This window comes from Somniosus microcephalus, chromosome 4 (genome assembly GCF_052327205.1).
Source record: "Somniosus microcephalus isolate GS21.2 chromosome 4, FLI_Smic_1.0, whole genome shotgun sequence".
Lineage (NCBI taxonomy): Eukaryota > Metazoa > Chordata > Chondrichthyes > Squaliformes > Somniosidae > Somniosus > Somniosus microcephalus.
In genome coordinates, this window is record NC_140990.1 from 1,290,867 (window position 1) to 1,359,211 (window position 68,345).

Here is a 68,345-nt window from a genome sequence, read left to right on the forward strand (position 1 = left end):
CCTTAACCACTCGGCCATCCTGGTGCTGGTGTTGCTAGGAGACGGTCTCTTTGTGATTCTAGGATTCAAGCCCCACTCTGCCAGTAAGTTGAGCAGAGCAGAGCTTCTTAAGGTGGCAGGACAGGTGAACAAAGCATTCAATAAAGCATATGGGGTCCTGGGATTTATAAATAGGGCTTTAAACTAAAGAGTCGGGGGAGGAGGGAAGAGGGAATTAGAAAGTCAAAGAGAAAGGAGAAGGCAATAGTGCAGGGTAGCGATAGGGGTAATGATAACCAGAGTGTGACAGGATGAGACAGAGCGTTCAACCATAAGTGTGCACCAGGAGGGTCGATAACAGGAGGACACAGATTTATGGTGATGACAAAGAGACGGGCAGGAAACAAATCTACTGATAAAAGTTACCCGCAGTTTCCCACCTTCTCAAAATGAACTTCACTGATATTACAGCGAATTTCATCTCTCCCTTCTCTGACTCACTCGGGCCTTTGAGTCCGATCCTGCACTTCAAAAGACTCACCCTTGGCACCTCTGTCCTTGCAAACCACCGCCACATCTCCAACCTCCCCTTCCTCTCCGGTGCTTGAACATGTTGTCACCTCCCAAATCAGTGCCCATAGAGTCAGAGTCATACAGCACAGAAAGAGGCCCTTTGGTCCATCGTGTCCGCGCCGGCCATCAAACCCTGTCTATTCTAATCCCATTTTCCAGCACTTGGTCCGTAGCCTTGTATGTTATGGTGTTTCAAGTGCTCATCTAAATGCTTCTTGAATGTTGTGAGGGTTCCTGCCTTTACCACCTTTTCAGGCAGTGAGTTCCAGATTCCAACCACCCTCTGGGTGAAAAAGTTTTTCCTCAAATCCCCTCCAAACCTCTTGCCCCTTACCTTGAAACTATGTGCCCTGGTTATTGACCCCTCTACTAAGGGGAAAATTCCTTACTATCTACCCTATCTATGCCCCTCATAATTTTGTACAGCTCAATAAGGTCCCCCCTCAGCCTTCTCTGCTCCAAGGAAAACAACCCCAGCCTGTCCAGTCTCTCTGCATAGCTGAAGCGCTCCAGCCCAGGTAACATCCTGGTGAATCTCCTCTGCACTCTCTCCAATGCAATCACATCCCTCCTATAGTGTGGGGACCAGAACTGCACACAGTATTCCAGCTGTGGCCTTAGCATTTTGTACAGCTCCATCATAACCTCCCTGCTCTTATATTCTATGCCTCGGCTAATGAAGGCAAGTATCCCATATGCTTTCTAACCACCTTACCTACCTGTCCTGCTGCTTTCAGCAAGCAATGTGTTCGAAACATAGCTGAATGGTTTGATATATATCCTGTAAGACATGCAGAGATCGCCGTGCACCCCATCCAACAGTTTCCTACGTTCAGGCCCGTCGAACAGACAACACCAAACCCAATGAATCTGTGAAAAACTTATTTTACTTAAAAATCAGCAAGGGATTACAAGTAAGCATCTGACAGTTATGTCATGTATATAACAATTCCTGACTATACTCATGTGACTCGGCCAATGTTGTCTACCTCATACATTGCAGGAAAGAATGCCCCGGAGCATGGTACATCGGCGAGACCATGCAGACACTGCGACAACGGATGAACGGACACCGCGCAACAATCGCCAGGCAGGAGGGATCCCTCCCAGTCGGGGAACACTTCAGCCTCCCATCTTCGGGTAAGCATTCTCCAAGGCGGCCTTCGAGACACACGACAACGCAAAATCGTTGAGCAGAAACTGATCGCCAAGTTCTGCACTCATGAGGACGGCCTCAACCAGGATCTTGGGTTCATGTCACGCTACATGTAACCCCACCAGACTCGAGTCGTCGTTGGCTTGTTCGCTCCACACAGATGCGGCCGGACCTGCTGTGATTTCCAGAAAAAAAAATGTTTTTTTGTCTGTTTTTTGTTTTTCATACAGACCCCAGCATCTGCAACATTTGACTCCTTGTGACCCCACCTCATTGTTCTTTGATGTAATGTTTTCCTGACTAACTTGTTTGGACACCATTCACACCTTTGATTGCTGTGATTATCTCTCTGCCGAGGTGTGATAAATGGCAGTTAGAAAGATTACCTGTAAACATCTGACATTATTCTCTGACTATATAAGCTGTGTCTTTATGCATCTCTCCACTTCACCTGATGAAGGAGCAGCGCTCCGAAAGCTTGTGATTTCAAACAAAGCTGTTGGACTATAACCTGGTGTGGTGTGACTTCTTACATTTGTCCACCCCAGTCCACACCATGATTATACCTTAGCATAGACAGAGCGATCCCTTTACTTTGAAGCTCCAGTGATCGTAGGCACGTGATGCTTTGCTCATTAACACCAGTGATTGATCAATTCGGCGATGACTAGATGTACGATTTCTGACAACATGGTCTGGCTGCAGTACCTGAATGTCTTGAAACACCACCTTTTACACCCCAAAATTTTGGCAACCCTTCAGTCAGAGAAACTGACCGAAAACCTTGCTTTGCAGCCTCTGCGGAAGCGCAGAGCAAGAATGGCGCTGTGAACAGACCTGGGCTCATTCACCAGACCCAGAGGGAGGAGTGATCATGGAGAGGGAAACAAAGAGCGAGAGAGAAACAGAGAGAGGCGGAGAGACACAGACAAACACAGACACGGAAGCAGAGAGAGAGAGAGAAAGACAAAGAAACAGCGCCACAAAGATAGAGAGGCCAAAGAGAGAGAGAGAGAGACAGAGAGGGAGAGAGAGAGAGAGAAACACAGGCAGAGTTTGTCAGAGAGACAGACAGAGAAAGACAGAGAGAAAGACAGAAAGACAGAGAGAAAGACAGAGAGACAGAGACACAGACAGAGAAAGACAGAGAGACATAAAGAGACAGAAAGACAGAAAGAGAAAGACAGAGAGATAGACAGAGAAAGGCAGAGAGACAGACAGAGAAAGGCAAAGAGACAGACAAAGACAGAGAGACAAAGACACAGAGACACAGAAAGAGACAGACATAGAGAAAGACAGAGAGACAGACAGTGACAGAGAGACAGACAGAGAAAGACAGAGAGACAGACAGACAGAAGACAGACAGAGAGAGAGAGACAAAAAGGAGGTGTATGACAAATGTGTAACAGAGAGAGACAGAATTAGAGTGAGAGAATGAGAGGGAGACAGAGAGGCAAATAGTGAGACAGAGGTGGAGACTGAAAAATATAAAAACATTATATGATTCCTTCTCTTTGTTAGTTGAGAGTGAGCGAAAATGCAGATTCAGCAGATGCTAAAATAGCACTCTAAGAATGACATATAAATATGAAATCTTTCTTTCCGTATCAATAAAAATCTCAGTTTGTTTGATGGAGATTCAGCAGATGACAAACGAGTGTCACTGAGCAAAATTTAACGAAATGGGTCTTAAATTAAGAGCTACCTGGAGTGGGGTTCGAACCAACCCATTAGATCTGACGTCCAACACCTTAATCACTCGGCCATCCTGGTGCTGGGATTGTACGTCGACTGCCTTTGTGAGAATCGAGGCTTCAAGCCCCACCCTGCCACAGAGTTGAGCAGAGCAGAGATTTCCTCGGTGGCAGGACAGGTTAACAAAGAAGTTAATAAAGCAAAAGGGGTCCTGGGCTTTATAAATGGAGGCACAGAGTACACAAGCCAGGAAGTTTATGGTAAACCTAAATAAAACACTAGTTCGGCCCCAGCTGGAGTATTGTGTCCAATTCTGGGGAACCACACTTTAGGAAGGAGGTGAAGGCTGAGGAAAGTATCCCCGCTTGTTACCCGAGTGACCGGCAGACACACACAGACAGAAACAGAAAGTCACACATGTACACAGACAGACACACACACACATAGAGTGACTTAGACATCGAGAGAGACAGACAGGCAGAGAGAAACACTGTCGGTAATTTGCCTGATTTTTGTTCCATTTCTGACCGTAAATTCCGTGAATACTTGCAGATCAGTGAAAACGAGAAAAATCCTCGAGATGTTGAAAGTTATGGGATTTAATTCCTCCTAATTCAGGATTAGTTCTCCAGAAATTTGATTACATTTTTAAATGAAATACGATGAAAAATGCTGGAATCGTAGTCGGCAGGATTCGAACCTGTGCAGGGAGAACTCCAGAGACTTGCTTGTCCGTCACCTTAACCACTCGGCCACGGCTATAGGGTCTGCAAGAGTTTAAATGTTGCTCAGATAAAATCGCAATCATCCATCGCTCTGGAGTAAAACAGCACTCAGTCCCTGAACAGTCTCTGCTCAAGAAAATTCCCAAAGAGACAATCTCCCCTCGCATTTATTTCACTCTTCCATGTTCCTCCCTCGCTTTTTAACACGAACCAATTTAAGTACTATTTCACATCTTAAATACGCATTTCGCCCCATCGCAGAACCCCGCTCACCAGCCGGGGATACTCAAAGTCACTGCTGGGCGTTCTCTGCAGAAGCTCAGAGCAAGAATGGCGCTGTGGACAGACCTGGGCTCATTCACCAGACCCAGAGGGAGGAGTGAGCAAGGAGAGGGAAACAAAGAGCGAGAGAGAGAGAGCTCTATATTAACAAGGAACTGGTGCAGGAAGTTGTCATAGAGTTCTTCATATGCCAGTAAATCTTTCAAAATTATTTTAGTTGATTTTTTCCTGTTCTACTTTTCCAAGCAGTGTATTAAGGGGTTGCCCAAAGGTTTAAAATTTGTCCTCCCCGCCGAGGAATTGAACACCAGCGACCGGTGTAGACACTCAGCACTACATTAACGAGGAACTGACACGTGCAGAGTCTGTCAGAGCAAGGATCGAGCTGTGAACAGAACTGGACAAATGAGAAAGGCAGAGAGCGACAGAGCGACAGAGAGAGAGACAGGGGCAAAGAGGGAGACAGAGAGAGAGACAGAGAGAGAGAGAGAGAGGAAGACAGAGACAGAGTGAGACAGAGAGAGAGAGACAGACAGAGCGACAGAGACAAAGACAGAGACAGAGTGAGACAGACAGAGAGACAGACAAGTAGACAGACAAAAAATGAGGTGTAGGACAAATGTGCAAATATAAACCCATTGGATCTTAAGGCTAACACCTTAAACACTCGGCCATCCTGGTGCTGGGATTGTTTATATGCTGTCTCTGAGAGAATCGGGCCTTCAAGTCCCACCTTACCACAGAGTTGAGCAGAGCAGAGAGAGACACACAGACTGACACAGAGAGACACACAGACCGACACACACATAAACACACAGACACAGAGAGACACACAGACCGACACATCAACACACAGACACAGAGAGACACACACATAGACACACAGACCGACAGAGAGAGACACACACATAAACAAACAGACACAGCGAGACACACGGAAGATTTACAAGGATGATACCAGAAATGCAAGGGTGTACATATCAGGAAAGGATGGACCGCTGCCAAATTATTTTAAACCCTGATTTGTCTGATTATTGTTCTATTTCTGACCATATCTTTCATGCATACTTGCAGAATGAAAAAGTGACAAACTTCGAGGTGTTGGATTTAATTCCGCCCATCTCAGGATTAGTTCCCCAGGGATCTTGTTCCATTTTGAAATGAGAAATGCCGGAATCATAGTTGGCAGGATTCCGATCCTGCGCGGGGAGACCCCAGTGAAATTCTAGTCCATCGCCTTAACCACTCGGCCACGACTACTGGGTCTATGAGATGTTAAATGTTGCTCAGATAAAATCGCAATCATCCATCGCTCTGGGGCAAAACATCACTCAGTCCCTGAACAGTCTCCGCTCAAGAAAATTCTGGTGCTGTCTGTCTATGTGTGGATTGTCTCTGTGAGAATCGGGGCTTCAAGCCCCACCCTGCCACAAGGTTGAGCAGAGCAGAGATTTCCTCAGTGGCAGGACAGGTTAACAAAGCAGTTAATAAAGAAGATGCGATCCTGGGCATTATAAATAGAGGCACAGAGTACACAAACCAGGAAGTTTTGCCAAACCTAAATAAACGACTAGTTCGACCCCAGCTGGAGTATTGTGTCCAATTCTGGGGAACCACACTTCAGAAAGGAGGTGAAGGCTGAGGAAAGTATCCCCGCTTGTTACCCGAGTGACCGGCAGACACACACAGACAGACACACATGTGCACAGACAGACACACACATCAAACACAGACACACACATAGAGTGACTTAGACATCGAGAGAGACAGACAGGTAGAGAGAAACACTGTCAGTAATTTTTGTTTTATTTCTGACCGTAAATTTCGTGAACACTTGCAGATCAATGAAAACGAGAAAAATCTCGAGGTGTTCAAAGTTATGGGATTTAATATCGTCTCATTCAGGATTAGTTCTCCAGGAATTTGGTTATATTTTAAAAAGAAAAATGCTGGAACCGTAGTTGGCAGGATTCGAACCTGCGCGGGGAAACCCCAATGGATTTCTAGTCCATCGCCTTAACCACTCGGCCACGACTACTGGGTAGGTGATGGGTTAAATGTTGCTCAGATAAAATTGCAATCATCCATCGCTCTGGAGCAAAACAGCACTCAGTCCCTGAAAAGCCTCCGCTCAAGAACATTCTCAAAGAGACAATCTCCTCTCGCATTTATTTAATCTTCCATGTTCCTCCCTCGCTTTTAAACACGAACCAATTTAATTACTATTTCACATCTTAAAGACGCATTTCGCCCCATCGCAGAATCCCGCTCACCAGGCAGGGATACTCCACTAAACTGACCAAAGTCACTGCTGGGCGTTCACTGCAGATGCTCAGAGCAAGAATGGCGCTGTGGACAGACCTGGGCTCATTCACCAGACCCAGATGGAGAAGTGAGCAACGAGAGGGAAACAAAGAGTGAGAGAGACACGGGGAGAGACAGAGAGAGAGAGACACACAGACACAGACAGAGAGAGAGAGAGAGAGAGAGAGAGAGCGGGAAACAGTGAGTGAGACAGAGAGAGAGAGAGAACGTGTCGGGGAATTGAATCCTCACCACTGTACTATCAAGGACCTGGTAGAGGAAGTAGTTATGCAGTGATTGAGACAAAGACTCGAACACACACACACAGACATGTGTGCCTGCTCTCTATGTTTATGTGTAAGTCACATATTTAATAAGCTTTTCTGAGTGTCATGGATTCATAGAATCTTACAGCACAGAAGGAGGCCATTCGGCCCGCCGTGCCTGTGCTGTCTCTTTGAAAGAGCAGTGGTGCTCAGTCCCACCCCCCGCTTTTTGTCCGTAACCCTGTTAATCTCTTTCTCTCTGTCACTCTCTCCCTCCTCCGCGCCCCACACAGAAGGGAGACAGAGAGAGAGAGAGAGAGAGAGCTCTATACTAATGAGGAACTGGTGCAGGAAGGTGTTATACAGTTCTTCATATGGCAGTAAATCTTGTAAAATTATTTTAGTGATTTATTTTCTGTCGTACTTTTCCAAGGAGGATTTTAAGGGGTTGCCCAAAGGTTTACAATTTGGAATGTTAAAAGCACCCTTCTTGTTGGGGAATTGAATCCGGTCTCCCACGTGACAGGCGGGGATACTCGCCGCTATAATAACGAGGAACTTACACGTACAGTTTGCCAGAGCAAGAATGGATCTGTGAGCAGAACTTGAAAAATGAGAAATGCAGAGAGAGATAAAGAGACAGGGACAAAGACAGAGACAATCAGAGAGAGACCTCTATGACGAAATACATCCACTCAAACAGCGGATGTGGGTCTTCGCAAGAAACCTCATAAACACTGCCAAAAGACGCAGCCCTCCCACCCCCTCTACCATTGGGAGCCCAAACAGGACCACCAATGTCCCCCACCCCCCATTACAAAACCAACAACAGAACCGTGCTTTTATACCTGACCCAAGACCCCCCTCTAGACCACAGACTGTAGACCAAGAACTGAGAAAGATCATGACGATGCTGAACAGCCTGATAGAAAGCCGGAGAAATTATTAATATTGTTATTTATCATTATCATTATTGATCAGTATTATTACTATTATTGATAGATATCTGTGCATGCCTCATGAAATTTATGCTAAATCATCATTTAGCATGATAGAAAATAGTGTTTCCACACTCATCCCACAAAATAGGTCCATTTTATTTCGTTTTATTGAACTATATAAATGCGTTCTTTCCACATAAGCGGCTGGAATATCCAAGGCCTCCGCTCCACAACTTTTGGGATGAAGAGTACAGACCCTGAATTCCTAAAAGCTATAAAAGACATTGATATAATTGTGTTAACAGAAACATGGTGCCAAAAGGACGTGCCGACCCACTGTCCTCCAATGTACCATGAAATCATTGTGCCCTCAGTAAAGAACACTAAAACACGCAAGGGCAGAACCTCCGGGGGAATACTGGTGTGGTATAAGGGAGAACTGGACAAACACATCTCACCGGTAAAACAGGGAAAATCACACGTATGGCTAAAACTAGATAAAAATATAGGAATAGCAAAAAAAGATGTTTACTTATGTGCGATCTACATACCTCCAATAGAATCGCCATATTTCGAAGAGGAGTTATTTGATACTCTCCACATGGAAATCAGCCATTTCCAGGCCCAAGGAAAGGTGATAATATGTGGGGACCTAAATGCAAGGACCGGTTGTGAACCTGACTTCATAGACCCACAGGGAAACAACCATGTGTTTGGCCAGACCCCTTTAGATGTCACACCAGCCATCGCAAATCGGAACAACCTTGATCGTGAAATAAATAAAAGCGGTAGGGAGGTAGTGCAACTCTGCTGAGCCTTAGGCCTGTACATAGTTAACGGTAGGTTCAGAGGGGACTCCCTAGGGAGACTCACATACTCCTCAACTCTTGGGTCTAGTGTGGTGGACTATACAATCACTGACCTGGACCCCTGCGATATCAACTCATTCACTGTCAGGCAGCAATCCCCCTCTCAGACCATAACCAAATAAATATGTACCTTAAACTTTCTGCCCAAACTACAGACACAAAAAAAGAACCCAGTAAGCTCCATAAAATAAACCAGACATACAGATGGGCCCCAGACAGTGGAGAAAAATTCATCACAGCACTAAAGTAACCTGATCTCACAAGTAAAATATCAAAATTTAAAGAAAACCCATACGAGATCACCAGAGATGGTGTAAACATGGCCATAGAGGATATAAATATGATCTTCCATGAGGCAGCTGTAAAAGCCGACCTTGTGAAACAGAAGAGGAAGCGTCACAAAAGACAAAATAAAAATAAGAAATGGTTTGACCACGAATGCAAAAATGCCAGAAAAGACCTGAGAAAAATATCAAACCAAAAGCATCGCCAACCAAACAATCCGGACCTACGTACTAGATACAATGAAACCCTCAAAAGATATAAACACACCATTAGGAACAAAACACAAAACTATACCCACAAAATACTCGAAGAAATTGAAAACTCCACCAATCCAAAACAATTCTGGGAAATGTGGAATAACCTGAGTACAACACAATTGCAAGCATTACCAATCCAAGATGGCGACATCTGGAGAACACATTTTGAAAACCTCTACAAAGACATCCCAATAAACGAAACAAACCCAAGTCAACATCAGGTCACAGAAAAACTCCACACATTAGAAGCAACAATTAAAGACAACCAAAACCCTCTAGACTCCCCAATCACATGGAAAGAACTGGCCACAAAAACAAAATCTCTCCACCTAAAGAAAGCCTGTGGCCCAGACAACATCAAAAATGAAATGCTCAAGTTCAGCAATATGGAGATGCAGGGTGCGATACTCAAATTATTCAACATCATATTACGTTCAGGCTGTTTTCCCGATATCTGGTGCCAAGGACTAATCTCCCCCATATATAAAAGTGGAAACAAATCAGACCCAAATAACTACCGCGGCATCTGTGTCAACAGTTGTCTAGGGAAGTTATTCTGCAGTATTCTAAATAGTAGATTACTTGATTTTCTTAACAAACATAATATCCTCAGAAAAAACCAAATAGGCTTTCTTCCAAAACACCGCACCGCCGACCATATCTATACCCTTCACACCCTCATTGAAAAACATATACACCAAACAAAAAATGGGGAAATATTCGCCTGTTTCATCGACTTCAAGAAAGCCTTTGACTCTATATGGCACGAAGGGCTCTATTATAAACTTCTTCAATGTGGAATAGGGGGCAAAGTCTATGACCTTATTAAATCAATGTATCTGAAAAACAAATGCGGGGTCAAAATTGGAGAAAAACGCACCGATTTCTTCACCCAGAGAAGAGGCGTCCGGCAGGGCTGCAATTTGAGCCCGACCCTGTTCAACATATACATAAATGAATTAGAAGACATGCTGGAGCAAAGCGAGTCACCAGGTCTCCGTCTCCTGGAGTGAGAAGTGAAATCCCTGTTCTATGCGGACGACCTGGTTCTGCTGTCTCCCACAGAACAGGGATTACAGCAACAACTAGACCTACTCGACAAATACTGCCAAAATTGGGCTCTAACAGTAAATCTAAAGAAAACCAACATCATGATTTTTCAAAAAAGGCCCAGATGTCAGGAAAACAAATACCAGTTTACCCTCAGTGATACCACTATAGGACACACTATGAGCTACACCTACCTTGGTCTAACTATTACAGCATCAGGGAGCTTCAGCATAGCAGTGAATGCACTAAAAGAAAAAGCACGAAGAGCCCTATATGCAATAAAAAGAAAATTCTACAACATCCAAATCCCAATCAAAATCTGGCTCAAAATATTTGACAGCATAATTCTGCCCATTGCACTGTACGGTAGTGAAGTATGGGGCCCGCTAAATCACCAAAGCTACACTAAATGGGAAAAACACACAATAGAAGCCCTACATGCAGAATTCTGCCGAAGCATCCTTCGCACCCAAAGAAAAACGCCAACAAATGCATGCAGAGCCGAACTAGGCAGATACCCACTGATAATAAACATCCAAAAACGAGCACTAAACTTCCTAAATCACCTCAAATCTAGCTCCCCAGACACCCTTCATTTCAAAGCCTTTCAGACCCAAGAGCTAAACCCAGAAAAGAGTCCCCTGAGTCAGCTGCTACTGAAACTAAGTACCCAGCCGGACCCTGACCAGCCCCAGACCAACACAGCCGTCCAAACACCAATCCGAGTGAACCAAATCATTAAAAAATGCAAAGAAACCTACCTGGAACATTGGAACAAAATAACCGAAAGCCAAAGCAGATTAGAATGTTACCGGGCCCTAAAAAGAGAATATAAACTAGCAGACTACCTCACGACCATCAGAGACACAAAACAGAGACAGACCCTCACCAGGTACAGACTAAGCGACCACCAACTGGAAATTGAAAAAGGCAGATACAAGAAATCCTGGCAGCCTAGAGAGAATAGAATATGCGATCAATGTCTGGCCGGCGAGGTTGAAACAGAGATGCATTTCCTCCTAAAATGCGAAAAATTCAACACATCAAGAAACATATTATTCAACAAGCTAAGCCAAACAACCCCAGATTTCAAGGAATTGGATGACCTGTCAAAATTGAGATTAGTCCTAGGAGAAGGAGACAGACCATACCTTGGGGCCAAATATGTAACAACATGTCACAACCTGAGGACTGTTTAAAATTAAGACTGTTTAAAATTAATATTGAACGTACCAAATGAAGTACAAAGACTGTTTAAAATTAATATTGTTTAAAAGTAATATTGTATGTACCCAACAAATGTCAAATCGATTGACACCTACAGAATGTTGGAAAACTGTACCTTTTTGCTATGTAAGCTTTGGCAATATGGTTCTCTGTAAACTTTCATGCCAATAAAGCATTTGAATTGGAAAAAAATTGGAATTGGAATTGCACAGACAGAGAGACAGACAGACAGACAGAGAGACAGACAGAGAGAGAAAGACAGAGAGAAACAGAGAGAGAGACAGGCAGAGGTAGAAACAGAGAGAGAGAGACAGACAGAGAGAGAGAGACAGAGAGAGAGACAGAGAGAGAGAGAGAGAGACAGACAGAGAGAGAGAGACAGAGAGACAGACAGAGAGAGAAAGACAGAGAGAAACAGAGAGAGAGACAGGCAGAGGTAGAAACAGAGAGAGAGAGACAGACAGAGAGAGAGAGACAGAGAGAGAGAGACAGACAGAGAGAGAGAGACAGAGAGAGAGAGACAGAGAGAGGGACAGAAAGACAGAGAGAGAGACAGACAGAGAGAGAGAGACAGAGAGACAGACAGAGAGAGAAAGACAGAGAGAGAAAGACAGAGAGAGAGACATGCAGAGAGAGAGACAGAGAGACAGACAGAGAGAGAAAGACAGAGAGAAAAAGAGAGAAAGACAGGCAGAGGTAGAAACAGAGCGAGAGAGACAGACAGAGAGAGAGACAGACAGAGAGAGACAGACAGAGAGAGAAACACAGAGAGAGAAAGACAGAGAGAAACAGGCAGGAGAGAGAGAGACACAGAGAAACAGAGAGAGAGACAGAGATAGAAACAGACAGACAGAGAGAGAGAGACAGAGAGAGAAACAGAGAGAGAGAGACAGAGAGAGAGAGAGACAGAGAGAGAGACAGACAGAGAGAGACAGAGAGAAACAGAGAGAGAGAGACAGAGAGAGACAGAGAGAGAGAGACAGAGAGAGAGAGAGACAGACACACAGAGACAGACAGAGACAGACAGACAGACAGAGACAGACAGAGAGACAAACAGAGAGAGAGAGAGACAGACAGACAGAGAGAGAGACAGACAGAGAAAGACAGAGTGAGAGACAGAAAAGGAGGCGTATGACAAATGTGTAACAGAGAGAGACAGAAAGAGAGTGAGAGAATGAGAGGGAGACAGAGAGGCAGATAGTGAGACAGAGGTGGAGACTGAAGATATAAAAACACTTGAAGATTCCTTCTCCTTGTTAGCTGAGAGTGACAGAGAGAGTGAGAGAAAAATGCAGATTCAGCAGATGAAAAATAGGACTTGAAGAATTACATATGAAACCTTTCTGCATTTTTAAAAATCTCATTGTTTGTTTGATGGAGGTTCAGCTGATGACAAAGAATGTCATTGAGCAGGATGAAAGGAAATGTGTCTTAAATTAAAGAGTTACCAGGAGTGGGGTTCAAACCCTCGCGGGTATAAACCCATTGGATCTTAAGTCCAACGGCTTAACCACTCGGCCATCCTGGTGCTGTTAGCTCTTGTGGGCTGTTTCTGTGAGAATCAGGGCTTGAAGCGCCACCCTGTCACAGAGTTGAGTAAAGCAGAGATTTCCTCGGTGGCAGGACAGGTTAACAAAGCAGTTAAAAAAGCAGATGGGATCCTGGGGTTTGTAAATGGAGGCAGAGTGCACAAGCCAGGAAGTTAAGGGAAATCTAAATAAAACACTTGTTCGGCCTCAGCTGGAGTATTGTTTCCAATTCTGGGGCAACACACTTTAGGAAGATGTGAAGGCTGAGGAAAGTATCCCCGCTTGTTACCTGAGTGATCGGCAGACACACACAGACAGAAACAGAAAGCCACACATACACATCAACACAGACACACATATAGAGTGACTTAGACATCGAGAGATACAGGCAGAAACACTGTCGCTAATTTGCCTGATTGTTGTTCTATTTCCGACCATATATTTCGTGAATATTTGCACAATGAAAACGTGACAACTTCGAGGAGTCGAAAAATGTGGGATTTAATTCCGCCTAACTCAGGATTAGTTCTCCAGGGATTTGGTTACATTTTGAAATGGGATGAAAAATGCTGGAATCGTAGTCGGCAGGATTCGAACCTTCGTGGGGAGACCCCAATGGATTTCTCGTCCATCGCCTTAACCACTCGGCCACAACTGCTGGGTCTGTGAGATTTTAAATGTTGCTCAGATAAAATCGCAATCATCCATCGCTCTGGACCAAAACAGCACTTCGCCCCGAAACAGTCTATATTGAAGAAAGTTTTCAAAGAGACAATCCCCTCTCGCAATTTCTACTCTTCAATTTTTCACTGCAGCTTTTTTACTTGAAGCTGCACCAGGATACATCATTGCAGATTTTAGAAATGCTTAATTCCCGACGGGGAATTGAAACCCCGTCTTCCAACGTAACAGGCGGGGATATTTCACTATATTTAACGAGGAACTGACGGAAGACACTCCTTTGCAGTCACTGCAGAAGCGCAGAGCAAGAATGGCGCTGTGAACAGACCTGGGCTCATTCACCAGCCCCAGAGGGAGGAGTGAGCAAGGAGAGGGAAACAAAGAGCGAGAGAGACATGGAGAGAGAGAGAGAGAGAAACAGAGAGAGGCACAGAGTGAGGCACACACAGACAGAAAGACTGAGACACAAAGATACACAAAGATAGAGAGGACAATGAGAGAGCCAGACAGAGAGAGCAAGACACAGAAAGACAGAGAGAGAAAGACAGAGATAAACAGAAAGACAGTGAGAGAGAGACAGACAGACAGAGAAAAACAAGTAGACAGAGAGACAAAAAAGGAGGCGTATGACAAATGTGTAACAGAGAGAGACAGAAAGAGAGTGAGAGAGAGAGACAGAGAGAGGTGGAGACTGAAGGATATAAAAACATTTTATGATTCCTTCTCTTTGTTAGTTGAGAGAGACAGAGAGTGAGCGAAAGTGCAGATTCCGCAGATGCCAAAAGAGCACTTAAAGAATTACATATAAATATGAAATCTTTCTTTCCGTATCTATAAAAATCTCATTGTTTGTTTGATGGAGATTCAGCAGATGACAAACGAGTGTCACTGAGCAAAATGTAAGGAAATGGGTCTTAAATTAAAGAAGAACCAGGAGTGGGGTTCGAACCCAAGTGGGCATAAACCCATTGGATCTTAAGTCCAAGGTCTATAACAACTCGACCATCCTGGGGCTGTTAATAGGCGTGGATTGTCTCTGTGAGAATCAGGTCTTCAAGCCCCACCCTGCCACAGAGTTGAGCAGAGCAGAGATTCCCTCGGTGGCAGGACAAGTTAACAAAGCAGTTAATAAAGCAGATGTGATCCTGGGGTTTATAAATGGAGGCAAAAAGTACACAAGCCAGGAAGTTATGGGAAACATAAATAAAACACTAGTTTGGCCCCAGCTGGCGTATTGTGTCCAATTCTGGGGAACCACACTTTAGGAAGGAGGTGAAGGCTGAGGAAAGTATCCCCGCTTGTTACCCAAGTGACCGGCAGACACACACAGACAGGAACAGAAAGCCACACATGTACACAGACAGACACACACATCAACACACACACACACATAGAGTGACTCAGACATCGAGAGAGACAGACAGGTAGAGAGAAACACTGTCGCTAATTTGCCTGATTTTTGTTCTATTTCTGACCGTATATTTGGTGAATACTTGCAGATCAATGAAAACGAGAGAAATCTCGAGGTGCTGAAAGTTGTGGGATTTAATTCCGCCTAACTCAGGATTAGTTCGCCAGGGATTTACATTTTGAAATGAAATGGGACGAAAAATGCCGGAAACGTAGTCGGCAGAATTCAAACCTGCGCAGGGGAAACCCAATGGATTTCTAGTCCATCGCCTTAACCACTCGGCCACAACTACTGGGTCTGTGAGATTTTAAATGTTGCTCAGATAAAATCGCAATCATCCATCGCTCTGGAGCAAAACAGCACTCAGTCCCTGAACAGTCTCCGCTCCAGAAAATTCTCAGAGAGACAATCTCCTCTCGCATTTATTTCACTCTTCCATGTTCCTCCCTCGCTTTTTAACATTAAGTTACGCCAAGTAATATAACAATTATTTTACACCGTAAAGACTAATTTCTCCCCATCACAGAATTGAACCTCTGTCAGCCGCGCAACAGGCGGTGATAGTTCAATGAATTGATGAGGAATTGACGAAAGTCACTGCTGGGCGTTCTCTGCAGAAGCTCAAAGCAAGAATGGTGCTGTGGACAGACCTGGGCTCATTCACAAGCCCCAGAAGGAGGAGTGAGCAAGGAGTGGGAAGAGAGAGACACAGAGAGTATGGATAGATCTGTATTTTTGTGAACAAACATGAATGTTTTCCGATGCTTTGGCAACATAAGAAGTAACTTGTCATGCCAATAAAGCGATTTGAATTGAATTGAAATTGAATTGAGAGAGAGACAGGGGAACAGTGAATGAGACAGAGAGAGAAAGCTCTATACTAATGACGAACTGGTGCAGGAAGTTGTTATGACAGTAAATCTTTTAAAATTATTTTAGTTGATGTTTTTTCTATACTACTTTCCCAAGGAGGTTTTAAGGAGTTAGCCAAAGGTTTAAAATTTTGAATTATAAAACCATCCTCCTCGTCGGGGAATTGAACCCCGGTCTCCCGCGTGACAGGTGGGAATACTCACCACTATACTAACGAGGAACCGACGGATACAAAATCTGTCAGAGCAAGAATGGAGCTGTGAACAGTACTGGGCTGAGTGAGAAAGAGAGAGAGAGACGGGACAAACAGAGAAAGGGACAAATAGTGAGACAGAGAGAGAAAGACAGAGAGACAGACAGAGAGAGAATGAGAGAGACAATGATAGATACAGAGAGAGAGAGACAGAGAAGGAGGCTTATGACAAATGTGTAACAGAGAGACAGAAAGAGAGAGAGAGAGTGAATGAGAGGGATACAGAGAGACAGATAGTGTGATAGAGAGGGGTAGAGACTGAATTCTCTTTCTCCTTGTTAGTCAATAGTGAAACTTGAGAAAATGCAGACTTGCAGATGCCAAAATAGCACTTTAAAAATTATAGTTAAATATGAGAGAGAGAGAGAGAGAGAGAGAACCTGTCGGGGAATTGAATCCTCACCACTATACTATCAAGGACCTGGTAGAGGAAATAGTTATGCAGTGTTTGAGACAAAGACTCAAACACACACACACAGGTTCAAAGACATACACAGACAGATTCACATACAGACACATGCATACACAGATAGACAGACACACACATTGACAGACACATCCATTCTCTCTGTCACTCTGCCCTCCTCCACGCCCCACACAAAAGGGACAGGGAAACAGAGAGAGAGCTCCTTACTAACGAGGAACTGGTGCAGGAAGTTTTTATACAGTTCTTCAAATGAGAGTAATACTTTTAAAATTATTTTAGATTATTTTTCTCTACTACTTTGCCAAGGAGGATTTTAAGCACCTGCCCAACGGTATAAAATTCGAGATGTTAAAAATGCTGCCTCCCCATCGGGGAATTGAATCCCGGAATCCAGCATGACAAAGGGGGATACTCACCACTATACTAACGAGGACTGGCATGTACAGAGACTGTCACAACAGAAATCGAGCTGTGCACATACAGTGTGCACTGGACAAAGTGAGAAAGAGAGAGAGAGAGGCAGAGGAAGACAGAGACAGGTAGTCGGACAGAGAGAGACACCTAGACAGAGAGAGAGACAGAGAGAGAGAGAGGAAGACAGAGAGAGACACAGAGACAGAGAGACTGAGAGAGGAAGACACAGAGAGAGAGAGGCTGAGAGAGGAAGACAGAGAGAGACACCGAGACAGAGAGACAGAGCGAGAGAGAGGAAGACAGAGAGAGACACAGAGACTGAGAGAATGAGCAAGGAAGACAGAGAGAGTGAGAGAGGAAGACAGAGAGAGACACAGAGACAGAGACAGAGAGACTGAGCGAGGAAGACAGAGAGAGAGAGAGAGAGACAGAGAGAGAGTGAGAGAGGAAGACAGAGAGACACAGAGAGAGATTTTGGACCTAAAAGTGGGCTAAGGTGGAACACGACACAAAAAAGAGAAAAAAAAAAGTTATCTATCTGAGACAAAAAACAAACGACTACAATGAGCAGGGAAATGATATATCCTGAGCAATGCACAAAAAATAAAGCAAAGGAAAAATACAAGTACACAACACTAAAAAATAACCCAGAAATCCTCTACGTGGACTATACCACACACAAAGGGACTAAGCTGAAGAACAACCTCATATTCTACACCGAATACGTCACCTCCTGGAAGGAGACTTTACAAAAACACTACACATACGTCTCCAGTGAAGGTATTGGCAGTGGAGGCAGACTGAAAATATGTAAAGATGGAAACCTAGATAAAGATGACCCCCTGCTAACCATAAGCTACTACAACAAAAATAGAAAGATCATGATACAGGGGAATGTGGAAAATCTGGACACCTTCGAAAAGGAATTCCCCCAGTTGAAAACTAAGGCAGACACAAAGAGGACCAATGGACAGGAAGCAAAAGAGAGTCGAACAGAGGATGAGGAGAGCCAAGTGGAGGAAGAAGAAGAGAGACCAGCAGAGGAAAACATCTCCCTGTACATCTCCACCCCCCCCCCCCACACCTCTCAACGAAAACAAAATGATGAAAGAGAATCTGGCCAAACTAGAACTTGATTTCAACGAATACAGAGAAACACTGGCCAAGAATTTGAAGGAGGAATTCAAACAGCTAAAAACGGAACACGAGTCCACCATCCACAAGCTGAGAAAGACCATAGAGGAGCAAAGAAATGAGATCAAAGAACTCCGTACTCAACAAAACAAAACGAAGGAGACCGTAGAAAGGCTCAGCAGGCAACACAAACCTCTTAAGGTCCAAAAACCTGAGGACACAAAAACAACACACACAAGGACACAGAACCCGCCGGATGCCACCCCACACGAAGACACACCGAAAGCCACAAACCCCGCTCCAACCAGCCCTCAGTCGAGTCATGCCCAGACTACTGCTACCCAGTCCTCACACACAGGAACACAAAAACCGACAGATACCCCCCCAAACGAGGACACACCGAAAGCCCCAAACCCCGCTCCTGTCACACAACATATCCCAGAAACCCAGCCAACAACCAGCCACCAGGCGAGTCCTACCCAGACTACTGTTACCCAGTCTGAAAAACCAGCCCCTCAGGCGGTCCTGCTGACCGACTCCAACGGAAAGTTTCTGGACCCCCAGAGGCTGTTCCCAGACCATCAAGTCCTGAAAAAATGGTGCAGCAACACAGGCCAAGCAATGAAGATCCTGAACAAAGAATCCCTTGGAAGCCCCAAATGGATTGTGATCCACACAGGCACGAACGACCTACGCACCCTACAGGAAGGCACGGCTTGGGCGGTGAGCAGGATGGCAGAAAAGGCCAGCAGGGAATTCCCCGAGGCGCGGATCGTGATCTCCACACTACTGCCCAGAAAGGACACCCCAGCCTATATAATCCACAACACCAACAGGGAGATCGACACGAGATGTTCTGTCCTCCCCAACGTCTCCCTGGCCCACCATCCAAACATCAACACAAGGGACCTCTATGACGAAATACATCTACTCAAACAGCAGATGTGGGTCTTCGCAAGAAACCTCATAAACACTGCCAAAAGACGCAGCCCTCCCACCCCCCCCTACCATTGGGAGCCCAAACAGGACCACCAATGTCCCCCACCCCCCTTTACAAAACCGACAACAGAACCGTGCTTTTATACCTGACCCAAGACCCCCCTCTAGACCACAGACTGTAGACCAAGAACTGAGAAAGATCATGACGATGCTGAACAGCCTGATAGAAAGCCGGAGAAATTATTAATATTGTTATTTATCATTATCATTATTGTTATCTTATCAGTATTATTACTATTATTAGATAGATATATGTGCATGCCTCATGAAATTTATACTAAATCATCACTTAGCATTATAGAAAATAGTGTTTCCACACTCATCCCACAAAATAGGTCCATTTTATTTCGTTTTATTGAACTATATAAATGCGTTCTTTCCACATAAGCTGCTGGAATATCCAGGGCCTCCGCTCCTCAACTTTTGGGATGAAGAGTACAGACCCTGAATTCCTAAAAGCTATAAAAGACATTGATATAATTGTGTTAACAGAAACATGGTGCCAAAAGGACATGCCGACCCACTGTCCTCCAATGTACCATGAAATCATTGTGCCCTCAGTAAAGAACACTAAAACACGCAAGGGCAGAACCTCCGGGGGAATATTGGTGTGGTATAAGGGAGAACTGGACAAACACATCTCACCGGTAAAACAGGGGAAATCACACATATGGCTAAAACTAGATAAAAATATAGGAATAGCAAAAAAATATGTTTACTTATGTGCGATCTACATACCTCCAATAGATTCGCCATATTTCGAAGAGGAGTTATTTGATACTCTCCACATGGAAATCAGACATTTCCAGGCCCAAGGAAAGGTGATAATATGTGGGGACCTAAATGCAAGGACCGGTTGTGAACCTGACTTCATAGACCCACAGGGAAACAACCATGTGTTTGGCCAGACCCCTTTAGATGTCACACCAGCCATCGCAAATCGGAACAACCTTGATCGTGAAATAAACAAAAGCGGTAGGGAGGTAGTGCAACTCTGCCGAGCCTTAGGCCTGTACATAGTTAATGGTAGGTTCAGAGGGGACTCCCAAGGGAGACTCACATACTCCTCAACTCTTGGGTCTAGTGTGGTGGACTATACAATCACTGACCTGGACCCCTGCGATATCAACGCATTCACTGTCAGCCAACAATCCCCCCTCTCAGACCATAACCAAATAAATGTGTACCTTAAACTTTCTGCCCAAACTACAGACACAAAAAAGGAACACAGTAAGCTACATAAAATAAACCAGACATACAGATGGGCCCCAGACAGTGGAGATAAATTCATCACAGCACTAAATTCACCTGATCTCACAAGTAAAATTTCAAAATTTAAAGAAAATCTATATGAGATCACCAGAGATGGTCTAAACACGGCCATAGAGGATATAAATATGATCTTCCATGAGGCAGCTGTAAAAGCCGACCTCGTGAAACAGAAGAGGAAGCATCACAAAAGACAAAATAAAAATATGAAATGGTTTGACCACGAATGCAAAAATGCCAGAAAAGACCTGAGAAAAATATCAAACCAAAAGCATCGGCAACCAAACAATCCGGACCTACGTACTAGATACAATGAAACCCTCAAAAGATATAAACACACCATTAGGAACAAAACACAAAACTATACCCACAAAATACTCGAAGAAATTGAAAACTCCACCAATCCAAAACAATTCTGGGAAATGTGGAATAACCTGAGTACAACACAATTGCAAGCATTACCAATCCAAGATGGCGACATCTGGAGAACACATTTTGAAAACCTCTACAAAGACATCCCAAAAAACAAAACAAACCCAAGTCAACATCAGGTCACAGAAAAACTCCACACATTAGAAGCAACAATTAAAGACAACCAAAACCCTCTAGACTCCCCAATCACATGGAAAGAACTGGCCACAAAAACAAAATCTCTCCACCTAAAGAAAGCCTGTGGCCCAGACAACATCAAAAATGAAATGCTAAAGTTCAGCAATATGGAGATGCAGGGTGCGATACTCAAACTATTCAACATCATATTACGCTCAGGCTGTTTTCCCGATATCTGGTGCCAAGGACTAATCGCCCCCATATATAAAAGTGGAAACAAATCAGACCCAAATAACTACCGCGGCATCTGTGTCAACAGTTGTCTAGGGAAGTTATTCTGCAGTATTCTAAATAGTAGATTACTTGATTTTCTTAACAAACATAATATCCTCAGAAAAAACCAAATAGGCTTTCTTCCAAAACACCGCACCGCCGACCATATCTATACCCTTCACACCCTCATTGAAAAACATAAACACCAAACAAGAAATGGGAAAATATTCGCCTGTTTCATCGACTTCAAGAAAGCCTTTGACTCTATATGGCACGAAGGGCTCTATTATAAACTTCTTCAGTGTGGAATAGGGGGCAAAATCTATGACCTTATTAAATCAATGTATCTGAAAAACAAATGCGGGGTCAAAATTGGAGACAAACGCACCGATTTCTTCACCCAGAGAAGAGGCGTCCGGCAGGGCTGCAATTTGAGCCCGACCCTGTTCAACATATACATAAATGAATTAGCAGACATGCTGGAGCAAAGCGAGTCACCAGGTCTCCGTCTCCTGGATGGAGAAGTGAAGTCCCTGTTCTATGCGGACGACCTGGTTCTGCTGTCTCCCACAGAACAGGGATTACAGCAACAACTAGACCTACTCGACAAATACTGCCAAAATTGGGCTCTAACAGTAAATCTAAAGAAAACCAACATCATGATTTTTCAGAAAAGACCCAGATGTCAGGAAAACAAATACCAGTTTACCCTCAGTGATACCACTATAGGACACACTATGAGCTACACCTACCTTGGTCTAACTATTACAGCATCAGGGAGCTTCAGCATAGCAGTGAATGCACTAAAAGAAAAAGCCCGAAGAGCCCTATATGCAATAAAAAGAAAATTCTACAACATCCAAATCCCAATCAAAATCTGGCTCAAAATTTTTGACAGCATAATCCTGCCCATTGCACTGTACGGTAGTGAAGTATGGGGCCCGCTAAATCACCAAAGCTACACTAAATGGGAAAAACACACAATAGAAGCCCTACATGCAGAATTCTGCCAAAGCATCCTTCGCACCCAAAGAAAAACGCCCACAAATGCATGCAGAGCCGAACTAGGCAGATACCCACTGATAATAAACATCCAAAAACGAGCACTAAACTTCCTAAATCACCTCAAATCTAGCTCCCCAGACACCCTTCATTTCAAAGCCTTTCAGACCCAAGAGCTAAACCCAGAAAAGAGTCCCCTGAGTCAGCTGCTACTGTAACTAAGTACTCAGCCGGACCCTGACCAGCCCCAGACCAACACAGCCGTCCAAACACCAATCCGAGTGAACCAAATCATTAAACAATGCAAAGAAACCTACCTGGAACATTGGAACAAAATAACCGAAAACCAAAGCAGATTAGAATGTTACCGGGCCCTAAAAAGAGAATATAAACTGGCAGACTACCTCACGACCATCAGAGACACAAAACAGAGACAGACCCTCACCAGGTACAGACTAAGCGACCACCAACTGGAAATTGAAAAAGGCAGATACAAGAAATCCTGGCAGCCTAGAGAGAATAGAATATGCGATCAATGTCTGGCTGGCGAGGTTGAAACAGAAATGCATTTCCTCCTAAAATGCGAAAAATTCAACACATCAAGAAACATGTTATTCAACAAGCTAAGCCAAACAACCCCAGATTTCAAGGAATTGGATGATCTGTCAAAATTGAGATTAGTCCTAGGAGAAGGAGACAGACCATACCTTGGGGCTAAATATGCAACAACATGTCACAACCTGAGGACTGTTTCAAAGTAAGACTGTTTAAAATTAATATTGAACGTACCAAATGAAGTAGAAAGACTGTTTAAAATTAATATTGTTTAAAAGTAATATTGTATATACCCAACAAATGTCAAATCGATTGACACCTACAGAATGTTGGAAAACTGTACCTTTTTGCTATGTAAGCTTTGGCAATATGGTTCTCTGTAAACTTTCATGCCAACAAAGCATTTGAACTGAACTGAACTGACAGACAGAGAGAGAGACAGACAGAGAAAGACAGAGTGAGAGACAGAAAAGGAGGCGTATGACAAATGTGTAACAGAGAGAGACAGTAAGAGAGTGAGAGAATGAGAGGGAGACAGAGAGGCAGATAGTGAGACAGAGGAGGAGACTGAAGATATAAAAACACTTTAAGATTCCTTTTAGCTGAGAGTGACAGAGAGAGTGAGAGAAAAATGCAGATTCAGCAGATGAAAAATAGGACTTGTAGAATTACATATGAAACCTTTCCGCATCTATAAAAACCTCATTGTTTGTTTGATGGAGGTTCAGCAGTTGACAAAGAGTGTCACTGAGCAGGATAAAAGGAAATGTGTCTTAAATTAAAGAGTTACCAGGAGTGGGGTTCGAACCCACGCAGGTATAAACCCATTGGATCTTAAGTCCAACGCCTTAACCACTCGGCCATCCTGGTGCTGTTAGCTCCTGTGGGCTGTTTCTGTGAGAATCAGGGCTTGAAGCGCCAGCCTGCCACAGAGTTGAGTAAAGCAGAGATTTCCTCGGTGGCAGGACAGGTTAACAAAGCAGTTAAAAAAGCAGATGGGATCCTGGGGTTTGTAAATGGAGGCAGAGTGCACAAGCCAGGAAGTTACGGGAAATCTAAATAAAACACGTGTTCGGCCTCAGCTGGAGTATTGTGTCCAATTCTGGGGCAACACACTTTAGGAAGATGTGAAGGCTGAGGAAAGTATCCCCGCTTGTTACCTGAGTGATCGGCAGACACACACAGACAGAAGCAGAAAGCCACACATACACATCAACACAGACACACATATAGAGTGACTTAGACATCGAGAGATACAGGCAGAAACACTGTCGCTAATTTGCCTGATTGTTGTTCTATTTCCGACCATATATTTCGTGAATATTTGCACAATGAAAACGTGACAACTTGGAGGAGTCGAAAAATGTGGGATTTAATTCCGCCAAACTCAGGATTAGTTCTCCAGGGATTTGGTTACGTTTTGAAATGGGATGCAAAATGCTGGAATTGTAGTCGGCAGGATTCGAGCCTGCACGGGAGACCCCAATGGATTTCTAGTCCATCGCCTTAACCACTCGGCCACAACTACTGGGTCTGTGAGATTTTAAATGTTGCTCAGATAAAATCGCAATCATCCTTCGCTCTGGAGCAAAACAGCACTTCGCCCCGAAACAGTCGATGTTGAAGAAAGTTCTCAAAGAGACAACCCCCTCTCGCAATTTTTACTCTTCAATTTTTCACTGCAGCTCTTTTACTTGAAGCTGCACCAGGATACATCATTGCAGATTTTTAGAAATGCTTAATTCCCGACGGGGAATTGAAACCCCGTCTTCCAACGTAACAGGCGGGGATACTTCACTATATTTAACGAGGAACTGACGGAAGACACTCCTTTGCAGTCACTGCAAAAACGCAGAGCAAGAATGGCGCTGTGAACAGACCTGGGCTCATTCATCACACCCAGAGAGAGGAGTGAGCAAGGAGAGGGAAACAAAGAGCGAGAGAGACACGGAGAGAGAGAGAAACAGAGAGAGGCACAGAATGAGACACACACAGACAGAAAGACTGAGACACAAAGATACACAAAGGTAGAGAGGACAATGAGAGAGCCAGACAGAGAGAGCAACACACAGATAGACAGAGAGAGAGAAACAGAAAGATAGTGAGAGAGAGAGACAGACAGACAGAGAAAAACAAGTAGACAGAGAGACAAAAAAGGAGGCATATGACAAATGTGTAACAGAGAGAGACAGAAAGAGAGTGAGAGAGAGAGAGGTGGAGACTGAAGGATATAAAAACATTTTACGATTCCTTCTCTTTGTTAGTTGGGAGAGACAGCGAGTGAGCGAAAGTGCAGATTCAGCAGATGCCGAAAGACCACTTCAAGAATTACATATAAATATGAAATCTTTCTTTCCGTATCTATAAAAATCTCATTGTTTGTTTGATGGAGATTCAGCAGATGACAAACGAGTGTCACTGAGCAACATTTAACGAAATGGGTCTTAAATTAAAGAGTTACCAGGAGTGGGGTTTGAACCCAAGTGGGCATAAACCCATTGGATTTTAAGTCCAAGGTCTTAACAACTCGACCATCCTGGGGCTGTTAATGGGCGTGGACTGTCTCTGTGAGAATCAGGTCTTCAAGCCCCACCCTGCCACAGAGTTGAGCAGAGCAGAGATTCCCTCGGTGGCAGGACAGGTTAACAAAGCAGTTAATAAAGCAGATGTGATCCTGGGGTTTATAAATGGAGGCACAGAGTACACAAACCGGGAAGTTATGGTAAACCTAAATAAAACACTAGTTCGGCCCCAGCTGGAGTATTGTGTCCAATTCTGGGGAACCACACTTTAGGAAGGAGATGAAGGCTGAGGAAAGTATCCCCGCATGTTACCCGAGTGACCGGCAGACACACACAGACAGAAACAGAAAGCCACACATGTACACAGACAGACAGATAGAGTGACTCAGACATCGAGAGAGACAGACAGGTAGAGAGAAACACTGTCGCTAAGTTGTCTGATTTTTGTTCTATTTCTGACCGTATATTTGGTGAATACTTGCAGATCAATGAAAACGAGAAAAGTCTCGAGGTGTTGAACGTTGTGGGATTTATAACCGCCTAACTGAGGATCAGTTCTCCAGAGATTTGTTCACATTTTGAAATGAAATGGGATGAAAAATGCTGTAACCGTAGCCGGCAGGATTCGAACCTGCGCGGGGAGACCCCAATGGCTTTCGACTCCATTGCCTTAACCACTCGGCCATGACTACTGGGTCTGTGAAGTGTTTCCTCCCACGGTCCAAAGATGTGTGAGTTAGGTTGATTGGCTATGATAAATTGACCCTTAGTGTTTGGGGGATTAAATACGTGGGGTTACGGGGATAGGGTGGGATATGTGTTGGTGTAGGGGTTACGGGGATTGGGTGGGATATGTGTCGGTGCAGGCTCGATGGGCCGAAACGGCCTCTATCTGCACTGTGGGGTTTCTGAGATTCTGAGAAATGTTGCTCAGATAAAATCGCAATCATCCATCGCTCTGGAGCAAAACAGCACTCAGTCCCTGAACAGTCTCTGCTCAAGAAAATTGCCAAAGAGACAATCTCCCCTCGCATTGTTTCACTCTTCCATGTTCCTCCCTCGCTTTTTAACATTAAGTTACACCAAGAAATATAACAATTATTTTACACTGGAAAGACTAATTTCTCCCCATCACAGAATTGAACCTCTGTCAGCCGTGCAACAGGCGGCGATTGTGCACTGAATTGATGAGGAATTGACGAAAGTCACTGCTGGGCGTTCTCTGCAGAAGCTCAGAGCAAGAATGGCGCTGTGAACAGACCTGGGCTCATTCACCAGCCCCAGAGGGAGGAGTGAGCAAGGAGAGGGAACCAAAGAGCGAGAGAGACACGGAGAGAGGCAGAGAGAGAGAGAGGCAGAGAGAGAGACACACAGACAGTGAGAGACTGAGACAGAGAGAGACTGGCGAACAGTGAATGAGACAGAGAGGAAACCAGAGAGAGAGAGCTCTATACTAACGACGAACTGGTGCAGGAAGTTGTTATGACAGTAAATCTTTTAAAATTATTTTAGTTGATGTTTTTTCTATTCTACTTTCCCAAGGAGGTTTTAAGGAGTTGGCCAAAAGTTTAAAATTTTGCATTATAAAATCTTCCTCTTTGTCGGGGAATTGAACCCCGGTCTCCCGCGTGACAGGCGGGGATACTCACCACTATACTAACGAGGAACTGACGTATATAAAATCTGTCAGAGCAAGAATCGAGCTGTGAACAGAATTGGACTGAGAGAGAAAGAGAGAGAGAGACGGGACAAACAGAGAAAGGGACAAATAGTGAGACAGAGAGAGAAAGACAGAGAGATATTCAGAGAGATAAAGAGAGAGACAATGATAGATACAGAGAGAGAGAGACAAAAAAGGAGGCTTATGACAAATGTGTAACAGAGACAGAAAGAGAGAGTGAGAGAGACAAAGAGAGAGAATGAGAGGGAGACAGAGAGACCAGATAGTGTGACAGAGAGGGGTAGAGTCCGAATTCTCTTTCTCCTTGTTAGTCAATAGTGACAATTGAGAAAATGCAGATTCAGCAGATGCCAAAATAGCACTTTAAGAATTATAGTTAAATATGAGACAGAGAGAGAGAGAGAGAAGGTGTCGGGGAATTGAATCCTCACCACTCTACTATCAGGGACCTGGTAGAGGAAGTAGTTATACAGTGATTGAGACAAAGACTCGAACACACACACACACAGACATGTGTGTCTGCTCTCTATGTTTATGTCACATATTTACTAAGCTTTTCTGAGAGCCATGGATTCATAGAAACCTACAGCACAGAAGGAGGCCATTCGGCCCGCCGTGCCTGTGCTGTCTCTTTGAAAGAACAGTGTTGCTCAGTCCCACCCCCCGCTTTTTGTCCGTAACCCTGTTAATCTCTTTCTCTCTGTCACTCTCTCCCTCCTCCGCGCCCCACACAAAAGGGAGAGGGAAACAGAGAGAGAGAGAGAGCTCTATACTAACGAGGAACTGGTGCAGGAAGTGGTTATACAGTTCTTCATGTGCCAGTAAATCTTTTAAAATTATTTTGGTAGGCTTTTTTTCTGTTTTACTTTTCCAAGAAGGTTTTTAAGGAGTTGCCCAAATGTTTAAAATTTGTGATGTTGAAATCGCCCTCCCCATCGGGAAATTGAATCCCGGTCTCCACTGTGACAGGCGGGGATACTCACCACTATACTAATGAGGAACTGATATACTGGCTGCTGCTGGAATCGAGCTGTGAACAGAACTTGACAAATGAGAAAGACAGGGACAAAGAGAGACAGAGACAGACAGACAGACAGTCAGAGAAAGACAGAGAGAGACACACAGAGAGAAACAGACAGAGAGAGAAAACGACAGAGAGCCATACAGAGAGAGATAGAGAGAGAGACAGACAAAGAGAGAGACAGACAGAGAGACAGACACACAGACAGACAGAGACAGACAGACAGAGAGAAAGAGACAGAGAAAGACAGAGAGCCATACAGAGAGAGAGAGACAGAAAGAAACAGACAGATAGCCATACAATGAGAGATAGACAAAGAGAGAGACAGACAGAGAGACAGACAGAGAGAGAGACAGAGGGAAACAGAGAGAGAGAGAAAAAGAGAGTGAGAGAATGAGAGGGACACAGATAGTGAGACAGAGAGAGGTGGGGACTGAAAGATGTAAAAACATTTCACGATCCCTTCTCTTTGTTAGTTGAGAGTGACAGAGAGAGTGAGGGAAAAATGCAGATTCAGCAGATGCCAAAATAGGACTTGAAGAATTACATATGAGATCTTTCTTTCCATATCTATAAACATCTCATAGTTTGTTGCAGAATCAACTGATGACAAATGAGTGTCATTGAGCAGGATGAAAGGAAATGGATCTTAAATTAAAGAGTTACCAGCAGTGGGGCTTGAAACCACGTGGATATAAACCCATATGGATTTTAAGTCCAATGCCTTAACCACTCGGCCATCCTGGTGCTGGCATTATTCGCGCGCTGGCTCTGAGAGAATCGGGCCTTGAAGCACCAACCTGCCACAGAGTTGAGCAGAGCACAGAGAGACACACAGACCGACACACACATAAACAAACAGACGCAGAGAGACACACAGACCGACACAGAGAGGCACACAGACCGACACACACATAAACACACAGACACACAGACCAACACAGAGAGACACACAGGCAGACACACAGACACAGAGAGAAACACAGACCGACACAGAGAGACACACACAGACCAACACAGAGAGACACACAGGTAGACACACACACATGGCGAGACACACAGACCGACACAGAGACACACACAGGGACACACAGACAGACACACAGACACAGAGAGGATTTACTAGGATGATACCAGAAATGCGAGGGTATATATATCAGGAAGGTATGGACCGCTGCCAAATTAGTTTATACCCTGATTTGTCTCATTATTGTTCTATTAGCGACCATATATTTCGTGCATACTTGCACAATGAAAAAGTGAAAAACTTCGAGGTGTTGGATTTAATTCCGCCCAACTCAGGATTAGTTCCCCAGGGATTTGGTTACATTAAAAAATGAGCAGTGCTGGAACCGTAGTCGGCAGCAATCGAAGCTGTGCAGGGAAACACCCAACGGATTTCTAGCCCATCGCCTTAACCACTCGGCCACGACTACTAGGTCTGTAAGACTTTAAATGTTGCTCAGATAAAATTGCAGTCATCCATCGCTCTGAAGCAAAACAGCACTCAGTCCCTGAACAGTCTCGTGTCATGAAATTTCAAGAGACAATCTCCTCTCGCATGTTTTTTACTCTTCTGTTTATCACTGTAGCTTTTTAACATAAAGCTACACCAGGAAATATAAATACAGATTGACATCTTAAAAATGCTTCCACTCCATCGCGGAATTGAAAGCCGACCTCGGGAGTTGCAGTTCGAGATAGTTCACTATATCTGACGAGGAACTGATGGATGGCGTTACTGTGCAGAATCGCAGAGCAAGAATGGCGCTCTGAACAGACCTGGGCTCATTCTCCAGCCCCAGAGGAAGGAGTGATCAACAACAGAATGACAGAGAGAGAGAGAGAAACGGAGGCGTATGACAAATGTGTAACAGAGAGAGACAGAAAGAGAGTGAGAGAATGAGAGGGAGACAGAGTGACAGATAGTGAGATTCTTGTCGTAGATTTCGTCAACTCTTGCAGATCAGTTGAAATGTCGAGCTGTTACAATCCATGGAACTTTAAGCCTTGTAATTGACGATTAAACCGACTGGGAGTTTGTTTAATTTTGAAATGCTGCCCAGTGAGAAACGTAATGGTTCACATCTCTACACCAGGTGGGCACCAAGAATCTAGTCTCAAATCCAAAAGTGGATTTTTTCTGTTCTGTAGAGAATGATTTTAAGAAGCTTTATAAATGTTTAAAATTGGGGTTGTTAAAAATTGCCCGCCCCATCGGCGAATTGAACCCCAGCCTTTCAAATAATAAGCAAGGACACTCACCATTATACTAATGAGGAATTAACACGTGCAGAGTCGGTCAGAGCAAGAATCGAGCTGTGAACAAAACTGGACAAATGAGAACGACAGAGACAGAGAGAGAAACAGAGAGAGAGAGACAGGGACACAGAGAGAGACAGTCAGAGAGAAACAGACAGAGAAACAGACAGAGAGTGAAAGACAGAGACAGACAGAGAAAGACAGAGAAGGACAGACAGAGACAGACAGAGAGATACAGAGAGAAAAATGCAGATTCGGCAGATGCCAAAATAGGACTTGAAGAATTACATATGAGATCTTTCTTTCCATATCTATAAACATCTCATTGTTTGTTGGAGAATCAGCTGTTGACAAGCGAGTGTCACTGAGCAGGATGAAAGGAAATGGATCTTAAATTAAAAAGTTACCAGGAGTGGGGTTCGAACCCACGTGGGCATAAACCCATTGGATCTTAAGTGCAACGCCTTAACCACTCGGCCATCCTGGTGCTGGTGCTGTTGACAGACTGTCTTTAAGAGAATCGGGCCTTCAAGCTCCACCTTGCCACAGATTTGAGCAGAGAGAGACACACAGACACAGAGACACAGAGACAGACACAGAGAGGGTACAGAGAAGATGTACAAGGATGATACCAGAAATCCGAGGGTATACATATCAGGAAAGGATGGACCCCTGCCAAATTAGTTTAAACCCTGATTTGTCTGATTGTTGTTCTATTTCCGACCGTATATTTCTTGAATATTTGCACAATGAAAAAGTGAGAAACTTCGAGGTGTTGGATTTAATTCCACCCAACTCAGGATTAGTTCTCCAGAGATTTAATTATATTTTGAAATGAAAAATGCTGAAACCGTAGTCGGCAGGATTCGAACCTGCGCGGGAAAACCCCAATGGATTTCTAGTTAATCGCCTTAACCACTCGGCCACGCCTACTAGGTCTGTAAGCCTTTAAATGTTGCTCAGATAAAACCGCAATCATCCATCGCTCTGGAGCAAAACAGCACTCAGTCCCTGAACAGTCTCCGCTCAAGAAAATTCTCAAAGAGACAATCTCCTCTCACATGTTTTTTACCCTTCTGTTTATCACTGTAGCTTTTTAACATAAAGCTACACCAGGAAATAGAAATACAGTTTGACATCTTAAAAATGCTTCCACTCCATTGTGGAATTGAAAGCCGACCTCGGGAGTAGCAGTTGGGGACAGTTCACTATTTCTGACGAGGAACTGATGGATGGCGTTACTGTGCAGAATCGCAGAGCAAGAATGGAGCTCTGAACAGACCTGGGCTCATTCACCAGCCCCAGAGGGAGGAGTGATCAACAGGAGAATGAAAGAGAGAGAGAGAGAGAGAAATGGAGGCATATGACAAATGTGTAACAGAGAGAGACAGAAAGTGAGTGAGAGAATGAGAGGGAGACAGAGAGACGGATAGTGAGACAGAGGTGGAGGCTGAAAAATATAAAAACATTTTACGATTACTTCTCTTTGTTAGTTGAGAGTGAGCGACAATGCAGATTCAGCAGATGCCAAAATAGCACTCTAAGAATGACATAAAAATATGAAATCTTTCTTTCCGTATCTATAAAAATCTCATTGTTTGTTTGATGGAGATTCTGCAGATGACAAACGAGTGTCACTGAGCAGGATGAAAGGAAATGGGTCTTAAATTAAAGCGTTACCTGGAGTGGGGTTTGAACCAACGTGGGTATAAACCCATCGGATCTTAAGTCCAACACTTTAAACACTCAGCCATTCTGGTGCTGTCTGAGTACGTGTGAACTGTCTCTGTGAGAATCGGGGCTTCAAGCCCCACCCTGCCACAGAGTTGAGCAGAGCAGAGATTTCCTCGGTGGCAGGACAGGTTAACAAAGCAGTTAATAAAGAAGATGCGATCCTGGGCATTATAAATAGAGGCACAGAGTACACAAACCAGGAAGTTATGCCAAACCTAAATAAACGACTAGTTCGACCCCAGCTGGAGTATTGTGTCCAATTCTGGGGAACCACACTTCAGAAAGGAGGTGAAGGCTGAGGAAAGTATCCCCGCTTGTTACCCGAGTGACCGGCAGACACACACAGACAGACACACATGTGCACAGACAGACACACACATCAAACACAGACACACACATAGAGTGACTTAGACATCGAGAGAGACAGACAGGTAGAGAGAAACACTGTCGCTAATTTTTGTTTTATTTCTGACCGTAAATTTCGTGAACACTTGCAGATCAATGAAAACGAGAAAAATCTCGAGGTGTTCAAAGTTGTGGGATTTAATATCGTCTCATTCAGGATTAGTTCTCCAGGAATTTGGTTATATTTTAAAAAGAAAAATGCTAGAACCGTAGTCGGCAGAATTCGAACCTACGCAGGGAGACCCCAATGGATTTCTAGTCCATCGCCTTAACCACTCAGCCACAACTACTGGGTTTGTAAGATTTTAAATGTTGCTCAGATAAAATCGCAATCATCCATCGCTCTGGAGCAAAACAGCACTGCGCCCCGAAACAGTCTATGTTGAAGAAAGTTCTCAAAGAGACAATCCCCTCTCGCAATTTTTACTCTTCAATTTTTCACTGCAGCTTTTTTACTTGAAGCTGCACCAGGATACATCATTGCAGATTTTAGAAATGCTTAATTCCCGACGGGGAATTGAAACCCCGTCTTCCAACGTAACAGGTGGCGATACTTCACTATATTTAACGAGGAACTGACGGAAGACACTCCTTTGCAGTCACTGCAGAAGCACAGAGCAAGAATGGCGCTGTGAACAGACCTGGGCTCATTCACCAGACCCAGAGGGAGGAGTGAGCAAGGAGAGGGAAACAAAGAGCGAGAGAGGCACGGAGAGAGACAGAAACAGAGAGAGGCACAGAGTGAGACACACAGAGACAGAAAGACTGAGACACAAAGATAGAGAGGACAATGAGAGAGCCAGACTGAGAGAGCAAGACACAGATAGACAGAGAGAGAAAGACAGAGAGAAACAGAAAGACACTGAGAGAGAGAGACAGACAGAGAAAAACAAGTAGACAGAGAGACAAAAAAGGAGGCGTATGACAAATGTGTAACAGAGAGAGACAGAGAGAGGTGGAGACTGAAGGATATAAAAACATTTTCCGATTCCTTCTCTTTGTTAGTTGGGAGAGACAGAGAGTGAGCGAAAGTGCAGATTCCGCAGATGCCGAAAGACACTTCAAGAATTACATATAAATATGAAATCTTTCTTTCCGTATCTATAAAAATCTCATTGTTTGTTTGATGGAGATTAAGCAGATGACAAACGAGTGTCACTGAGCAAAATGTAAGGAAATGGGTCTTAAATTAAAAAAGTACCAGGAGTGGGGTTCGAACCCAAGTAGGCACAATCCCATTGGATTTTAAGTCCAAGGTCTTAACAACTCGACCATCCTGGGGCTGTTAATGGGCGTGGATTGTCTCTGTGAGAATCAGGTCTTCAAGCCCCACCCTGCCACAGAGTTGAGCAGAGCAGAGATTCCCTCGGTGGCAGGACAGGTTAACAAAGCAGTTAATAAAGCAGATGTGATCCTGGGGTTGAAAAATGGAGGCACAGAGTACACAAGCCAGGAAGTTTTGGTAAACCTAAATAAAACACTAGTTCGGCCCCAGCTGGAGTATTGTGTCCAATTCTGGGGAACCGCACCTTCGGAAGGAGGTGAAGGCTGAGGAAAGTATCCCCGCTTGTTACCCGAGTGACCGGCAGACACACACAGACAGAAACAGAAAGCCACACATGTACACAGACAGACACATAGAGTGACTCAGACATCGAGAGAGACAGACAGGTAGAGAGAAACACTGTCGCTAATTTGTCTGATTTTTGTTCTATTTCTGACCGTATATTTGGTGAATACTTGCAGATCAATGAAAACGAGAAAAGTCTCGAGGTGTTGAACGTTGTGGGATTTAAAACCGCCTAACTGAGGATCAGTTCTCCAGAGATTTGTTTACATTTTGAAATGAAATGAAAAATGCTGGAACCGTAGTCGGCAGGATACGAACCTGCGCGGGGAGACCCCAATGACTTTTCACTCCATCGCTTTAACCACTCGGCCATGACTACTGGGTCTGTGAAGTGTTAAATGTTGCTTAGATAAAGCAATCATCCATCGCTCTGGAGCAAAACAGCAGTCAGTCCCTGAACAGTCTCCGCTCAAGAAAATTCCCAAAGAGACAATCTCCCCTCGCATTGTTTCACTCTTCCATGTTCCTCCCTCGCTTTTTAACATTAAGTTACGCCAAGAAATATAACAATTATTTTACACTGGAAAGACTAATTTCTCCCCATCACAGAATTGAACCTCTGTCAGCCGTGCAACAGGCGGCGATTGTGCACTGAATTGATGAGGAATTGACGAAAGTCACTGCTGGGCGTTCTCTGCAGAAGCTCAGAGCAAGAATGGCGCTGTGAACAGACCTGGGCTCATTCACCAGCCCCAGAGGGAGGAGTGAGCAAGGAGAGGGAACCAAAGTGCGAAAGAGACGGAAACAGAGAGAGACTGGGGAACAGTGAATGAGACAGAGAGAGAGAGACTGGGGAACAGTGAATGAGACAGAGAGGAAACCAGAGAGAGAGAGCTCTATACTAATGGCGAACTGGTGCAGGAATTTGTTATGACAGTAAATCTTTTTAAATTATTTTAGTTGATGTTTATTCCATTCTACTTTCCCAAGGAGGTTTTAAGGAGTTGGCCAAAGGTTTAAAATTTTGAATTATAAAATCTTCCTCCCCGTCGGGGAATTGAACCCCGGTCTCCCGCGTGACAGGCGGGGATACTCACCACTATACTAACGAGGAACTGACGGATGCACAATCTGTCAGAGCAAGAATCGAGCTGTGAACAGAATTGGACTGAGAGAGAAAGAGAGAGAGAGACGGGACAAACAGAGAAAGGGACAAATAGTGAGACAGAGAGAGAAAGACAGAGAGATATTCAGAGAGATAAAGAGAGAGACAATGATAGATACAGAGAGAGAGAGACAAAAAAGGAGGCTTATGACAAATGTGTAACAGAGACAGAAAGAGAGAGTGAGAGAGACAAAGAGAGAGAATGAGAGGGAGACAGAGAGACCAGATAGTGTGACAGAGAGGGGTAGAGTCCGAATTCTCTTTCTCCTTGTTAGTCAATAGTGACACTTGAGAAAATGCAGATTCAGCAGATGCCAAAATAGCACTTTAAGAATTAGAGTTAAATATGAGACAGAGAGAGAGAGAGAGAACGTGTCGGGGAATTGAATCCTCACCACTATACCATCAGGGACCTGGTAGAGGAAGTAGTTATACAGTGCTTGAGGCAAAGACTCGAACACTCACACACACACAGACATGTGTGCCTGCTCTCTATGTTTATGTGTATGTCACATATTTAATAAGCTTTTCTGAGTTTCATGGATTCATAGACACCTACAGCACAGAAGGAGGCCATTCGGCCCGCCGTGCCTGTGCTGTCTCTGTGAAAGAGCAGTGGTGCTCAGTCCCACCCCCCGCTTTTTGTCCGTAACCCTGTTAATCTCTTTCTCTCTGTCACTCTCTCCCTCCTCCGCGCCCCACACGGAGGAGAGGGAAACAGAGAGAGAGAGAGAGAGCTCTATACTAACGAGGAACTGGTGCAGGAAGTTGTTATACAGTTCTTCATGTGCCAGTAAATCTTTTAAAATTATTTTGGTCGGCTTTTTTTCTGTTTTACTTTTCCAAGAAGGTTTTTAAGGAGTTGCCCAAAGGTTTAAAATTTGTGATGTTGAAATCGCCCTCCCCATCGGGAAATTGAATCCCGGTCTCCACTGTGACAGGCGGGGATACTCACCACTATACTAATGAGGAACTGATATACTGGCTGCTGCTAGAATCGAGCTGTGAACAGAACTTGACAAATGAGAAAGACAGGGACAAAGAGAGACAGAGACAGACAGAGAGACAGTCAGAGAAAGACAGAGAGAGACACACAGAGAGAAACAGACAGAGACAGGGAGAGAAAACGACAGAGAGCCATACAGAGAGAGATAGAGAGAGAGACAGACAAAGAGAGAGACAGACAGAGAGACAGACACACAGACAGACAGAGACAGACAGACAGAGAGAAACAGACAGAGAAAGACAGAGAGCCATACAGAGAGAGAGAGACAGAAAGAAACAGACAGATAGCCATACAGTGAGAGACAGACAAAGAGAGAGACAGACAGAGAGACAGACAGAGAGAGAGACAGAGAGAAACAGAGAGAGAGAGAAAAAGAGAGTGAGAGAATGAGAGGGACACAGATAGTGAGACAGAGAGAGGTGGGGACTGAAAGATGTAAAAACATTTCACGATCCCTTCTCTTTGTTAGTTGAGAGTGACAGAGAGAGTGAGGGAAAAATGCAGATTCAGCAGATGCCAAAATAGGACTTGAAGAATTACATATGAGATCTTTCTTTCCATATCTATAAACATCTCATTGTTTGTTGGAGAATCAGCTGTTGACAAGCGAGTGTCACTGAGCAGGATGAAAGGAAATGGATCTTAAATTAAAAAGTTACCAGGAGTGGGGTTCGAACCCACGTGGGCATAAATCCATTGGATTTTAAGTCCAACGCCTTAACCACTCGGCCATCCTGGTGCTGGTGCTGTTGACAGACTGTCTCTAAGAGAATCGGGCCTACAAGCTCAACCTTGCCACAGATTTGAGCAGAGAGAGACACACAGACACAGACAGACACACAGACAGAGAGGCACACACACAGACACAGGCAGACACACAGACACAGAGAGGGTACAGAGAAGATTTACAAGGAGATACCAGAAATCCGAGGGTATACATATCAGGAAAGGATGGACCCCTGCCAAATTAGTTTAAACCCTGATTTGTCTGATTGTTGTTCTATTTCCGACCGTATATTTCTTGAATATTTGCACCATGAAAAAGTGAAAAACTTCGAGGTGTTGGATTTAATTCCGCCCAACTCAGGATTAGTTCCCCAGGGATTTAATTATATTTTGAAATGAAAAATGCTGGAACGGTAGTCGGCAGAGATTCGAACCTGAGCGGGGAGACCCCAATGGATTTCTAGTTAATCGCCTTAACCACTCGGCCACGCCTACTGGGTCTGTAAGTCTTTAAATGTTGCTCAGATAAAACCGCAATCATCCATCGCTCTGGAGCAAAACAGCACTCAGTCCCTCAACAGTCTCCGCTCAAGAAAATTCTCAAAGAGACAATCTCCTCTCACATGTTTTTTACTCTTCTGTTTCTCACTGTAGCTTTTTAACATAAAGCTACACCAGGAAATAGAAATACAGTTTGACATCTTAAAAATGCTTCCACTCCATCGCGGAATTGAAAGCCGACCTCGGGAGTAGCAGTTGCGGATAGTTCACTATATCTGATGAGGAACTGATGGATGGCGTTACTGTGCAGAATCGCAGAGCAAGAATGGCGCTGTGAACAGACCTGGGCTCATTCACCAGCCCCAGAGGAAGGAGTGATCAACAACAGAAGGACAGAGAGAGAGAGAGAGAGAGAGAGAGAGAAACGGAGGCGTATGACAAATGTGTAACAGAGAGAGATAGAAAGAGAGTGAGAGAATGAGAGGGAGACAGAGTGACAGATAGTGAGATTCTTGTCGTAGATTTCGTCAACTCTTGCAGATCAGTTGAAATGTCGAGCTGTTACAATCCATGGAACTTTAAGCCTTGCAATTGACGATTAAACCGACTGGGAGTTTGTTTAATTTTGAAATGCTGCCCAGTGAGAAACGTAATGGTTCACAGCTCTGCACCAGGTGGGCACCAAGAATCTAGTCTCAAATCCAAAAGTGGATTTTTTCTGTTCTGAAGAGAATGATTTTAAGAAGCTTTATAAATGTTTAAAATTGGGGTTGTTAAAAATTGCCCGCCCCATCGGCGAATTGAACCCCGCCCTATTCAAATAATAAGCAAGGACACTCACCATTATACTAATGAGGAATTAACACGGGCAAAGTCGGTCAGAGCAAGAATCGAGCTGTGAACAAAACTGGACAAATGAGAACGACAGAGACAGAGAGAGAAACAGAGAGAGAGACACAGGGACACAGAGAGAGACAGTCAGAGAGAAACAGACAGAGAAACAGACAGAGAGTGAGAGACAGAGACAGACAGAGAGAGACAGACAGAGTGACAGACAGAGAAACAGAGAGAGACAGACAGAGACAGACAGAGAGGGACAGACAGAGAGAGACAGAGAGAAAAATGCAGATTCGGCAGATGCCAAAATAGGACTTGAAGAATTACATATGAGATCTTTCTTTCCATATCTATAAACATCTCATTGTTTGTTGGAGAATCAGCTGTTGACAAGCGAGTGTCACTGAGCAGGATGAAAGGAAATGGATCTTAAATTAAAAGGTTACCAGGAGTGGGGTTCGAACCCACGTGGGCATAAACCCATTGGATCTTAAGTCCAACGCCTTAACCACTCGGCCATCCTGGTGCTGGCGCTGTTGACAGACTGTCTCTAAGAGAATCGGGCCTTCAAGCTCCGCCTTGCCACAGATTTGAGCAGAGAGAGACACACAGACAGAGAGGCACACACACAGACACACAGACACAGAGAGGGTACAGAGAAGATTTACAAGGAGATACCAGAAATCCGAGGGTATACATATCAGGAAAGGATGGACCCCTGCCAAATTAGTTTAAACACTGATTTGTCTGATTGTTGTTCTATTTCCGACCGTATATTTCTTGAATATTTGCACCATGAAAAAGTGAAAAACTTCGAGGTGTTGGATTTAATTCCGCCCAACTCCGGATTAGTTCCCCAGGGATTTAATTATATTTTGAAATGAAAAATGCTGGAACGGTAGTCGGCAGGATTCGAACCTGAGCGGGGAGACCCCAATGAATTTCTAGTTAATCGCCTTAACCACTCGGCCACGCCTATTGGGTCTGTAAGCATTTCAATGTTGCTCAGATAAAACCGCAATCATCCATCGCTCTGGAGCAAACCAGTACTCAGTCCCTGAACAGTCTCCGCTCAAGAAAATTCTCAAAGAGACAATCTCCTCTCACATATTTTTTACTCTCCTGTTTATCACTGTAGCTTTTTAACATAAAGCTACACCAGGAAATAGAAATACAGTTTGACATCTTAAAAATGCTTCCACTCCATCACGGAATTGAAAGCCGAACTCGGAAGTTGCAGTTAGGGATAGTTCACTCTGTCTGATGAGGAACTGATGGATGGCGTTACTGTGCAGAATCGCAGAGCAAGAATGGCGCTCTGAACAGACCTGGGCTCATTCTCCAGCCCCAGAGGAAGGAATGATCAACAGGCGAATGAAAGAGAGAGAGAGAGAGAGAGAGAGAAACGGAGGCGTATGACAAATGTGTAACAGAGAGAGACAGAAAGAGAGTGAGAGAATGAGAGGGAGACAGAGTGACAGATAGTGAGATTCTTGTCGTAGATTTCGTCAACTCTTGCAGACCAGTTGAAATGTCGAGCTGTTACAATCCATGGAACTTTAACCCTTGTAATTGACGATTAAACCGACTGGGAGTTTGTTTAATTTTGAAATGCTGCCCAGTGAGAAACGTCATGGTTCACATCTCTACACCTGGCGGGCACCAAGAATCTAGTCTCAAATCCAAAAGTGGATTTTTTCTGTTCTGAAGAGAATGATTTTAAGAAGCTTTATAAATGTTTAAAATTGGGGTTGTTAAAAATTGCCCGCCCCATCGGCGAATTGAACCCCGGCCTTTCAAATAATAAGCAAGGACACTCACCATTATACTAATGAGGAATTAACACGTGCAAAGTCGGTCAGAGCAAGAATCGAGCTGTGAACAAAACTGGACAAATGAGAACGACAGAGACAGAGAGAGAAACAGAGAGAGAGACACAGGGACACAGAGAGAGACAGTCAGAGAGAAACAGACAGAGAAACAGACAGAGAGTGAAAGACGGAGACAGGCAGAGAGAGACAGACAGAGTGACAGACAGAGACGGACAGACAGAGACAGACAGACAGAGACAGACAGAGAGAGACAGACAGAGACAGACAGAGAGAGACAGAGAGAAAAATGCAGATTCAGCAGATGCCAAAATAGGACTTGAAGAATTACATATGAGACCTTTCTTTCCATATCTATAAATATCTCATTGTTTGCTGGAGAATCAGTTGTTGACAAGCGAGTGTCACTGAGCAGGATGAAAGGAAATGGATCTTAAATTAAAAAACTACCAGGATTGAGGTTCGAACCCACGTGGGTATAAACCCATTGGATCTTAAACCCAACGCCTTAACCACTCGGCCATCTTCGTGCTGGCATTGTTTGCAGACTGTCTCTAAGAGGATCGGGCCTTCAAGCTCCACCTTGCCACAGATTTGAGCAGAGAGAGACACACAGACAGACACAGAGAGACGCATAGACAGACAAACAGACAGACACAGACCGACACAGAGAGACACACACATAAACACACAGACACAGACAGACACAGAGAAGGTACAGAGAAGATGTACAAGGATGATACCAGAAATGCGAGGGTATACATATCAGGAAAGGATGGACCCCTGCCAAATTAGTTTAAACCCTGATTTGTCTGATTGTTGTTCTATTTCCAACCGTATATTTCGTGCATACTTGCACCATGAAAAAGTGAAAAACTTCGAGGTGTTGGATTTAATTCCGCCCAACTCAGGATTAGTTCCCCAGGAATTTGATTACATTTTGAAATGAGAAACGCTGGAACCGTAGTCGGCAAGATTAGAACCTGTGCAGGAAAAGCCCAATGGCTTTCTAGTCGATGGCCTTAACCACTCAGCCATGACTACTGGGTTTGCTAGTTTTTAAATGTTGCTCAGATAAAATCGCAACCATCCATCGCTCTGGAGCAAAACAGCTCTCAGTCCCTGAACAGTCTCCGCTCAAGAAAATTCTCAGAGACAATCTCCTCTCGCATTGTTTCACTCTTCTGTTTATCGCTGTAGCTTTTTAACATAAAGCTACACCAGGAAATAGAAATACAATTTGACATCTTAAAAATGCTTCCACTCCATCGCGGAATTGAAAGCCGACCACGGGAGTAGCAGTTGGGGATTGTTCACTATATCTGACGAGGAACTGATGGATGGCGTTACTGTGCAGAATCGCAGAGCAAGAATGGCGCTGTAAACAGACCTGGGCTCCTTCACCAGCCCCAGAGGAAGGAGTGATCAACAAGAGAAGGACAGAGAGAGACACAGAGAGAAACGGAGGCGTATGACAAATGTGTAACAGAGAGAGACAGAAAGAGAGTGAGAGAATGAGAGGGAGACAGAGAGACAGATAGTGAGACAGAGGTGGAGACTGAAAAATATAAAAACATTTTACGATTACTTCTCTTTGTTAGTTGAGAGTGAGCGAAAGTGCAGATTCCGCAGATGCCAAAATAGCACTCTAAGAATGACATATAAATATGAAATCTTTCTTTCCGTATCTATAAAAATCTGATTGTTTGTTTGATGGAGATTCTGCAGACGACAAACGAGTGTCACTGAGCAGGATGAAAGGAAATGGGTCTTAAATTGAAGAGCTACCTGAAGTGGGGTTCGAACCAACGTGGGTTTAAACCCATCGGATCTTAAATCCAACACTTAAACCACTCAGCCATTCTGGTGCTGTCTGAGTACGTGTGGACTGTCTCTGTGAGAATCGGGGCTTCAAGCCCCACCCTGCCACAGAGTTGAGCAGAGCAGAGATTTCCTCGGTGGCAGGACAGGTTAACAAAGCAGTTAATAAAGAAGATGTGATCCTGGGCATTATAAATAGAGGCACAGAGTACACAAACCAGGAAGTTTTGCCAAACCTAAATAAACGACTAGTTCGACCCCAGCTGGAGTATTGTGTCCAATTCTGGGGAACCACACTTCAGTAAAGGAGGTGAAGGCTGAGGAAAGTATCCCCGCTTGTTACCCGAGTGACCGGCAGACACACACAGACAGACACACATGTGCACAGACAGACACACACATCAAACACAGACACACACATAGAGTGACTTAGACATCGAGAGAGACAGACAGGTAGAGAGAAACACTGTCAGTAATTTTTGTTTTATTTCTGACCATAAATTTCGTGAACACTTGCAGATCAATGAAAACGAGAAAAATCTCGAGGTGTTCAAAGTTGTGGGATTTAATATCGTCTCATTCAGGATTAGTTCTCCAGGAATTTGGTTATATTTTAAAAAGAAAAATGCTGGAAACGTAGTCGACAGGATTCGAACCTGCGCGGGGAAACCCCAATGGATTTCTAGTCCATCGCCTTAACCACTCGGCCACGACTATTGGGTAGGTGATGAGTTAAATGTTGCTCAGATAAAATCGCAATCATCCATCGCTCTGGAGCAAAACAGCACTCAGTCCCTGAAAAGCCTCCGCTCAAGAACATTCTCAAAGAGACAATCTCCTCTCGCATTTATTTAATCTTCCATGTTCCTCCCTCGCTTTTTAACACGAACCAATTTAATTACTATTTCACATCTTAAAGACGCATTTCGCCCCATCGCAGAACCCCGCTCACCAGGCAGGGATACTCCACTAAATTGACCAAAGTCACTGCTGGGCGTTCACTGCAGAAGCTCAGAGCAAGAATGGCGCTGTGGACAGACCTGGGCTCATTCACCAGAGCCAGAGGGAGGTGTGAGCAAGGAGAGGGTATCAAAGAGCGAGAGAGACACGGGGAGAGGCAGAGAGAGAGAGACACAGAGAGAGAGAGAGAGAGAGAGAGAGCGGGAAACAGTGAGTGAGACAGAGACAGAGAGAGAGAGAACCTGTCGGGGAATTGAATCCTCACCACTATACTCTCAAGGACCTGGTAGAGGAAGTAGTTATGCAGTGTTTGAGACAAAGACTCGAACACACACACACACTGACATGTGTGCCTGCTCTCTATGTTTATGTGTAAGTCACATATTTAATAAGCTTTTCTGAGTGCCATGGATTCATAGAAACTTACAGCACAGAAGGAGGCCATTCGGCCCGCCGTGCCTGTGCTGTCTCTTTGAAAGAGCAGTGGTGCTCAGTCCCACCCCCCGCTTTTTGTCCGTAACCCTGTTAATCTCTTTCTCTCTGTCACTCTCTCCCTCCTCCGCGCCCCACACAAAAGGGAAACAGAGAGAGAGAGAGAGCTCTATACTAACGAGGAACTGGTGCAGGAAGTTGTTATACAGTTCTTTATATGAGAGTAAATCTTTTTAAATTATTTTGGTAGGCTTTTTTTTCTGTTTTACTTTTCCAAGGAGGTTTTTAAGGAGTTGCCAAAAGGTTTAAAATTTGAGATGTTAAAATCATCCTCCCCATCGGGAAATTGAATCCCGGTCTCCACTGTGGCAGGCGGGGATACTCACCACTATACTAACGAGGAACTAACATACTAACTGCTGCAAGAATCGAGCTGTGAACAGAACTTGACAAATGAGAAAGACAGGGACAAAGAGAGACAGACAGAGAGGCAGACAGAGAGACAGACAGAGACAGACAGACGGAGAGAAACAGACAGAGACAGATAGAGAGAAACAGACAGAGAAAGACAGATAGCCATACAGAGAGAGAGAGACAGAAAGAAACAGACAGATAGCCATACAGTGAGAGATAGACAAAGAGAGAGACAGACAGAGAGACAGACAGAGAGAGAGACAGAGAGAGAGAAAAAGAGAGTGAGAGAATGAGAGGGACACAGATAGTGAGACAGAGAGAGGTGGGGACTAAAAGATGTAAAAACATTTCACGATCCCTTCTCTCTGTTAGTTGATAGTGACAGAGAGAGTGAGGGAAAAATGCAGATTCAGCAGATGCCAAAATAGGACTTGAAGAATTACATATGAGATCTTTCTTTCCATATCTATAAACATCTCATTGTATGTTGGAGAATCAGCTGATGACAAACAAGTGTCACTGAGCAGGATGAAAGGAAATGGATCTTAAATTAAAGAGTTACCAGGAGTGGGGTTTGAAACCACGTGGATACAAACCCATATGTCTTTTAAGTCCAATGCCTTAATCACTCGGCCATCCTGGTGCTAGCCTCATGTGCGCTGGCTCTGAGAGAATCGGGCCTTGAAGCCCCAAAGTTGAGCAGAGCAGAGAGAGACACACAGACCGACACACACACAGGGGATTTACAAGGATGATACCAGAAGTGCGAGGGTATATATATCAGGAAGGTATGGACCGCTGCCAAATTAGTTTATAGCCTGATTTGTCTGATTATTGTTCTATTAGCGACCATATATTTCGTGCATACTTGCACAATGAAAAAGTGCAAGGTGTTGGATTTAATTACGCCCACCTCAGGATTAGTTCCCCTGGAATTTGGTTACATTAAGAAATGAGTAGTGTTGGAACCATAGTCGGCAGGTTTCGAACTGTAACCAGGCAGAACCATCAATGGATTTCTAGTCCATGGCCTTAACCACTCGGCCACAACTACTAGGTCTGTGAAACTTTAAATGTTGCTCAGATAAAATTGCAATCATCCATCGCTCTGAAGCAAAACAGCACTCAGTCCCTGAATAGTCTCGTGTCATGAAATTTCAAGAGACAATCTCCTCTCGCATGTTTTTTACTCTTCATTTATCACTGTAGCTTTTTAACACAAAGCTACACCAGGAAATAGAAATACAGTTTGACATCTTAAAAATGCTTCCACTCCATCGCGGAATTGAAAGCCGACCTCGGGAGTTGCAGTTGGGGATAGTTCACTATATCTGACGAGCAACTGATGGATGGCGTTACTGTGCAGAATCGCAGAGCAAGAATGGAGCTCTGAACAGACCTGGACTCATTCTCCAGCCCCAGAGGAAGGAGTGATCAACAACAGAAGGACAGAGAGAGAGAGAGAGAGAGAGAGAGAAACGGAGGCGTATGACAAATGTGTAACAGAGAGAGACAGAAAGAGAGTGAGAGAATGAAAGGGAGACAGAGTGACAGATAGTGAGATTCTTGTAGATTTCGTCAACTCTTGCAGATCAGTTGAAATGTCGAGCTGTTACAATCCATGGAACTTTAACCCTTGTAATTGACGATTAACCCGACTGGGAGTTTGTTTAATTTGGAAATGCTGCCCAGTGAGAAACGTAATGGTTCACAGCTCCACACCAGGTGGGCACCAAGAATCTAGTCTCAAATCCAAAAGTGGATTTTTTCTGTTCTGAAGAGAATGATTTTAAGAAGCTTTATAAATGTTTAAAATTGGTGTTGATAAAAATTGCCCGCCCCATCGGCGAATTGAACCGCGGTCTTTTGAAATAATAAGCAGGGATACTCACCATTATACTAATGAGGAATTAACACGTGCAAAGTCGGTCAGAGCAAGAATCGAGCTGTGAACAAAACTGAACAAATGAGAACGACAGAGACAGAGAGAGAAACAGAGAGAGAGACGGGGACACAGAGAGAGACAGTCAGAGAGAAACAGACAGAGAAACACAGACAGAGAAACAGACAGAGAGTGAAAGACAGAGAGAGACAGACAGAGAGACAGACAGAGAGATAGAGAAAGACAGAGAGGGACAGACAGAGACAGACAGAGAGAAAAATGCAGATTCAGCAGATGCCAAAATAGGATTTGAAGAATTGCATATGAGATCTTTCTTTCCATATCGATAAACATCTCATTGTTTGTTGGAGAATCAGCTGTTGACAAGCGAGTGTCGCTGAGCAGGATGAAAGGATAATGGATCTTAAATTAAAGAGTTACCAGGAGTGGGGTTCGAACCCACGCGGGTATAAACCCATTAGATCTTAAGTCCAACGCCTTAACCACACTCAAATTTCTCTCCACGGATGTTGCCTGACCTGCTGAGTTTTTCCAGCATTTTCTGTTGTTATTCTGGTGCTGGGGATGTTTGTTGACTGTCTCTAAGAGAATCGAGCCTTCAAGCTCCACCTTGCCACAGATTTGAGCAGAGCAGAGAGAGACACACAGACAGACACAGAGAGACATATAGACACAGAGACACACACAGAGACACACAGACACAGACAGACACAGAGAGGGTACAGAGAAGATGTACAAGGATGATACCAGAAATGCGAGGGTATACATATCAGGAAAGGATGGACCCCTGCCAAATTAGTTTAAACCCTGATTTGTCTGATTGTTGTTCTATTTCCGACCGTATATTTCTTGAATACTTGCACAATGAAAAAGTGAAAAACTTCGAAGTGTTGGATTTAATTCCGCCCAACTCAGGATTCGTTCCCCAGGGATTTGATTATATTTTGAAATGAAAAATGCTGGAACCGTAGTCGGCAGGATTCGAACCTGCCGGGGTAGATTTCTAGTCAATCCGCCTTAACCACTCGGCCACGACTACTCAGTCTGTGAAATTTTAACTGTTGCTCAGATAAAACCGCAATCATCCCTCGCTCTGCAGCAAAACAGCACTCAGTCCCTGAACAGTCTCCGCTCAACAAAATTCTCAAAGAGACAATCTCCTCTCGCATTTTTTTACCCTTCAGTTTATCACTGTAGCTTTTTAACATGAAGCTACACCAGGAAATATAAATAAAGTTTGACATCTTAAAAATGCTTCCACTCCATCGCGGAATTGAAAGCCGACCTCGGGAGTAGCAGTTGGGGATTGTTCACTATATCTGACGAGGAACTGATGGATGGCGTTACTGTGCAGAATCGCAGAGCAAGAATGGCGCTGTGAACAGACCTGGGCTCATTCACCAGCCCCAGAGGAAGGAGTGATCAATAAGAGAAGGACAGAGAGAGAGAGAGAGAAAAGGCGGCGTATGACAAATGTGTAACAGAGAGAGACAGAAAGAGAGTGAGAGAATGAGAGCGAGACAGAGAGACGGATAGTGAGACAGAGGTGGAGACGGAAAAATATAAAAACATTTCACGATTACTTCTCTTTGTTAGTTTAGAGTGAGCGAAAATGCAGATTCAGCAGATGCCAAAATAGCACTCTATGAATGACATATAAATATGGAATCTTTCTTTCCGTATCTATAAAAATCTCATTGTTTGTTTGATGGAGATTCAGCAGATGACAAACGAGTGTCACTGAACAGGATGAAAGGAAATGGAACTTAAATTAAAGAGCTACTTGGAGTGGGGTTCGAACCAACGTGGGTATAAACCCATTGGATCTTCAGTCCAACGCATTAACCACTCGGACATTTTGGTGCTGTTAATATGCGTGGATTATCCCTGTGAGAATCGGGGCTTCAAGCCCCACCCTGTCACAGAGTTGAGCAGAGCAGAGATTTCCTCGGTGGCAGAACAGGTTAACAAAGCAGTTAATGAAGCAGATGTGATCCTGGTCTTTATAAATAGAGGCACAGAGTACACAAGCCGGGAAGTTTTGCCAAACCTAAATAAAACACTAGTTCGGCCCCAGCTGGAGTATTGTCTCCAATTCTGGGGAACCACACTTTAGGGAGGAGGTGAAGGCTGAGGAAAGTATCCCCGCTTGTTACCCGAGTGACTGGCAGACACGCACAGACAGAAACAGAAAGCTACACAGACAGACAGACACACACATAGAGTGACTTAGACATCGAGAGAGACAGACAGAGAGAAACACTGTCGATAATTTGTCTGATTTTTGTTCTATTTCTCACCGTAAATTTGGTGAATACTCGCAGATCAAGGAAAACGAGAAAAATCTCGAGGTGTTGAAAGTTGTGGGATTTAATTCCGCCCAACTCAGGATAAGTTCTCCATGGATTTGGTTACATTTTGAAATGAAATGGGATGAAAAACGCTGGAAACGTAGCCGGCAGGATTCAGAACCTGCGCGGGGAGACCCCAATGGATTATCTAGTCCATCGCCTTAACCACTCGGCCACAACTACTGGGTTTGTGATGCGTTAAATGATGCTCAGATAAAATCGCAATCATCCATCACTCTGGAGCAAAACAGCACTCAGTCCCTGAACAGTCTCCGCTCAAGAACATTCTCAAAGAGACAATCTCCTCTCGCATTTATTTACTCTTCCATGTTCCTCCCTCGCTTTTTAACACGAATCAATTTAATTAGTATTTCACATCTTAAACATACATTTTGCCCCATCGCAGAACCCCGCTCACCAGGCAGGGATACTCCACTAAACTGACCAAAGTCACTGCTGGGCGTTCTCTGCAGAAGCTCAGAGCAAGAATGGCGCTGTGAACAGACCTGGGCTCATTCACCAGCCCCAGAGGGAGGAGTGAGCAAGGAGAGGGTATCAAAGAGCGAGAGAGACACGGAGAGAGGCAGAGAGAGAGAGAGACAGACAGAGAGAGAGAAAGACAGAGAGAGAGTGAGACAGACAGAGAGAGAGAGACAGAGGGAGAGACAGACAGACACAGACAGACAGAGAGAGACAGACAGAGAGAGACAGACAGACAGAGAGATACAGACAGAGAACGACAGAGAGACATACAGAGAGACAGACAGAGTGAGAGAAAGATAAGGAGGCATATGACCAATTTGTAACAGAGAGAGACAGAAAGAAAGAGAGAGAATGAGAGGGAGACAGAGAGGCAGATAGTGAGACAGCGGTGGAGACTGAAAGATATAAAAACATTTTAAGATTCCTTCTCCTTTTTAGTTGATAATGACAGAGACAGTGAGAGAAAAATGCAGATTCAGCAGATGCCACAATAGCACTTTAAGAATTACATATGAAACGTTTCCGTATCTATAAAAATCTCATTTTTTGTTTGATGGATGTTCAGCCAATGACAAAGAGTGTCACTGAGCAGGATGAAAGAAAATGTGTCTTAAATTAAAGAGTTACCAGGAGTGGAGTTCGCACCCACACGAGTATAAACCCATTGGATCTTAAGTCCAGCGCCTTAACCACTCGGCCATCCTGGTGCTGTTAATTCTTGTGGACTGGTCATGTGAGAATCGGGGCTAGAAGCCCCAACCTGTCACAGAGTTGAGCAGAGCAGAGCTTTCCTCAGAGGCAGGACAGGTTAACAAAGCAGTTAATAAAGCAGATGTGATCCTGGGGTTTGTAAATTGAGGCACAGAGTGCACAAGCCAGGAAGTTATGGGAAACCTAAATAAAACACTAGTTCGGCCTCAGCTGGAGTACTGTGTCCAATTCTGGGGAACTACACTTTAGGAAGAAGGTGAAGGCTGAGGAAAGTATCCTCGCTTGTTACCCGAGTGATCGGCAGACACAGACAGACAGAAAAAGAATGCCACACATGTACACAGACAGACACACACATCAACACAGACACACACATAGAGTGATTTAGACATCGAGTCAGACAGAGAGAAACACTGTCGCTAATTTACCTGATTTTTGTTCTATTTCTGACCGTATATTTGGTGACTACTCGCAGATCAATGAAAACGAGAAAAATCTCGAGGTGTTGAAAGTTGTGGGATTTAATTCCGCCCAACTCAGGATAAGTTCTCCATGGATTTGGTTACATTTTGAAATGAAATGGGATGAAAAACGCTGGAAACGAAGCCGGCAGGATTCAGAAACTGTGCGGGGAGACCCCAATGGATTCATCTAGTCCATCGCCTTAACCACTCGGCCACGACTACTGGGTTTGTGATGCGTTAAATGATGCTCAGATAAAATCGCAATCATCCATCGCTCTGGAGCAAAACAGCACTCAGTCCCTGAACAGTCTCTGCTCAAGAACATTCTCAAAGAGACAATCTCCTCTCGCATTTATTTACTCTTCCATGTTCCTCCCTCGCTTTTTAACACGAATCAATTTAATTAGTATTTCACATCTTAAAAACGCATTTTACCCCATCGCAGAACCCCGCTCACCAGGCAGGGATACTCCACTAAACTGACGAAAGTCACTGCTGGGCGTTCTCTGCAGAAGCTCAGAGCAAGAATGGCGCTGTGGACAGACCTGGGCTCATTCACCAGCCCCAGAGGGAGGAATGAGCAACGAGAGGGAAACAAAGAGCGAGAGAGACACGGAGAGAGGCAGAGAGAGAGACAGACAGAGAGAGAGAAAGACAGAGAGAGAGTGAGACAGACAAAGAGAGAGAGACAGACAGAGGGAGAGACAGACACAGAGAGACAGAGAGAGACAGACAGAGAGAAACAGACAGAGAACGACAGAGAGACAGACAGAGGGAAAGAAAAGGAGGCGTATGACCAATTTGTAACAGAGAGAGACAGAAAGAGAGAGAATGAGAGGGAGACAGAGAGGCAGATAGTGAGACAGCGGTGGAGACTGAAAGATATAAAAACATTTTAAGATTCCTTCTCCTTTTTAGTTGATAATGACAGAGACAGTGAGAGAAAAATGCAGATTCAGCAGATGCCAAAATAGGACTTGAAGAATTACATATGAGATCTTTCTTTCCATATCTATAAACATCTCATAGTTTGTTGGAGAATCAACTGATGACAAACGAGTGTCACTGAGCAGGATGAAAGAAAATGGGTCTTAAATTGAAGAGTTATCTGGAGTGGGGTTTGAACCAACGTGGGTATAAACCCATCGAATCTTAAGGCCAACACTTTAACCACTCGGCCATTCTGGTGCTGTCTGAGGACATGTGGATAGTCTCTGTGAGAATCGGGGCTTCAAGCCCCACCCTGCCACAGAGTTGAGCAGAGCAGAGATTTCCTCGGTGGCAGGACAGGTTAACAAAGCAGTTAATAAAGAAGATGCGATCCTGGGCATTATAAATAGAGGCACAGAGAACACAAACCAGGAAGTTTTGCCAAACCTAAATAAACGACTAGTTCGACCCCAGCTGGAGTATTGTGTCCAATTCTGGGGAACCACACTTCAGAAAGGAGGTGAAGGCTGAGGAAAGTATCCCCGCTTGTTACCCGAGTGACCGGCAGACACACATGTGCACAGACAGACACACACATCAACACAGACACACACATAGAGTGACTCAGACATCGAGAGAGACAGACAGAGAGAAACACTGTTGCTAATTTGCCTGATTTTTGTTCTATTTCTGACCGTATATTTGGTGAATACTTGCAGATCAATGAAAACGAGAGAAATCTCGAGGTGTTGAAAGTTGAGGGATTTAATTCCGCCTAACTCAGGATTAATTCTCCAGGGATTTACATTTTTAAATGAAATGGGATGAAAAATGCCGGAACCGTAGTCCGCAGGATTCGACCTGCGCAGGGAAAACCCAATGGATTTTTAGTCCAGTGCCTTAACGACTCGGCCACAACTACTGAGCTTGTGAGATTTTAAATGTTGCTCAGATAAAATCGCAATCATCCATCGCTCTGGAGCAAAACAGCACTCAGTCCCTGAACAGTCTCTGCTCAAGAAAATTCCCAAAGAGACAATCTCCCCTCGCATTGTTTCACTCTTCCATGTTCCTCCCTCGCTTTTTAACATTAAGTTACGCCAAGAAATATAACAATTATTTTACACTGGAAAGACTAATTTCTCCCCATCACAGAATTGAACCTCTGTCAGCCGTGCAACAGGCGGCGATTGTGCACTGAATTGATGAAAGTCACTGCTGTGTGTTCTCTGCAGAAGCTCAGAGCAAGAATGGCGCTGTGAACAGACCTGGGCTCATTCACCAGCCCCAGAGGGAGGAGTGAGCAAGGAGAGGGAACCAAAGAGACATGGAGAGAGGCACACAGAGAGAGACTGAGACGGAAACAGAGAGAGAGAGACTGGGGAACAGTGAATGAGACAGAGAGAGCGAGACTGGGGAACAGTGAATGAGACAGAGAGGAAACCAGAGAGAGAGAGCTCTATACTAACGACGAACTGGTGCAGGAAGTTGTTATGACAGTAAATCTTTTAAAATTATTTTAGTTGATGTTTTTTCTATTCTACTTTCCCAAGGAGGTTTTGAGGAGTTGGCCAAAGTTTTAAAATTTTGAATTATAAAATCTTCCTCCTCGTCGGGGAATTGAACCCCGGTCTCCCGCGTGACAGGCGGGGATACTCACCACTATACTAACGAGGAACTAACGGATATAAAATCTGTCAAAGCAAGAATCGAGCTGTGAACAGAATTGGACTGAGAGAAAGAGAGAGAGACGGGACAAACAGAGAAAGGGACAAATAGTGAGACAGAGAGACAGAGAGAGAAAGACAGAGAGATATTCAGAGAGATAAAGAGAGAGACAATGATAGATACAGAGAGAGAGAGACAAAAAAGGAGGCTTATGACAAATGTGTAACAGAGACAGAAAGAGAGAGTGAGAGAGACAAAGAGAGAGAATGAGAGGGAGACAGAGATACCAGATAGTGTGACAGAGAGGGGTAGAGTCCGATTCTCTTTCTCCTTGTTAGTCAATAGTGACACTTGAGAAAATGCAGATTCAGCAGATGCCAAAATAGCACTTTAAGAATTATAGTTAAATATGAGACAGAGAGAGAGACAGAGAGAACGTGTCGGGGAATTGAATCATCACCACTATACTATCAAGGACCTGGTAGAGGAAGTAGTTATACAGTGCTTGAGGCAAAGACTCGAACACACACACAGACATGTGTGTCTGCTCTCTATGTTTATGTGTAAGTCACATATTTAATAAGCTTTTCTGAGTGCCATGGATTCATAGAAACCTACAGCACCGAAGGAGGCCATTCGGCCCGTCGTGCCTGTGCTGTCTCTTTGAAAGAGCAGTGGTGCTCAGTCCCACCCCCCGCTTTTTGTCCGTAACCCTGTTAATCTCTTTCTCTCTGTCACTCTCGCCCTCCTCCGCACCCCACACAAAAGGGAGAGGGAAACAGAGAGAGAGAGAGAGAGCTCTATACTAACGAGGAACTGATGCAGGAAGTTGTTATACAGTTCTTCATGTGCCAGTAAATCTTTTAAAATTATTTTGGTAGGATTTTTTTCTGTTTTACTTTTCCAAGAAGGTTTTTAAGGAGTTGCCCAAAGGTTTAAATTTGTGATGTTGAAATCGCCCTCACCATCGGGAAATTGAATCCCGGTCTCCACTGTGACAGGCGGGGATACTCACGACTATACTAATGAGGAACTGATATACTGGCTGCTGCTAGAATCAAGCTGTGAACAGAACTTGACAAATGAGAAAGACAGGGACAAAGAGAGACAGAGACAGACAGAGAGACAGTCAGAGAAAGACAGAGAGAGACACACAGAGAGAAACAGACAGAGACAGAGAGAGAAAACGACAGAGAGCCATACAGAGAGAGATAGAGACAGACAAAGAGAGAGACAGACAGAGAGAGAGACACGCAGATAGACAGAGAGAGACACACAGAGAGAAACAGACAGAGACAGGGAGAGAAAACGACAGAGAGCCATACAGAGAGAGAGAGACAGAAAGAAACAGGCAGATAGCCATACAGTGAGAGATAGACAAAGAGAGAGACAGACAGAGAGACAGACAGAGAGAGAGACAGAGAGAAACAGAGAGAGAGAGAAAAAGAGAGTGAGAGAATGAGAGGGACACAGATAGTGAGACAGAGAGAGGTGGGGACTGAAAGATGTAAAAACATTTCACGATCCCTTCTCTTTGTTAGTTGAGAGTGACAGAGAGAGTGAGGGAAAAATGCAGATTCAGCAGATGCCAAAATAGGACTTGAAGAATTACATATGAGATCTTTCTTTCCATATCTATAAACATCTCATAGTTTGTTGGAGAATCAACTGATGACAAATGAGTGTCACTGAGCAGGATGAAAAGAAATGGATCTTAAATTAAAGAGTTACCAGTAGTGGGGCTTGAAACCACGTGGATATAAACCCATATGGATTTTAAGTCCAATCCCTTAACCACTCGGCCATCCTGGTGCTGGTATTATTCGCGCGCTGGCTCTGAGAGAATCGGGCCTTGAAGCACCAACCTGCCACAGAGTTGAGCAGAGCAGAGAGAGACACACAGACCGACACACACATAAACAAACAGACACAGAGAGACACACAGACCGACACAGAGAGGCACACAGACCGACACACACATAAACACACAGACACACAGACCAACACAGAGAGACACACAGGCAGACACACAGACACAGAGAGAAACACAGACCGACACAGAGAGACACACACAGAGAGACACACACACATGGCGAGACACACAGACCGACACAGAGACACACAGACACGATTTACAAGGATGACACCAGAAATGCGAGGGTATATATATCAGGAAGGTATGGACCGCTGCCAAATTAGTTTATACCCTGATTTGTCTGATTATTGTTCTATTAGCGACCATATATTTCGTGCATACTTGCACCATGAAAAAGTGAAAAACTTCGAGGTGTTGGATTTAATTCCGCCCAACTCAGGATTAGTTCCCCTGGAATTTGGTGACATTAAGAAATGAGTAGTGTTGGAACCATAGTCGGCAGGTTTCGAACGTAACCAGGAAGAACCATTAACGGATTCCTAGTCCATGGCCTTAACCACTCGGCCACGACTACTAGGTCTGTAAGACTTTACATGTTGCTCAGATAAAATTGCAATCATCCATTGCTCTGAAGCAAAACAGCACTCAGTCCCTGAACAGTCTCGTGTCATGAAATTTCAAGAGACAATCTCGTCTCGCATGTTTTTTACTCTTCTTTTATCACTGTAGCTTTTTAACATAAAGCTACACCAGGAAATAGAAATACAGTTTGACATCTTAAAAATGCTTCCACTCCATCACGGAATTGAAAGCCGACCTCGGGAGTTGCAGTTAGGGATAGTTCACTATATCTGATGAGGAACTGATGGATGGCGTTACTGTGCAGAATCGCAGAGCAAGAATGGCGCTCTGAACAGACCTGTGCTCATTCTCCAGCCCCAGAGGAAGGAGTGATCAACAACAGAAGGACAGAGAGAGAGAGAGAGAGAGAGAAACGGAGGCGTATGCCAAATGTGTAACAGAGAGAGACAGAAAGAGAGTGAGAGAATGAGAGGGAGACAGAGTGACAGATAGTGAGATTCTTGTTGTAGATTTCGTCAACTCTTGCAGATCAGTTGAAATGTCGAGCTGTTGCAATCCATGGAACTTTAAGCCTTGTAATTGACGATTAAACCGACTGGGAGTTTGTTTAATTTTGAAATGCTGCCCAGTGAGAAACGTAATGGTTCACAGCTCTACACCTGGCGGGCACCAAGAATCTAGTCTCAAATCCAAAAGTGGATTTTTTCTGTTCTGAAGAGAATGATTTTAAGAAGCTTTATAAATGTTTAAAATTGGTGTTGATAAAAATTGCCCGCCCCAGCGGCGAATTGAACCCCGGTCTTTTGAAATAATAAGCAGGGAAACTCACCATTATACTAATGAGGAATTAACACGTGCAAAGTCGGTCAGAGCATGAATCGAGCTGTGAACAAAACTGAACAAATGAGAACGACAGAGACAGAGAGAGAAACAGAGAGAGAGAGACACAGGGACACAGAGAGAGACAGTCAGAGAGAAACAGACAGAGAAACAGACAGAGTGAAAGACAGAAACAGGCAGAGAGAGACAGACAGAGTGACTGACAGAGAGACAGAGACAGACAGAGAGAGACAGACAGAGACAGACAGAGAGAAAAATGCAGATTCAGCAGATGCCAAAATAGGATTTGAAGAATTACATATGAGATCTTTCTTTCCATATCGATAAACATCTCATTGTTTGTTGGAGAATCAGCTGTTGACAAGCGAGTGTCGCCGAGCAGGATGTAAGGAAATGGATCTTAAATTAAAGAGTTACCAGGAGGGGGGTTTGAACCCATGCGGGTATAAACCCATTGGATTTTAAGTCCAACGCCTTAACCACTCGGCCATCCTGGTACTGGGGATGTTTGTAGACTGTCTCTAAAAGAATCGAGCCTTCAAGCTCCACCTTGCCACAGATTTGAGCAGAGCAGAGAGAGACACACAGACACACACAGAGAGACATATAGACACAGAGACACACAGACACAGAGAGGGTACAGAGAAGATTTACAAGGCTGACACCAGAAATGCGAGGGTATACATATCAGGAAAGGATGGACCCCTGCCAAATTAGTTTGAACCCTGATTTGTCTGATTGTTGTTCTATTTCCGACCGTATATTTCTTGAATACTTGCACAATGAAAAAGTGAAAAACTTCGAAGTGTTGGATTTAATTCCGCCCAACTCAGGATTAGTTTCCCAGGGATTTGATTTTATTTTGAAATGAAAACTGCTGGAACCGTAGTCGGCAGGATTCGAACCTGCCGGGGTAGACCCCAATGGCTTTCTAATCAATTTGCCTTAACCACTCGGCCACAACTACTGAGTCTGTGAAATTTTAAATGTTGCTCAGATAAAACCGCAATCATCCCTCGCTCTGCAGCAAAACACCACTCAGTCCCTGAACAGTCTCCGCTCAAGAAAATTCTCAAAGAGACAATCTCCTCTCGCATTTATTTACTCTCCTGTTTATCACTGTAGCTTTTTAACATAAAGCTACACCAGGAAATATAAATACAGTTTGACATCTTAAAAATGCTTCCACTCCATCGCGGAATTGAAAGCCGACCTCAGGAGTAGCAGTTGGGGATTGTTCACTATATCTGACGAGGAACTGATGGATGGCGTTACTGTGCAGAATCGCAGAGCAAGAATGGCGCTGTGAACAGACCTGGGCTCATTTACCAGCCCCAGAGGAAGGAGTGATCAACAAGAGAAGGACAGAGAGAGAGAGAGAGAAACGGAGGCGTATGACAAATGTGTAACAGAGAGAGACAGAAAGTGAGTGAGAGAATGAGAGGGAGACAGAGAGACGGATAGTGAGACAGAGGTGGAGACTGAAAAATATAAAAACATTTTACAATTACTTCTCTTTGTTAGTTTAGAGTGAGCGAAAATGCAGATTCAGCAGATGCCAAAATAGCACTCTAAGAATGATATATAAATATGGAATCTTTCTTTCCGTATCTATAAAAATCTCATTGTTTGTTTGATGGAGATTTAGCAGATGACAAGCGAGTGTCACTGCGCAGGATGAAAGAAAATGGAACTTAAATTAAAGAGCTACCTGGAGTGGGGTTCGAACCAACGTGGGTATAAACCCATTGGATTTTAAGTCCAACAGCATTAACCACTCAGCCATTCGGGTGCTGTTAATATGTGTGGATTGTTTCCGTGAGAATCGGGGCTTCAAGCCCCACCCTGCCACAGAGTTGAGCAGAGCAGAGATTTCTTCGATGGCAGGACAGGTTAACAAAGCAGTTAATGAAGCAGATGTGATCCTGGGCATTATAAATAGAGGCACAGAGTACACAAGCCGGGAAGTTATGCCAAACCTAAATAAAACACTAGTTCGGCCGCAGCTGGAGTATTGTCTCCAATTCTGGGGAGCCACACTTTAGGGAGGAGGTGAAGGCTGAGGAAAGTATCCCCGCTTGTAACCCGAGTGACCGACAGACAGAAACAGAAAGCTACACAGACAGACAGACACACACATAGAGTGACTTAGACATCGAGAGAGACAGACAGAGAGAAACACTGTCGCTAATTTGTCTGATTTTTGTTCTATTTCTGACCGTAAATTTGGTGAATACTCGCAGATCAATGAAAACGAGAAAAATCTCGAGGTGTTGAAAGTTGTGGGATTTAATTCCGCCCAACTCAGGATAAGTTCTCCATGGATTTGGTTACATTTTGAAATGAAATGGGATGAAAAACGCTGGAACCGTAGCCGGCAGGATTCAGAACCTGCGCGGGGAGACCCCAATGGATTATCTAGTCCAGCGCCTTAACCACTCGGCCACGGCTACTGAGTCTGTGATACATTAAATGTTGCTCAGATAAAATCGCAATCATCCATCACTCTGGAGCAAAACAGCACTCAGTCCCTGAACAGTCTCCGCTCAAGAACATTCTCAAAGAGACAATCTCCTCTCGCATTTATTTACTCTTCCATGTTCCTCCCTCGCTTTTTAACACGAACCAATTTAATTAGTATTTCACATCTTAAAGACGCATTTTGCCCCATCGCAGAACCACGCTCACCAGGCAGGGATACTCCACTAAATTGACCAAAGTCACTGCTGGGCGTTCTCTGCAGAAGCTCAGAGCAAGAATGGCGCTGTGGACAGACCTGGGCTCATTCATCAGACCCAGAGGGAGGACTGAGCAACGAGAGGGAAACAAAGAGCGAGAGAGACACGGAGAGAGGCAGAGAGAGAGACAGACAGAGAGAGAGACAGAGAGACAGACAGAGAGAGAAAGACAGAGAGAAACAGAGAGAGAGACAGGCAGAAATAGAAACAGAGAGAGAGAGACAGAGAGAGGGAGAGAGACAGAGAGAGAGTGAGACAGACAGAGAGAGAGACAGACAGAGGGAGAGACAGACAGACACAGACAGGCAGAGAGAGACAGACAGAGAGAGAGAAAGACAGAGACAGAGAGAGAGTGAGACAGAGAGAGAGAAAGAGACAGACAGAGGGAGAGACAGACAGACACAGAGAGACAGAGAGAGACAGACAGAGAGAGAGAGACAGACAGAGAGAAACAGACAGAGAACGACAGAGAACGACAAATCGATTGACACCTACAGAATGTTGGAAAACTGTACCTTTTTGCTATGTAAGCATTGGCAATATGGTTCTCTGTAAACTTTCATGCCAATAAAGCATTTGAATTGGAATTGGAATTGGAATTGGAAAGAAAAGGAGGCGTATGACAAATTTGTAACAGAGAGAGACAGAAAGAGAGAGAGAGAATGAGAGGGAGACAGAGAGGCAGATAGTGAGACAGCGGTGGAGACTGAAAGATATAAAAACATTTTAAGATTCCTTCTCCTTTTTCGTTGAGAATGACAGAGACAGTGAGAGAAAAATGCAGATTCAGCAGATGCCACAATAGCACTTTAAGAATTACATATGAAACCTTTCCGTATCTATAAAAATCTCATTTTTTGTTTGATGGAGGTTCAGCCAATGACAAAGAGTGTCACTGAGCAGGATGAAAAAAAATGTGTCTTAAATTAAAGAGTTACCAGGAGTGGGGCTCGAACCCACGCGGGTATAAACCCATTGGGTCTGTAAGTCCAACGCCTTAACCACTCGGCCATCCTGGTGCTGTTAATTCTTGCGGACGGATTCTGTGAGAATCGGGGCTTGAAGCCCCACCCTGTCACAGAGTGGAGCAGAGCAGAGATTTCCTCAGTGGCAGGACAGGTTAACAAAGCAGTTAATAAAGCAGATGTGATCCTGGGGTTTGTAAATAGAGGCACAGAGTGCACAAGCCAGGAAGTTATGGGAAACATAAATAAAACACTAGTTCGGCCTCAGCTGGAGAACTGTGTCCAATTCTGGGGAACGACACTTTAGGAAGAAGGTGAAGGCTGAGGAAAGTATCCCCGCTTGTTACCCGAGTGATCGGCAGACACAGACAGACAGAAAAAGAATGCCACACATGTACACAGACAGACATACACATCAACACAGACACACACATAGAGTGATTTAGACATCGAGAGAGTCAGACAGAGAGAAACACTGTCGCTAATTTGCCTGATTTTTGTTCTATTTCTGACCGTATATTTGGTGAATACTCGCAGATCAATGAAAACGAGAAAAATCTCGAGGTGTTGAAAGTTGTGGGATTTAATTCCGCCTAATTCAGGATTAGTTCTCCAGAGATTTGATTACATTTACAAATGAAATGGGATGAAAAACGCTAGAACCGTAGTCGGCAGGATTCGAACCTGCGCGGGGAGAACCCTCCAATGGATTTTTAAACCATCGCCTTAACCACTCGGCCACGAGTGCTGGTTCGGTGCAGAAGTAAATGTTGCTCAGATAAAATCGCAATCATCCATCGCTCTGGAGCAAAACAGCACTCAGTCCCTGAACAGTCTCCGCTCAAGAACATTCTCAAAGAGACAATCTCCTCTCGCATTTATTTACTCTTCCATGTTCCACCCTCGCTTTTTAACACGAACCAATTTAATTAGTATTCCACATCTTAAAGACGCATTTCGCCCCATCGCAGAACCCCGCTCGCCAGGCGGGGATACTCCACTAATCTGACTAAAGTCACTGCTGGGCGTTCAATGCAGAATCGCAGAGCAAGAATGGCGCTGTGTACAGACCTGGGCTCATTCACCAGCCCCAGAGGGAGGAGTGAGCAAGGAGAGGGAAACAAAGAGCGAGAGAGAGAGGCAGAGAGAGAGGGAAAGGGAGACAGAGAGAGAACGTGTCGGGGAATTGAATCCTCACCACTATACTATCAAGGACCTGGTAGAGGAAGTAGTTATGCAGTGATTGAGACAAAGACTCGAACACACACACAGACAGACATGTGTGTCTGCTCTCTATGTTTATGTGTAAGTCACATATTTAATAAGCTTTTCTGAGTGTCATGGATTCATAGAAACTTACAGCACAGAAGGAGGCCATTCGGCCAGGCGTGCCTGTGCTGTCCCTTTGAAAGAGCAGTCGTGCTCAGTCCCAGCCCCCGCTTTTTGTCCGTAACCCTGTTAATCTCTTTCTCTCTGTCACTCTCTCCCTCCTCCGCGCCCCACACAAAAGGGAGACAGAGAGAGAGAGAGAAAGCTCTATACTGACGGGGAACTGGTGCAGGAAGTTGTTATGACAGTAAATCTTTTAAAATTATTTTAGTTGATTTTTTTTCTATTCTACTTATCCAAGGAGGATTTTAAGGAGTTGCCCAAAGGTTTAAAATTTGGAATGTTAAAATCACCCTTCTCGTCGGGGAATTGAATCCGGTCTCCCACGTGACAGGCGGGGATACTCGCTGCTATAATAACGAGGAACTGACACGTACAATTTCCCAGAGCAAGAATGGATCTGTGAGCAGAACTTGAAAAATGAGAAATGCAGAGAGAGAGAAAGAGACAGGGACAAAGACAGAGGCAATCAGAGAGAGACAGACAGAGAGAGAAACACAGAGAGAGACAGACAGAGAGAGAAAGACAGAGAGAGAGACAGAGAGAGAGACAGACAGAGATAGAAACAGAGAGAGAGAGACAGACAGAGAGAGACAGACAGAGAGAGAGACAGAGAGAGAAAGACAGAGAGAGACAGAGAGAGAGACAGGCAGAGATAGAAACAGAGAGAGAGAGACAGACAGAGAGAGAGAGAGAGACTCCAAAACAGGGAGAGAGAGAGAGCAGAGCCCGAGCAGCAACCGGAGCACGGAGCCTGAAGCCGGAGAAAGGCCCGAGGAACCGGGCCGAGCGAGGCACCGGAGAGAAGGAGAGCGAGCAGCAACAGGAGTCGACCCAGACCGGGAGGAGCGGCCCGAGCCAGTCAAAGAGGCGAGTGGAGAGGTAGGGGTGCCGGATCGGATCGGGCCTGGAGAGCGAGCAAGCCCGGGGCCTGAAACCCGAGAAACTCCGGGGTCGGAGAAACTCGGACAAACACCGGGCCGGGACAGCACAGCCGAGCCGAGGGGCTGGGGCCAGGGCAGAAGCCCGAAGAGAGCGTTGGGAGCTGAGAGCGCGAAATTTGAACGAAGGGAAACGGCTGAAAGGAGAAAAGGAGCAAAGAGAGGTAACTGCACCTAGAGAGAGAGAGAGAGAGGAGAGGAAACACCAGCTGGAGAGAAAAAGCCGGAGAAATAAGTTTTACCTAACTCTAGTTAAAGTTAGTTCGGAAAAAGTTTAAATTTTATTTAAATTTAGCTCGAAAAAAAAAAAAAAACCTGAAAAAAGAACAACAAACCCGCGAGGAAAAGTAATAGAAACCCGAGAGAAACGATAAACTACCCGAACCAACAGCCTGTGAGAAAAAGAGAAAGATAAACCTTTAAGAGCAGCTATATCAAAGATGAACCCCTGAAAAACTCCCAATTTTGGACCTAAAAGTGGGCTAAGGTGGAACACGACACAAAAAAGAGAAAGAAAAAAAAAAGTTATCTATCTGAGACAAAAAACAAACGACTACAATGAGCAGGGAAATGATATATCCTGAGCAATGCACAAAAAATAAAGCAAAGGAAAAATACAAGTACACAACACTAAAAAATAACCCAGAAATCCTCTACGTGGACTATACCACACACAAAGGGACTAAGCTGAAGAACAACCTCATATTCTACACCGAATACGTCACCTCCTGGAAGGAGATTTTACAAAAATACTACACATACGTCTCCAGTGAAGGTATTGGCAGTGGAGGCAGACTGAAAATATGTAAAGATGGAAACCTAGATAAAGATGACCCCCTGCTAACCATAAGCTACTACAACAAAAATAGAAAGATCATGATACAGGGGAATGTGGAAAATCTGGACACCTTCGAAAAGGAATTCCCCCAGTTGAAAACTAAGGCAGACACAAAGAGGACCAATGGACAGGAAGCAAAAGAGAGTCGAACAGAGGATGAGGAGAGCCAAGTGGAGGAAGAAGAAGAGAGACCAGCAGAGGAAAACACCTCCCTGTCCATCTCCACCCCCCCCCCCCACACCTCTCAACGAAAACAAAATGATGAAAGAGAATCTGGCCAAACTAGAACTTGATCTCAACGAATACAGAGAAACACTGGCCAAGAAATTGAAGGAGGAATTCAAACAGCTAAAAACGGAACACGAGTCCACCATCCACAAGCTGAGAAAGACCATAGAGGAGCAAAGAAATGAGATCAAAGAACTCCGTACTCAACTAAACAAAATGAAGGAGACCGTAGAAAGGCTCAGCAGGCAACACAAACCTCTTAAGGTCCAAAAACCTGAGGACACAAAAACAACACACACAAGGACACAGAACCCACCGGATGCCACCCCACACGAAGACACACCGAAAGCCACAAACCCCGCTCCAACCAGCCCTCAGTCGAGTCATGCCCAGACTACTGCTACCCAGTCCTCACACACAGGAACACAAAAACCGACAGATACCCCCCCAAACGAGGACACACAGAAAGCCCCAAACCCCGCTCCTGCCACACAACATATCCCAGAAACCCAGCCAACAACCAGCCACCAGGCGAGTCCTACCCAGACTACTGTTACCCAGTCTGAAAAACCAGCCCCTCAGGCGGTCCTGCTGACCGACTCCAACGGAAAGTTTCTGGACCCCCAGAGGCTGTTCCCAGACCATCAAGTCCTGAAAAAATGGTGCAGCAACACAGGCCAAGCAATGAAGATCCTGAACAAAGAATCCCTTGGAAGCCCCAAATGGATTGTGATCCACACAGGCACGAACGACCTACGCACCCTACAGGAAGGCACGGCTTGGGCGGTGAGCAGGATGGCAGAAAAGGCCAGCAGGGAATTCCCCGAGGCGCGGATCGTGATCTCCACACTACTGCCCAGAAAGGACACCCCAGCCTATATAATCCACAACACCAACAGGGAGATCGACACGAGATGTTCTGTCCTCCCCAACGTCTCCCTGGCCCATCATCCAAACATCAACACAAGGGACCTCTATGACGAAATACATCTACTCAAACAGCGGATGTGGGTCTTCGCAAGAAACCTCATAAACACTGCCAAAAGACGCAGCCCTCCCACCCCCCCTACCATTGGGAGCCCAAACAGGACCACCAATGTCCCCCACCCCCCTTTACAAAACCGACAACAGAACCGTGCTTTTATACCTGACCCAAGACCCCCCTCTAGACCACAGACTGTAGACCAAGAACTGAGAAAGATCATGACGATGCTGAACAGCCTGATAGAAAGCCGGAGAAATTATTAATATTGTTATCTATCATTATCATTATTGTTGTTTTACCAGTATTATTACTATTATTAGATAGATATATGTGCATGCCTCATGAAATTTATACTAAATCATCACTTAGCATTATAGAAAGTAGTGTTTCCACACTCATCCCACAAAATAGGTCCATTTTATTTCGTTTTATTGAACTATATAAATGCGTTCTTTCCACATAAGCTGCTGGAATATCCAGGGCCTCCGCTCCTCAACTTTTGGGATGAAGAGTACAGACCCTGAATTCCTAAAAGCTATAAAAGACATTGATATAATTGTGTTAACAGAAACATGGTGCCAAAAGGACATGCCGACCCACTGTCCTCCAATGTACCATGAAATCATTGTGCCCTCAGTAAAGAACACTAAAACACGCAAGGGCAGAACCTCCGGGGGAATATTGGTGTGGTATAAGGGAGAACTGGACAAACACATCTCACCGGTAAAACAGGGGAAATCACACGTATGGCTAAAACTAGATAAAAATATAGGAATAGCAAAAAAAGATGTTTACTTATGTGCGATCTACATACCTCCAATAGATTCGCCATATTTCGAAGAGGAGTTATTTGATACTCTCCACATGGAAATCAGCCATTTCCAGGCCCAAGGAAAGGTGATAATATGTGGGGACCTAAATGCAAGGACCGGTTGTGAACCTGACTTCATAGACCCACAGGGAAACAACCATGTGTTTGGCCAGACCCCTTTAGATGTCACACCAGCCATCGCAAATCAGAACAACCTTGATCATGAAATAAATAAAAGCGGTAGGGAGGTAGTGCAACTCTGCCGAGCCTTAGGCCTGTACATAGTTAATGGTAGGTTCAGAGGGGACTCCCTAGGGAGACTCACATACTCCTCAACTCTTGGGTCTAGTGTGGTGGACTATACAATCACTGACCTGGACCCCTGTGATATCAACGCATTCACTGTCAGGCAGCAATCCCCCCTCTCAGACCATAACCAAATAAATGTGTACCTTAAACTTTCTGCCCAAACTACAGACACAAAAAAGGAACACAGTAAGCTACATAAAATAAACCAGACATACAGATGGGCCCCAGACAGTGGAGATAAATTCATCACAGCACTAAATTCACCTGATCTCACAAGTAAAATTTCAAAATTTAAAGAAAATCTATATGAGATCACCAGAGATGGTGTAAACACGGCCATAGAGGATATAAATATGATCTTCCATGAGGCAGCTGTAAAAGCCGACCTCGTGAAACAGAAGAGGAAGCATCACAAAAGACAAAATAAAAATATGAAATGGTTTGACCACGAATGCAAAAATGCCAGAAAAGACCTGAGAAAAATATCAAACCAAAAGCATCGGCAACCAAACAATCCGGACCTACGTACTAGATACAATGAAACCCTCAAAAGATATAAACACACCATTAGGAACAAAACACAAAACTATACCCACAAAATACTCGAAGAAATTGAAAACTCCACCAATCCAAAACAATTCTGGGAAATGTGGAATAACCTGAGTACAACACAATTGCAAGCATTACCAATCCAAGATGGCGACATCTGGAGAACACATTTTGAAAACCTCTACAAAGACATCCCAAAAAACAAAACAAACCCAAGTCAACATCAGGTCACAGAAAAACTCCACACATTAGAAGCAACAATTAAAGACAACCAAAACCCTCTAGACTCCCCAATCACATGGAAAGAACTGGCCACAAAAACAAAATCTCTCCACCTAAAGAAAGCCTGTGGCCCAGACAACATCAAAAATGAAATGCTAAAGTTCAGTAATATGGAGATGCAGGGTGCGATACTCAAACTATTCAACATCATATTACGCTCAGGCTGTTTTCCCGATATCTGGTGCCAAGGACTAATCTCCCCCATATATAAAAGTGGAAACAAATCAGACCCAAATAACTACCGCGGCATCTGTGTCAACAGTTGTCTAGGGAAGTTATTCTGCAGTATTCTAAATAGTAGATTACTTGATTTTCTTAACAAACATAATATCCTCAGAAAAAACCAAATAGGCTTTCTTCCAAAACACCGCACCGCCGACCATATCTATACCCTTCACACCCTCATCGAAAAACATAAACACCAAACAAAAAATGGGAAAATATTCGCCTGTTTCATCGACTTCAAGAAAGCCTTTGACTCTATATGGCACGAAGGGCTCTATTATAAACTTCTTCAGTGTGGAATAGGGGGCAAAGTCTATGACCTTATTAAATCAATGTATCTGAAAAACAAATGCGGGGTCAAAATTGGAGACAAACGCACCGATTTCTTCACCCAGAGAAGAGGCGTCCGGCAGGGCTGCAATTTGAGCCCGACCCTGTTCAACATATACATAAATGAATTAGCAGACATGCTGGAGCAAAGCGAGTCACCAGGTCTCCGTCTCCTAGATGGAGAAGTGAAGTCCCTGTTCTATGCGGACGACCTGGTTCTGCTGTCTCCCACAGAACAGGGATTACAGCAACAACTAGACCTACTCGACAAATACTGCCAAAATTGGGCTCTAACAGTAAATCTAAAGAAAACCAACATCATGATTTTTCAGAAAAGACCCAGATGTCAGGAAAACAAATACCAGTTTACCCTCAGTGATACCACTATAGGACACACTATGAGCTACACCTACCTTGGTCTAACTATTACAGCATCAGGGAGCTTCAGCATAGCAGTGAATGCACTAAAAGAAAAAGCCCGAAGAGCCCTATATGCAATAAAAAGAAAATTCTACAACATCCAAATCCCAATCAAAATCTGGCTCAAAATTTTTGACAGCATAATCCTGCCCATTGCACTGTACGGTAGTGAAGTATGGGGCCCGCTAAATCACCAAAGCTACACTAAATGGGAAAAACACACAATAGAAGCCCTACATGCAGAATTCTGCCGAAGCATCCTTCGCACCCAAAGAAAAACGCCAACAAATGCATGCAGAGCCGAACTAGGCAGATACCCACTGATAATAAACATCCAAAAACGAGCACTAAACTTCCTAAATCACCTCAAATCTAGCTCCCCAGACACCCTTCATTTCAAAGCCTTTCAGACCCAAGAGCTAAACCCAGAAAAGAGTCCCCTGAGTCAGCTGCTACTGAAACTAAGTACTCAGCCGGACCCTGACCAGCCCCAGACCAACACAGCCGTCCAAACACCAATCCGAGTGAACCAAATCATTAAAAAATGCAAAGAAACCTACCTGGAACATTGGAACAAAATAACCGAAAGCCAAAGCAGATTAGAATGTTACCGGGCCCTAAAAAGAGAATATAAACTGGCAGACTACCTCACGACCATCAGAGACACAAAACAGAGACAGACCCTCACCAGGTACAGACTAAGCGACCACCAACTGGAAATTGAAAAAGGCAGATACAAGAAATCCTGGCAGCCTAGAGAGAATAGAATATGCGATCAATGTCTGGCTGGCGAGGTTGAAACAGAAATGCATTTCCTCCTAAAATGCGAAAAATTCAACACATCAAGAAACATATTATTCAACAAGCTAAGCCAAACAACCCCAGATTTCAAGGAATTGGATGATCTGTCAAAATTGAGATTAGTCCTAGGAGAAGGAGACAGACCATACCTTGGGGCTAAATATGTAACAACATGTCACAACCTGAGGACTGTTTAAAAGTAAGACTGTTTAAAATTAATATTGAACGTACCAAATGAAGTAGAAAGACTGTTTAAAATTAATATTGTTTAAAAGTAATATTGTATATACCCAACAAATGTCAAATCGATTGACACCTACAGAATGTTGGAAAACTGTACCTTTTTGCTATGTAAGCTTTGGCAATATGGTTCTCTGTAAACTTTCATGCCAATAAAGCATTTGAACTGAACTGAACTGAACTGACAGACAGAGAGAGAGACAGAGAGAGAAAGACAGAGACAGACAGAGAGATTATTATTGTTTAAACTAATATTGTATGTACCCAACGAAGGTCAAAATTGTTTGACACCTACAGAATGTTGGAAAACTGTACTTTCTGTTATGTAAGCTTTGGCAATATGGTTCCCTGTAAACTTTCATGCCAATAAAGCATTTGAATTGAATTGAATTGAATTGAGAGACAGACAGAGAGAGAAAGACAGAGAGAGACAGACAGACAGAGGGAGAGACAGACAGACACAGACAGACAGAGACAGACAGACAGAGAGAAACAGACAGAGAACAACAGAGAGACATACAGAGAGAGTGAGAAAGAAAAGGGGGCGTATGACAAATGTGTAACAGAGAGAGACAGAAAGAGAGAGAGAGAGAATGAGAGGGAGACAGAGAGACAGATAGTG

The 68,345-nt window shown here is 44.2% G+C and overlaps 16 non-coding genes across 16 annotated transcripts; all 16 read right to left on the bottom strand.

Moving 5' to 3' along the window:
• Positions 1 to 6,366: 6,366 nt before the first annotated feature.
• trnas-aga (transfer RNA serine (anticodon AGA)) lies at positions 6,367 to 6,448 on the bottom strand. Its single transcript has one exon. It is a non-coding gene; the product is annotated as a tRNA-Ser (tRNA).
• Positions 6,449 to 13,054: 6,606 nt separating this feature from the next.
• Positions 13,055 to 13,137, bottom strand: trnal-uaa (transfer RNA leucine (anticodon UAA)). The gene has a single exon. It is a non-coding gene; the product is annotated as a tRNA-Leu (tRNA).
• A 10,628-nt stretch (positions 13,138 to 23,765) lies between these two features.
• trnal-uaa (transfer RNA leucine (anticodon UAA)) lies at positions 23,766 to 23,848 on the bottom strand. Its single transcript has one exon. It is a non-coding gene; the product is annotated as a tRNA-Leu (tRNA).
• Positions 23,849 to 26,110: 2,262 nt separating this feature from the next.
• Positions 26,111 to 26,192, bottom strand: trnas-cga (transfer RNA serine (anticodon CGA)). The gene has a single exon. It is a non-coding gene; the product is annotated as a tRNA-Ser (tRNA).
• Positions 26,193 to 28,865: 2,673 nt separating this feature from the next.
• On the bottom strand, positions 28,866 to 28,949 carry trnal-uaa (transfer RNA leucine (anticodon UAA)). The gene has a single exon. It is a non-coding gene; the product is annotated as a tRNA-Leu (tRNA).
• Positions 28,950 to 30,868: 1,919 nt separating this feature from the next.
• On the bottom strand, positions 30,869 to 30,951 carry trnal-uaa (transfer RNA leucine (anticodon UAA)). Its single transcript has one exon. It is a non-coding gene; the product is annotated as a tRNA-Leu (tRNA).
• Positions 30,952 to 35,215: 4,264 nt separating this feature from the next.
• On the bottom strand, positions 35,216 to 35,287 carry trnad-guc (transfer RNA aspartic acid (anticodon GUC)). The gene has a single exon. It is a non-coding gene; the product is annotated as a tRNA-Asp (tRNA).
• A 1,713-nt stretch (positions 35,288 to 37,000) lies between these two features.
• trnal-uaa (transfer RNA leucine (anticodon UAA)) lies at positions 37,001 to 37,083 on the bottom strand. Its single transcript has one exon. It is a non-coding gene; the product is annotated as a tRNA-Leu (tRNA).
• Positions 37,084 to 38,851: 1,768 nt separating this feature from the next.
• On the bottom strand, positions 38,852 to 38,934 carry trnal-uaa (transfer RNA leucine (anticodon UAA)). The gene has a single exon. It is a non-coding gene; the product is annotated as a tRNA-Leu (tRNA).
• A 3,088-nt stretch (positions 38,935 to 42,022) lies between these two features.
• On the bottom strand, positions 42,023 to 42,105 carry trnal-uaa (transfer RNA leucine (anticodon UAA)). The gene has a single exon. It is a non-coding gene; the product is annotated as a tRNA-Leu (tRNA).
• Positions 42,106 to 42,693: 588 nt separating this feature from the next.
• trnas-aga (transfer RNA serine (anticodon AGA)) lies at positions 42,694 to 42,775 on the bottom strand. Its single transcript has one exon. It is a non-coding gene; the product is annotated as a tRNA-Ser (tRNA).
• A 6,450-nt stretch (positions 42,776 to 49,225) lies between these two features.
• Positions 49,226 to 49,308, bottom strand: trnal-uaa (transfer RNA leucine (anticodon UAA)). Its single transcript has one exon. It is a non-coding gene; the product is annotated as a tRNA-Leu (tRNA).
• A 3,003-nt stretch (positions 49,309 to 52,311) lies between these two features.
• On the bottom strand, positions 52,312 to 52,383 carry trnad-guc (transfer RNA aspartic acid (anticodon GUC)). Its single transcript has one exon. It is a non-coding gene; the product is annotated as a tRNA-Asp (tRNA).
• Positions 52,384 to 56,086: 3,703 nt separating this feature from the next.
• Positions 56,087 to 56,169, bottom strand: trnal-uaa (transfer RNA leucine (anticodon UAA)). Its single transcript has one exon. It is a non-coding gene; the product is annotated as a tRNA-Leu (tRNA).
• Positions 56,170 to 59,345: 3,176 nt separating this feature from the next.
• Positions 59,346 to 59,429, bottom strand: trnav-uac (transfer RNA valine (anticodon UAC)). Its single transcript has one exon. It is a non-coding gene; the product is annotated as a tRNA-Val (tRNA).
• Positions 59,430 to 60,038: 609 nt separating this feature from the next.
• On the bottom strand, positions 60,039 to 60,123 carry trnaf-aaa (transfer RNA phenylalanine (anticodon AAA)). Its single transcript has one exon. It is a non-coding gene; the product is annotated as a tRNA-Phe (tRNA).
• Between the last annotated feature and the right edge of the window lie 8,222 nt (positions 60,124 to 68,345).